Source organism: Oryctolagus cuniculus, chromosome 5 (genome assembly GCF_964237555.1).
Source record: "Oryctolagus cuniculus chromosome 5, mOryCun1.1, whole genome shotgun sequence".
Classification (NCBI taxonomy): Eukaryota; Metazoa; Chordata; class Mammalia; order Lagomorpha; family Leporidae; genus Oryctolagus; species Oryctolagus cuniculus.
In genome coordinates this window covers 70,488,791-70,560,879 of record NC_091436.1, presented here as the reverse complement: position 1 = coordinate 70,560,879, position 72,089 = coordinate 70,488,791, and the positions used below count along the sequence as shown (strand labels likewise).

The 72,089-nt window shown below is 37.2% G+C and overlaps 1 long non-coding RNA gene and 2 pseudogenes across 1 annotated transcript; 2 read left to right on the top strand and 1 right to left on the bottom strand.

The window, feature by feature from the left end:
• Window positions 1-14,898: 14,898 nt before the first annotated feature.
• On the top strand, window positions 14,899-52,723 carry LOC138849737 (uncharacterized). The gene is made up of 3 exons (XR_011388868.1): window positions 14,899-15,009; window positions 32,021-32,079; window positions 52,252-52,723. It is a non-coding gene; the product is annotated as an uncharacterized lncRNA (long non-coding RNA).
• On the bottom strand, window positions 27,946-28,767 carry LOC100343317 (thioredoxin-related transmembrane protein 1 pseudogene; annotated as a pseudogene).
• Window positions 52,724-61,789: 9,066 nt separating the features above from the next.
• Window positions 61,790-62,771, top strand: LOC100351417 (insulin-like growth factor-binding protein 3 receptor pseudogene; annotated as a pseudogene).
• The last annotated feature ends 9,318 nt before the right edge of the window (window positions 62,772-72,089 follow it).

The following is a 72,089-nucleotide window of genomic DNA, read 5'->3' as shown; positions in this document are numbered from 1 at the left end:
TTCTGGGTCTCCCACATGGGTGCAGGGGCCCAAGCATTTAGGCCATCTTCTACTGCTTTCTCAGACTGTAGCAGAGAGCTAGATCAGAAGAGGAGCAGCTGGGTCTCAAACTAGCATCCATATAGGATGCCAGCACACTGCATGCAGCAGCTTTACTCATAGCACCATAGGGCCATAGCACCAGCCCTTACTTTTTTTAAGATTTTGTTTATTTATCTGAGAAGTATAGTCACAGACTGAGAGAGGGAGAGACAGAGAGAAAGAGTTTTTTTTTTTTTTTTTTTTTTTTTTTAATCCATCAGCATCCCTAAATCTTTTGCCTGGTGAATTTAACCCATTTACTTTCAAGGTTGTTATTAATGGATTAGAACTAAAACCTATCATTTTGTCAATTGGTTACTGATTGTACATGCTCTATTAGTGAATTCTATAATGTCATGCGTTTTTAATATGACTTCTAATGTAGGACTGTCTTAAGAATTTCTTGTAAGACTAATTTGGTGGTGAATTCTCTCAGATTTTATTTGTGAAGTACATTGTTTCTCTTTCACTTCTAAAGGATAGCTTTGCTGTATATAATATACTTGGTTCAAAGTTTTTTTTTAAGACCTTGACAATTTCATCCAACTCTTCTGGCATGTAGGATTCCTGTTAAAGAGATTGCTGTTAGTCTAAATGGTTTTCCTTTTTATGTAACTCAATGTTTTCTTCTTACTGTCTTTAGGACTCTTTCTTTATCCTTAATTTAGCACAAGTTGACTACAGCACATCTTGGAGAGATTTTTTTTTATTGAATCTGCTTGGAATCCTTTGAGCTTCCTCTATCTGGATGTCCATGACTCTTTCAACTTGGGAAGTTATTATTTCACATTGCATGTTCTCAACACCTTTTCCCTTCTTTCTCTTTCAAGAATTCCTGTAACATGAATATTTGGTTAGTTAATGGTATCTCATATTTCAGGTAGGTTTTTTCTTCATTCTTTAAAATTCTTTTCTCTTTATTTTGGTCTGATTGGGTTATTTCAAAGTCTTGCCTTCCAAATCAGAAATTGTTCCCTCTACTTGTTTTTTTTTTTCTGCCATTGAAGCTCTATTTTATTTTTTATTTCATTGGCTGAAGATTTAATCTCCAAAATTTCTGTTTGGTCATTTTCTTAAAAGATTTTATTTATTTACTTGAAAGGTAGAGTTACAGTGAGAGGGAGATATGGAGAGAAAGTTCCTCCATCTACTGGTTCACTCCCCAAATAGATGAAATGGCCAGAGCTGAGCTGATCTGAAGCCAGGAATTAGGAACCTCATCCAGTCTCCCACACGGGTGCAGGGGCCCAAGGACTTGAACCATCATCCACTGCTTTCTCAGGCCATAGCAGAGAGCTGGATCAGAACCGGTGCCCATATGGGATGCTGGTGCCACAGGTGGAGGATAAACCCATTACACCACAGCACCAGTCCCTGGCTATTCTTAGTGATATCTATTTCCTTAGTGAATGTTTCAATAATTTTACCTATTGTTTTACTCATTTCTTTAAGCTATCTGTATTCTCTTATATCATATTTAGTTTTATTACAATCATTATTTTGAATTCTATTTCTTGCATTTAATAGATATTTAAATTTGGATCTATTTCTGGAGAACTATTATATTCTTTTGGCATTGTCTTGCTACCTTGCTTCTTTTTTTTTTTTTGACAGGCAGAGTGGATAGTGAGAGAGAGAGACAGAGAGAAAGGTCTTCCTTTGCCATTGGTTCACCCTCCAATGGCCGCCGCGGCCAGCACGCTGCGGCTGGCACACCACGCTGATCTGATGGCAGGAGCCAGGTACTTCTCCTGGTCTCCCATGGGGTGCAGGGCCCAAGTACTTGGGCCATCCTCCACTGCACTCCCTGGTCACAGCAGAGAGCTGGCCTGGAAGAGGGGCAACTGGGACAGAATCCGGCACCCCAACGGGGACTAGAACCCGGTGTGCCGGCGCTGCAAGGCGGAGGATTAGCCTAGTGAGCCATGGTACCGGCCGCTACCTTGCTTCTTCATGGTTCTTGTGTCTCTACATTGATGTCTGCACATCTGGAGTAGGTTTTGTTTTAAAGTTTTTGATTTAGATGGAATACAGGGTATCACTTGGTTTTTTGCTTTGGCGTTGGTTCTAGTTGAGTCCAGAAGTATTTCTTTTACTTTACTTTCTTTTACTTTAATCAGTGTCAGCTGTGATTATAAATAACACTGCAGCAGTTTATGGAGGGATAGAAGCATGACTTTGAAGGTGAATTTGGGCTTCCTTGAGTGTGTATATTCAATCTGGATGCATCCAGAGCTGGATGTCAGTTACATTAGGGATTATGATAGCCAGGCCCTTGCTATTGTTCTGTGGGACAAAAAGGGGGCTGTCCCCTTGTTCCACAGAAAGAGGGATCATCACACCATTAGCTATAGGTCTAGGCCTGTGTGATGTGGAAGGGACCCTCCTCAGTTCCTCCTGAGAAAGTGAGAATGGTGCTGAGGCATATAACAGAATCTATAGTCACAGTACTAAGGGATATGAATGGAACTCTGTTATAGTTATACAGGGTGCCTGCATGGTATATAAGAGATTTTGCACTGGCAGGTATGGGTCTGGAGAGGTTGAATGCTGGCAGATTCTTCCTTAGGTCCCACAGGTTAGATTCCAGTGGGCTTGAGGGAATTAATACTGATTGTTACAGTCCTAGTGTTGCAGGATACAGTGGGGTCATAACCCAGATCTCCCACAGTAGGATCCAGATATTGGGGATGGTGATTGCCACCTCCTGAGACAGAATGATGCATCAGAGAACTGCAGATATGGCAAGTTACTCCAAGGATTATAGTACTAACTTCAGATGTTGTATATCTAAATGGCACAGATGGAACTGCCTTCAGTTCTCAGGAGGCATACAAAGTGGTTCTGGGCTTTGTACCTGGGGCTTTCAGTAGTGTGAGCTAGAAGTACAGAGGGAACCTCCTCAGGTTGGGCTCAATTTTTTTTATGTACGGATGCTAGTGTTACCCCAAAAAGCTGAGGTTAACTCCCCGGATTACATAGAGTGAGTTAGCACAGCTCTCAGGCTTATGCTCAGAACTCCTACTGTTGCAGGATGCAGAATTTCAGCTCTCTGACTTGTAAATTACCCTGTAAACTGTGGTATAGTGGGTTAAGCCACTGCCTGTGATGCCAGCATCCTGTATGGGCAATGGTTTGTGTCTGAGCTGCTCCATTTCCAATCTAGCTCCCTGCTAATGGACTGAGAAAAGCAACAGAAGATGGCCCAATGTTTGGGCCCCTGCCACCCACTTGGGAGACCTGAATGAAGCCCCTGTCTTGTGGCTTCAGCCTGGCCCAGCATTGGCATTGCAGCCATCTGCAGGAGTTAATCAGTAGATGCAAGATCTCTTTGTTTCTTCCTCTCTCTCTATGTAACTCTAACTTTCTAAATAAATGAATCTTAAAAAAATTGCCCTGATTCTGGTCTGGTAATGGCATGATGACATGCTGTCTGCTGACTCAGAACACAGTTCAGCCAGGTCTCTGTCATACTCAATTGAGACTAACTCTTTGTGAAGCTGTGGGAGGGGAGAGAGGCACTGTGGCTTCCCTTTTTAGAGCAAAATTATATCTTAGACCCATCAGCTTCCCAGGCTGGAATTGAAGTTAATGGGGACTGTAGAATTCTCCTTCAGTTAAAGATGTGCCAGGGCAACTTCTTCCTATCTTGCCTGGGGAAGATAACATTTCTCTGGCAGCAGCTGGGTGCATGGATGCAAGGATGGCTGGTATCCTGGTCAACCACATCATGTCTGTCCTCTTCTCTTGCTACCATAAGGGAGTCTCTGTTCTTTTAGTCACTGCTCCACTGAAATTTTCTGTCAGTCAGTCATCTGGGAGTGTGGTCCTTTCATTGTATTTCCATTATTGTTCTGTGGCTTCTCACGATTCAGCCACCTTGGATCTCCTCTTTTGTATTGTTTTTTAAATCTCCATTTCAGTTATTTTCAGACTAATTTGTAGTATTTACTTCTTTTTGTTATTTTTGAGTTTTATTTATTTTTGTTTTTAATACTTCTTTGAGTTATAGTAGTAGGTTATTTATTTGAGGTTTTTCTTTTTATTCAGTGTAGGAATTGTTTGCAATAAACTTCCTTCTTAGTACTGCTTACTTGTATCCTGTGTTTTAGTATGTTGTATTTCCATTTCATTAGTGTCAAGAAATTTAAAAATTTTTTCTACTTCATTTCTTCCTTGATCAGTGATTTGATCAAGAGTAAGTTGTTTAATTTTCATGTTTGTATAGTTTCCAAATTTTTAAGGTTACTGATTTCTAGTTTTATTGCTATTGTTGTCTGGAAAGATATGTTATCATTCAAATTTTGAGAATTGTTGAGACTTGAAAACTTGTTGAGACTTATTTTGTGACTTAGCACATTATCTATCCTGGAAATGTTCTATGTAGTGTTTAGAAGAATGTGTATTCTGCAGTTATTGGATGAAATCTTCCATAAAGGTGAATTAGATCCAATTGTTCTAGGGTACAGTTTAACTCTGCTATTTCTTTGTTGATTTCCTGAATTTGCCTAAATAGTTGCTCTTTCCAGTGAGTTTTATAACTTCCAATATTTGCTTCTTATTTATTAGCAATTGTTTCTTTCAGTTTAGAGGATTATCATTGGCATTTCTTGTAAGATAGATCCAGTGGTGTTAAATTCTCTCATCCTCTCTGGAGTCTTTTCCAAGAAGTCTTTGCATGTGCCAATATCTTGCAGGGTTTCTACAATGTTCTCTAATAATTTGGAGTTGTTATATTTTTAAGTATACTTTCTAGCAATTTGGTATTCTCAAATCTTTTTGGAACACCAATAACTTAGATATTTTCATTTCCTTGCTGTTCAATGTTCCCAAAGCTTATCTTTTTCATGTTAAAAAATTTTTATAAGTAACTTGATGAAGCAGGCTAAGAGATACAAATAGAAAGTCAGGGGCATCTGCCTGCTTACTCCTAAATGTTTGCAGTAGCTGGAGGACTGAAGATGGGAGCCTGGAATGCAATGCATGTCTACTGTATGGAAGACAGAAACCCAACTACCTGGAACTATTACCGCTGTTTCTCAGGTTCCACAACCGCAGGAAGCTGGAGCTAGGAATCAAACTCAGGCACCCTGGCATTGGATGTAGGCTTCTCAATGAGGCATCTTAACAGCAAGGCCAAATGCCTGCCCCCCTATAAAATTACTTCATTCTTCTTGATTCTTTTTTTTCTTCCAACTGTGCATTTTGAAATGGTCTTTGATCTCATTGATTCTTTTATTTGAATTTTGTGCTTTTTCTTCCTTCTACTGTGCTTAAAATTTTGCATAATATCATAATATTCTTTTTAGCTCAAGGACTTCTCATTAATTTAAAAATCACTTCCATCTCTATGTTAGAGTATTGATGTTTCTCTGTGTTTTGTTGAATGTTGTTATGTTTCCTTAAATTAACTGTTTTTAATTCTTCATCTGAGTGTTTGCAGACATCTATTGCCAACTGTTTAGTTTCTAGTGTTTAATTTTGTTAATTTTATGTGAAGTCATGATGCCCTTAAAATTTTTAATGCTTATTGGCATATGATGTTATTTATACACTGAAAGTTCACACATTTATTATCAGCTTTGTAATATGGCTTTGTTCCTGTCCTAGAAATTTTATGCATTCAGTTTATTTTCTCTGAGCCTGTGGACCCTTCTGCTGTTTCAACACTAGGTGGAACCCTACATTTGAGTTTGCTGTAAGTCCATTGCTGGTGTGTTGTTACTGATTCAGCACTAGTGATCACCCCAAGTCTGGGATTTTCCTAGAGCTACAGCTGGTGTCTTGTTTATAATGAACTCAGGAGCAACAAAAACAATAGTTTATCTCTGTAAGCCTCTAACTGGAGTTAGAGTAAGCCTAAACACCGTTTCTACAGTAAGTGTTCTTTGGTTCTTTGATCAGGCAATTCTGCTTTATCCTGGACATCATTACGCAGGGACTGGCTCCAGGCTCCTATTGCATTGACTTGATGACCATTTCCCTTTCTTCCCTGAAGTGGGCAATTATTTTCTCTGTGTTATGCTCCTTGAGCTTGAGGGTGGAATGAGGTAGACAGTCCTGTGTCCACTTGGACACTTGGACACTATAGCCCACTGAGACTGACACAACACAGAGTAGGACTAGGCTTATGCTGCATTGGTTTCCTGCTGATGAGGTATACTTGCAGCATAAGACTGTGAAATCAGCTACAGGTGCTGCTGACCCAGATAAAAGTCCAATCAACTGGGACTGTATGTCTCTACCTGGCACTGGAGTAGGTCTAGTGGCTCCATATGCAGACAATGACTTGGAGATAAGATTCTTTGTCATCTACATAGTGTTGTTTTACTAGCCTGGCATTAAGTTCCAAGACTTAATTTTATGCTCTCTTTCCTGCAACATCCCCCAACATTTGGAGACTTGCTCCTTGGTATCTAAACAAGATTGAGGGATGGTAGAAGAAGTCCATTGGCTTCTTTGATCAACAGTAAGCTTGTGTGAGGCTGCAGGGAATTGAGTAGTCTTGAGAATGAATTCAAGGCCCACTCATGACTAGTGATGCTACAGACCAAAACATGCATCCATTCTACTAAGGTGCAAATTTCCATCTGGTGTTGAGGCAGGTCTTGAGGTTCCATTTTTGAGAACTAGCCTAGGGGCAGGGACACATGGGCTCCATATGGTGCCAAGTCTTTATATGTAAGGCCCAGCAGTGGTCTCTAAGGCAACATCCTGTATTCAATTTCCTTTTACATTTTTTAGCATCTGGAGCCTTGTTCTGGTGTCTATCCACGGTTGGGAGAAGGAGTAGTAGTGGGAATTCCTTGGCTACCTGGCTAAGGAGCTTACTTAGGTTTTGTCTGCCCTGGAAACAGAGTAATGGGGCCTTGTCCAGAACTGATTTTTTTGTTTTTCAAAACAGACCTGGTACTTAATTTCAAGCATAACATCTAGACTCAATTCTCTCTCCCTCTTCCAAGTGGCTGAAATCTCTTCCTACAGAACTTCTTGGAGCTGAGAGAGATGATGTTTCAATCCTTTCCTTCTTGCTTTCTTCAAAGCATCTTTTCTTGTTATTAAAGTAAAGCAAACACTAATGTTTCTCATTTGTACTCTTTAGTTTTTGTGAAGGTGTCTTATGTGTGTGAATAGCTGTCAGAATGGATGTCTCTGAATTGTTTAACCCAGCCACTGTCTTGCTTCACCCTCCTGAATATGAAGAATTTGACCTGTTTTTCCCCCTGACTATGAAAAATGTCAAATATATAGCATAGTTGAAAGAATATTTTTGAGAACATTGTTCAAAATGTGTCCAAACTACTAAATAGCAGTTTAATTACCTTTACATGGTATACCTTAACCAGATAAACTTAAGCTGAGGGCCAAGGCAGTTTGTTATTTGGCCTCCTGAATACTATAAACTCTAATGTTGTGGCCAGGTGCTATGAACATGACTGTTTATGGAAAAAGCCAAGAATTATGTGGATGAGGTCCTGATGCGTGGCACTTAAAGGCTATCTAAATATATTTTATCCTCTGTCAATAAAAACCAGGTAATAAAAATGCCTCATAAATATCAAAATAAAAACCAACAAAAATCCTTGATTGTTTTGAGAGTGAATATATGTTTGCTTATCCAGCTTTTTATGAAAAAAGCCTTTAGCAGGCCATTATTTTAGACTTTCCTTCATATTTTCATAGATCACATTTTCTCATTATTTTTACTTGTGAAAATGAGATTCCTGAAGGAAGTAATATAAAGATAACAATGAAATAGTAACTGATTTGAATGTAAAATGATCTCATGTGATTCTCCTCTGTTGATAGATATGATTCAGGTTAGAGATTTCAAGCCCACAATAGAAGCTTTTTGCATATCTCCCTGGTCTATTAATCTTCCACATTAGTCAGTATTCTTTAAATAAACTGAATCATTTTTATACCTGCCCAAATATGACTTCTACAAAACCATAATAGTAATTAAACTGTGATAGACATCTTGATTAAAAAACAAAAACAAAAACAAAAACAAAATCACTCAGCTCCAGGTCATGCTGTGTTTTCTGTGAAATGAATTTGGTCATAACACAGTTAAGTCACTTTTTTTCTTTGAATATTAAGTGACTCAAATAATTACAGCAACATGTATGGGAAACTTTGGCATTTTAAGCTTATGAAATTACTTTTTAAATGTGTACAGAATATAATATCTTTGTTCCTAAGGCTATAAGCATTGAACTGAAACTAATAACTATAAGCTACCCAGTGCCACACCTGAGAAATTGTGATCTGCTGCATAACTTAGTGTTTGCAAAAAGTTGATGCAATAGAAATAAAATATTTTGTGTTTGCACACATGCACACATACTAGATTCTCATTTTGAGTGTTTTTCTTCCAATGCTTAATAATTAACAATTTATCCTTAAGGATTAAAAAGAGGCATATGAAAGATAAACATTTTATAGAAAATTGCATATATATAAATATATGTACACATGTATATACATATACACGTGATTTTTACTGTGTAAAAATTAAAAATGGCTTGCAAAATTAATTATAAAATAATATTTTGTTTTATCACAAAATGCAACATGAGGTTTTATAGAATTCAGAAGAGAGTTTTTGGACACTCATGACAAGTCAGAAAAAACTCTGAAGGCCATTAATTTTAACTGTGAACATGGAACTATTCTATGTTTTAATCTTCTCTATCATTTTTCTTATCACACTTATCACAGAGTATAGGATTTTTTTTTAATCTTTCTTTGCTCTTTGCACCAGGCAGGTGGCTGACTCTTGATCTCAAAGTTTGTGTCATTTTTTGTGATGAGTAACTATTGAGTTTTTTTTCCCCTGAGATGTAATTGGAGATTTAGCACCTTCTTCCACAAAAGACTTTCTCAGCGTAGCACTTACTTTTATCTGCTATGGAGAGCGAGGCAGAAGTCTGAAGGAAATAACAGCTTTCCCTCTATTTAATGATGTTTTTGATTGGCAGTATAAGGTTCAAAATTTGTCTGACTCATTTTTAATATTGTTAATATCTGTGCCTTAAACTTTCCTTTTTCTTTAAGATGCAAGAGCCCTACAGATGTTGATTGTATGAAATATGTGTTTTGTGGACTTTATATTGAAACATTTATTAATTTGATGAATATATTTGCTTCCGTTTCAATTATCAGATCATTTGAAATTGATACCTGTGAAGCCTCTAAGGAGTTTTCTTTTGGTTCACTCACCCTGAGTTCCACGAGGCATATGGGAGTTCAAGATCACTAAAGAACATCATTGTTATGATATTGCTCTTCTGGTGTTCATGGTCAGTCTGCAAATTTGTTTTAAGACTCTTAAGATGTGCTCATTGATATATAAAAGAGACAGATGGTTGAATTGTTCCTTTCTTAGTTGGATTTACAGGTCTCCTAATAGACCTGTCTCCAGTATGATTTTAAAAAAGCATTTGTTAGGAGCTATTATCTTATGCAGCAGTGCGCAAGATAATGCCAAAAATTATTAAATGCTGACTCTTGCTTCTAGGACCTTAGTTATATAACTTCAGAGAACCTCTCAGAGATTAAATATTGTTAGAGCTTCCTGGGTGAAAACTGAGATGCCTTTAAGACCCTGTGTGTTCTGTGGTTGTTTCTGGGGACATTCTGAGTTCATATTGTAGGTAGGCTAGAAGCTTGTTCGTAGTGTTTTTGGTTCTGGGGATTGAAATAAAGGCCTCTCTATTTGGGATTCTTGATTAATTTTGACCATGGAATTCCTTTTCAGGAAAAGATGAGTTTGAAGTAGCTGGTAGTCTTTGCCCTTTGCATTTTAATTCCTATTGCCGTAGAATTTTTTCTCCCTATTTGCAGTTTCTCTTCTCTTTCAGTCCTCCTTCTTTTCCTCCTTTTGAGCCTTTCATTTTCTCAAAAATGTCTACAACTTTGGGATACAAGCTGACAAGAAGCTGATAGCATTTGCTACTCTCTAAAATCCCTCTATGAGTGGTTTTCATTTAATGTTCTGTATAATATCACTTCAATAAGTTGCTTTATGATTGATATGAATACCTTGTCATTTAGGGAAAATCCAGATGAAAGAATATTTTTAGTAAGTGGACCAAAACTATCAACTGAGATGGTTTAGGAGAAACCCTATGTTAAATAACAGATATGAACTTATATCATAAAATATTAGAACTGGGTCATTAGATGTTTCCTCTGAAAAATCATGTAATTTCACAAATTATGCATGGAGTTTGAAGCCTTGGTTAAGATAACACAATGAATGAACGGCAGACATAGATGCTGTACCTAAATCTTCTCAGTTACTCCCAGTCCACAAATACGTAAATTTACAAATTCTCTGTGACTCAGAATTACTCTCAACAGTAAGTCCACATCCAAATTTCTGATCCTGGTTAGTGGTCTCATCCTAATGAGCAAAATGGACTGCTAATTCCTCAAACCTGCTTTGCATCAACTGACTGGAAATAAGTACTTTTTATCTCTGTGCTTTGTGAAGTTGGCTTTGTGCCTTCATATTACCCTCTGTCTTGTTGGTTCTAATAACATGGATGAGCACAGAAAGGATGTCTAAGGAAATAAATGAGTTATGAGACCAGTTCCTTAAAGCTACATATATCCCTCTGATGATCTGTAAAGTACATAGTCAAAGAAAAAAGAAGTAAATTAATTTCTCTAATCAGGAAAGTATTTACATAACTAATTGGATAAAATGTTTTACTTGATAACTTCTAATACTTTTTACACTCAAGAATATACAACTATACAATTAATTAAACTTGATAAAGTTATTGTTTATATTACTTTTTACTGTTAAGTAATAAATAAGCACAAGTTTAGAATCTTAAAATATCAGAAATTGCTTCACAATTTCTGTGGATTAGGAGTCCAGGTAGGAGTAAGTGTCCCATCAAGTTGAAATAAAATTTTCAGTTAGCGATGCTTCTCATCTGTGGTTTGGAATTTTCTTCCAGATTCATTCAGATTTTGACAGAATTCAGCTACTTGAGATTGCAGGACTGAGTCTCTACTCATTTGGAGGCTGTCCCTCCCAAAAATTGTTGGTTGTTTCTTTCAGGATGGCGGTGGTTTTTTTTTTGTTTGTTTGTTTTTGGTATTTTGATTTTGTTTTTGTTGATTTGCTGTTTCACTTCTTCACTTCAAAGCTTTTTGACTTTTCCTGCTTCCTAATGCAACATCCTCTTCATTTTTGTGGGTTCACCTTATTAGTCCAGGTCTACCTAGAATAATTTCCTTTTAAATTAATTTCAATTTAACCTATTATAGATGTTAATTAAATTAGTAAAATTCCTTCAGCTTTCCAAATAACATAATCTAATTACAGGAGAGATATCTTATCATATTAATAGTCTTGCCCATAATCAAAGGCAGGGAAATTACAAACATTGTATGCACAGAAACGGGAGAGAATCTAGGGGTCACTGAAGCATTCTACCAGTCACACTGGTGATCAGAAGAATCTTCATGTCTGCTAAAATATTAGAAACAGTAAATTTATAATATCCAGGAGAAAATATTTTCCAAGATTAGTTTGCAAGTTTTTTTCCTTAAGTGAGATTAAGACATAGTTCTTAATTCAGAAAAAGCAAAAACTCATACAGCCAAATTAAATGAGCTGGGCATTGTCCCAGATTTTCTGAAGGATTGTTTTGGGTAATTTCTGAGTTTCCAACTCCAGTTAAAATACATAATATCCTCCTATTTCCAAGAAAATCACAGCACATCTCCTAAATTGCATTAGTAGTGAAACAATCTATTTGATTCCAGAAACTAAAACCATTAAAATAAGATACATGAAGGGAATAGATTTTGTTTTTTTTCCATACATAGAGAAAGACACACACACACACACACACACACACACACACCCCATTCAATGATTTTGTACATTAATTGTGCTTTAGGCCAACGTCTGTATATACTGCTAGGTTTTTGTCTGAGAATCAAAAGAAGTTTCTTTCCCCTTATAAAGCTGTTGCCAATACTTTGCCATATAAGTGGTATTTGGTTTTCTTTATGGGCCTAAGTGAGGGTAAGTTCTTGTTTAAAAAATTTGTTGCTTAACATTTGCTTCCTATCCTATTAACTTCTAGTTTTCCATTCTGTTGAAGGCACTGACTGATATTAAAAACAAAACAAAACAAAACAAAAAAAAACTGAGTTATTATCAGAAAATGCCTACCTTAAGTGCCAACACTTCATAGCCAAATTGTATTTGCCTATAGCTGAAGATAACGATTTGTGTATATTTATGAAAGTATGTAATGAAACCATGAAAGTATGAAAAAAATCAATGCTAATTGTATGTCTGCAATTTATTTCTATTTTGCCCGTATAAACTCTGGAATGTGCACTTCCCATAAAGCTTGCTTAAAAATAGCTTTGTGTTATCCAACATCCAAAAGTTTCATTGAAGAGACATGTTTTAAGACTGGTAAGTAGGTCACCCATCTGTCAGGGGGTAGTAGTGGTAAATGTGGACGTGTGAGGTCAGTTTCAAAAACTAGGCAGAGTCAGCTCCTTTTCTCCCCATTTAGCTGACAACACATGGATTTGAATGTACCAGAACAGGGGGTCAGCAGATGCCTCAGCATCTCTCTCTGAACACTCTGGTCGTATTAGCCCATCATCTGTCTGTTCACCATTTCTCAACTCAGACTGTCCACCTGACTCATCAGATGGGACTCAGCAGCAAAACTGCAAACTGTACTAAGATGTTAACAAGGCTCCTTCTTCTTTCAAGAGCAGTGAGCTTGTTTAAGATTTGGGATTTGTCCAAGTCCTCACAACCAAACGTGGAGACCACTCACAATCGATTTTCTCAATATGACATACTGACCTTCTTTGCATACCTTATAAAAATATGGAAACTTTAATGAGGGACCAAGGAGGCACAGGATTGCTTGGAGAACATCTCCAAGAATAACTTGATATTGTAGGGCCATTTCTTTCTGATGTAGGTATAAGCCTTTGGTTTTTTAAAAATATACTTACACTACTGATTTTTAGAGAAGGTGGTGAAAAAAAAATCTCCTTACTCTTAAGAAAAAGTTTAAAAATTTAGTGGTTAAAAGAATGGTAGATGTCTATTCTTTTTTTTTTTAACTTTTATTTAATGAATATAAATTTCCAAAGTACAGCTTATGGATTACAATGGCTTCCCACCCCCATAACTTCCCTCCCACCTACAACCCTCCCCTTTCCCTCTCCCTCCCCCCTTCCATTCACATCAAGATTCATTTTCAATTCTCTATATATACAGAAGATCAGTTTAGCATATATTAAGTAAAGATTTCAACAGTTTGCACCCACATAGAAACACAAAGTGAAAAATACTGTTTGAGTACTAGTTATAGCATTCAATCTCAATGTACAGCACACTAAGGACAAAGATCCTACATGAGGAGTAAGTGCACAGTGACTCCTGTTGTTGACTTAACAAATTGACACTCCTGTCTATGGCATCAGTAATCACCCTAGGCTCTTGTCATGAGCTGCCAAGGCTATGGAAGCCCCCTGAGTTCACCGACTCTGATCATTTTTAGACAAGGCCATGGTCAAAGTGGAAGTTCTCTCCTCCCTTCAGAGAAAGGTACCTCCTTCTTTGATGACCCATTCTTTCCACTGGGATCTCACTCCCAGAGATCTTTCATTTAGGTTTTTTTCTTTTTTTCCCCAGAGTGTCTTGGCTTTCCATGCCTGAAATACTCTCATGGGCTTTTCAGCCAGATCCACATGCCTTAAGGGCTGATTCTGAGTCCCGGTGATCAATTTCTGTTCACAATTGATCATAATGATAGGACTAAGAGCCAAAGGGAGCACATAAACAAGAGTAGTGTCTGCAAATACTAGCTGATAGAAAAAAAAAAGGGAGAGAACGATCCAACATGGGAAGCAAGATACACAGCAGACCCATAAAATGGCAGATGTCCTAAACAGATGTCTATTCTTTTAAAGGCTGTGTGATCCTCACTAGTTTCTTAGAAACTCAGTTATTAATACTTCTTACCAGTACATTTGATATTTCACTTTACTGTTCTCTTATTTTTTAGAAATGAGTTATTATTTGAAATGCAGAGTAACAGAGAGAGGGAGAGACAGAGAAAGAAAGAAAATCATATCTTCCATCTGCTGGCTCACTTTCCAAATGGCCACAATGGCTGGAACTGAGAAAGGCTGAAGCCAGGATCCCAGAATTCCATCCAGGTCTCTCATGTGGATGGTAGGGGCCCAAATGTTTTGGCCATCCTCTGCTGCCTTCCGAGGAATATTAGCAGGGAGCAAGATTGGAAGTGAAGGAGTCAAAACTCCAACCACGCTTTATGTGATGCCGGAATCACTGGTGGAAGCTTTAACCTGCTGTGCCACAACACTGGTTCTCTATCGTTCTTACTTTTATATTTAGTTTTAGGAATAGAAATCTAAGAAAGAAGATCAGGGATAATATACTTTTCCTTTAAAATGGAAATATCTTATTTTTTACTGAGAGAAATTTTCTACTTTATTATTTTGCTCCAACTTTAATAAAGATTAAGATACTGCCAAATTGTTACATATATGGTTTTCTTTAGATTCTGGGCTCATTCAATAGTTTATTCTCATACTGAATTTTGAATGATTGCAAACCCAGAAAAGAGAGCATTATTATAATTTGAGTTGCTATTCACAATTCATGATTAGATAACTGAGTGATTGACAAAGAAAGCATTGTTTCTTATGAAAAGTGCCTTCACTCCATGTTGAGACCCTTGCCAAAATGGGGACAGTGTCCCTTGTTGTTGTAGGTCCCCATTCACTTAGAGGGCAATGTGAATGGTTTCCCTTGGAGTGGTGTGGAACACTGAGATCTTGTTGGCTGCTGGAGATTTCTTGTTACCCTTCTTGAGGAGGCTGGGATAAACAATGGTGAGCATATGGACATTGCCAGAGTCCTCAGAACAGTACAGGGGCAAAATAATCTAAAGGGCATATTCCTCTATTAGTGTTCCCATGACTTAAGGAAGTCAGAAAAGTCAAACTATTAAACAGTCAAGGAAAAAATGATGGAAAACTCTAAATACTTCGGTGAAGCTAGACCTAATCTATTGTGGTTATGTATATATATATATATGTGTGTGCATGCATATGTGTGTGTATGTATATATTTGAGCCTGGATGCTTTTATGAATCAGTCATTTTCATTATTTCATCTTAATCTTCATCATTTTCTTGACAAATTTATTATGAACTTATATTTTATTGGAGGGAACTGTTCCTGGTGCAATATTTCTACTTACTATAACTACTGAAAATCATGCTGTTTATTTTTCTATTGTGAACTTCTCAATGGGATAGATTGGGTCTTATGTCTTCCTTGTTAATCTTACTGTGTGGTACTCAACAGATGTCAAAGAAATAAATCCTTGCATATAAACGAAGCTAAATTCTGGTAAGATGGTACATTGCAAATGGACTTTATTATTCAATTTCTTCTACATTTACTTACACAAATATTGATAGTTTAGGAATCTGACTGACTTGTGACTAATGGACTTGTTTTTAATGTACATTCATATCTTCAAAATTTATAACAGAAAATATCATATTCAAAAATTATGCATTTCTTTGCCAGAAAGAAAAAATCATAGTGTCTAATGGATTTATTTTGGCAAATTATCTCAAAATCATAAATTGGATAAGAATATACAGTGTTGGGACACATTTTTTTATTACATTTGGTTTAGTATTTGAGCAGTATGATGGCAGAATTGCCACCTGTACTAGAAATTTCTCCTATAAAATATTTATTGTAACCTTAGTAAAAATGAAAATAACAATAAAAATATGCCAACAAGATCTAAGGACAGTCAGAGTGGATGTGAAGAAAATATCTGTTTCTGGTTTGTTTCCACATTATTTTGGGTTCCTTAACCTCATTATTTTATTGTGTGAAATTTAAAGCCATAAAAATCTCCATCATAGTCTTATAACCTGAATCTTTAAACCCTAAGACAACATTATAATCTTCTGAAATATATCTAAACATTTCTAAAAAGTTTTGAGGTTGATTATAATTCCCAGGATCTTGACGTATACTGGAAAAGTGAGAGACACATTCCAATCCAAATTTATTAGGTTCAAAATTTCAATAACACTGTTCCAGCCAAACAAAACATGTGAAGGTCAATTCAGTACCTAGATTGCCGGTTTATGACAATTATTCTAAAAATTGACTCTGATCTATGTTCACACATTAACTTTGAGCTTTAATAGCTTTGAGGCTGAATTTTGTGATTAGAAAGAAGGATGAGATGTTTCATGTCCTTCACCTTCTCCATCTGCCTTCCAACATTATTCAGTACAAATTAGACTGGATCCAGCTTCTTTCTTTTTTATTGTCCATCAGGATGCAACAAGACAGAGATAACTCTTCTTGAAAAGTAAGCTAAACATCTCCCTTCTAGGAGACTTGTCTACAGCATGGCATTTAGAAAGAATTGTTGTAGTTGAAGTATATTTGGCAACCCCCCCCCCCACCTTTGGTATGGTGAAGAGGTTCACTGATGCACTGATCTGGAACAAACAGTGCTATATCATCAATTGTAACAGCCTACCATGAAGTTAAGTGTTGTAAGCAAGTTAAGAGAATTGGCTTTTTGTGATTTTTATACACACAAAATTTCAGGTTAGCTACAAGGCATATTTCTCTCTGAATGTTAGGAGAGGTAAAAACAAACTTTCATTAAGATGCCTGTATCCTCTTGAGCATGGTTCAGACATTCAGGTAGATTGAATACTCCAGCTTTTTAAAAAGTAATTAATTGGCAATATATTTCAGAGTATCTGCCAGTATTTCATTCTCTCTCTCTCTCTCTCCTTATCCCCAATATACGTGTGCATGCAAGAGCACACATACACAATAAATTATTATATGAGAGGTTTGCAGAAGAACATACATAAAAATATAGTCTCATTGACTTACTGTGGAGTTACATACCCAAAAACCTATCATCAGTTGAAAATATCATGTCAAAAATGCATTCAATACACCTAACCTATGTTTAGCAACATACTACACTGTCATCAATTGTTTAGCATACCAAGAAAGGACCAAAATGCAAATCTTGAAGTATGGTTTCTATTTAATTCATATCATTTTGCAAGATTGTAAAGTCAAAAAATCAGTAATTGATTCATTTTAAGTTGGGAGTGGTCTGTAATTGCATTACCTAAGAAATACTTTTTAGAGATATGATGCAGGAAAATGAAGAAAAGAAATACTGGAAGAAGAAACTTATGTTATGATTATAATAATAGTAATTGTAGAGTAAATTGAAGAAAGGAATAGAGGTAGCTATAGCACCTACTGATTTTAGTGAGCAGAGAACACGAACGGGTGCTTGTTTTCAAATGCTCCCATGGCTTTTCATAATTTGCAGAGAAAGGATTTTGTTAACACAGAGTATAATTTTCATTCCACAAACACTTCCTAGGTGATTGACATAGTTGATAAGCTGTCATAGAATTTGGATCTGATTTTTCCTAACTTTATTAACCCTGATAGTAGGAACATTCTTACTTGTAGCATTAGTAATACATATACAAAATTAAATGTTCAATTGAATTAATAGTATATTATCTACAAATTTTTAATTTTGTACTTATTTATCTTTTTCTGGAAAACATTTCTTGAATCTCCTTGCTGGTTATCAATAAATTTATTCATTTAGTAATTCACTCAATATTTATTGAGTGTTTTGGTCATAGTGCTGGATCAGGGTACAGTTATAGTCAAAAGAATCATGTTTCTGTTATCATGGACCTAATTTTCTAGTTGGGGAAAACAGATAATTTCTAAAAATAATTAATGAATACATTATTAATTAAACAGGATAATTTTAGATTGTGGTAAGTGTCATAAAAGAAACTAAAAGTGATATTAGAAGTGAGTGTAAAGGCATGGAGATGAAGATAAGTTGGCTTACCTACATGAAATGAATCCTATCTGAACAGAGTGATATTTTTACAGTCCTCTAATTGGAGATTAAGCTGTCCTAAGATCAATTTTCAGTAATGGCAGACAAAGTTATTTCTGAACAAGTCTATCATTGGAACTACTGTAAAATTGGAATAAATAAAAAATGCATTTGTTGGCATCAGAGAGATATCAAGATAGTGACAAAATGTAAGGAAACACAGAGAAGTCAGTACAATATTTGGCACCAATTTCCCCCTTCAAGCATTTACTGATCAAAAAGTGGCAGCTGAGAATCTGAAGATAAAACTTTGGCTTTGAAGATGAGCATCTAAGGTGAGATCTTAGCAGTCTCTGGGTGCTATAGAACAAAAATTATAATTTGGGCTTTCAAGGAAAATGGGACCAGGTAATTAGGTCTCCAAATGGCTAATCTCTAGGAGTAAGGGTTTATTGTTATTAATAATATTATAATTATCATACAAATATTATAATTGCATTATTAATTATTATATACTATATATAATTATTATAATTATTATTAATAATAAAACATCACTGAAAAGAACTGAGGCCTACTTGAGTCCAAGAATTAGTGGGGAGAAAACATGATAGGAACTAGATTTGAAGAGATAATAGCTGATAAATACTTTAAATAATATCCAAGAAGCCTTTCCCAACCCCAGGCAGGATGAATACAAACAGAACCATGCTTTGGCAATTGGTAATTCAACTGTTGGGGCAAAATGGACTGCAATGCTATAAATAGAGGAAGAAAAGGAACACTGTTCCAACAGAGCCACGATTAAATTGACAACAAAATGATATCTTTTTAAAAATTTATTTACTTGAAAGAGTTCCAGAGAGAGAGAGAGAGAGAGAGAGAGAGAGAGAGAGAGTATACTTTTCCTATGCAGTGGTTCACTTTTTGGATGCCCACAAAAGCCAGGGCTGGGCTGGGCTGAAGCCAAGAGCTTCTTCTGGGTCTCCCATATGGGTAAAGGGGCCAAGAATGTGGACCATCCTATGTTGCCTTCCCAGGCCATTAGCAGGGAGCTGAATTGGAAGTAGAGCAGCCAGGACTTGATTAGTTGCCCATATGAGATGCTTTGGCATTACAGGCGGCCACTTTACCTGTTACATATGATGCAAACCTTGAAATGATCTCTTATAATTGCAAAAGAAAATAACTTCCAATCTACAATTTTATACTTAGTGAAAACATTCATTAACTATTAAGACAAAGTGAAAATATTTTTAAACAAAAAAGTGAAAAATGTTGTCACTAGCAGACCCAAATTAAACAAATACCAGGAATTTGTTAAGCAAAGGAAATGATCACAGATGGAAGCATGAAGCTATAGGAAAGAATGAGGACTGTTTGAAGGAAAAGGTATGAATAGGTGAACAATGACAGGGCAAAACAATATTGCTTTTTGACAGCACACACACGTGTGTGTGTGTGTATAACATTGTACAATGTGTGTACCCAAAGTATGTTCTAGTTACCATGGCTATATAACAAATTACTCCAAAACTTAGTAGTTTGAAATGATTTGGACTGGAGTTGGCAGAGACAGGTTATCTCTGCTTAAGTTGGTGTCAGCCAGAGTGCTCAAAGAATTGGGAATTTTAATCATCTGATTGACTTTCTCATGTGATCACTGGCTGTTGGCTTAGACATTTGCTAGGGTTTTGACTGGAAGACTATTCCATATGACACCTGAGATCTGAAAGGAATTGCCTAGGAAAGACATAGATAGAAATAGAGGAGGGGGAAAATTAATGGAAAATTATTGGAATGGGAAATTAATGGAAAATTATTCTAGGTTGAGCAACCAATAAGGGTCCTAGGGAGGAATTCTTCCATGTGTCTGAGTTGTAAGTGAAGCAAGTGAGGCTGAATGAAGGACACAATGGTATGAGATAGCATTGTAGCACTTCATCTGTTAGTCATTGGAACAGTGTTGCAGCAGATGCTATCCAATGCACTGGATAGAGCATATTTGGACAAGTACTTTCTACATGGTTATTCCAAGGAATAAAAGATAGCAAATTAAATTTAGATATAGTCTATTTATGAACATATTGTAAAAACTGACCATTAAAATGTACTATTATTAATATTTTGTATAAATTTAAAAGCTTTATCTTTAAGAAAAATTCAGAAATTTTGTAAGTACACCATATTGAGTAAATATTCTAGTCATTTATTTCATAACAATGTATAACTTCACAAACCAAACACATTTTACACTCATTGCTGATATCTCCATGGATGAGATATTAATGTTTGTTAAGCAAAGGAAATGATGTGTTGATGATTCAAAGATAAACTGATCTGCACACAAACCATGGGATTATCTAACACTGACTGTGGTAGCAATTGCACTAGAAGTTTTTAAAATATGTAATACAGTCTAAATAAAAAGCAGCTAATGAAGTGCTCCTGGAGATTGCTTCCTTTCCTGTCTCCATTTTCATTCACCTTTATCTTACTCTTTGGATAAGATAAATCACCTACTTTAAGAGATAAGATCTCACTATTCAGCATAAAGGGACTTGGAATATTTGTGTGTGAAAAAAGAAAATGTTTGGAGTAAAAATAAGGTTTTCCTTCCATAGGGTTTGACTCCATAGCCTTTAATTGGATTATTAAACCCAGAGAAAAAGGCCCTTTAACAGCTTTCAAAGATCACTGACATACACACTTTGCAACTTGTTCTGCTTAAGTGCCTCTCCTTAATGGCTTTCATAATAAATTCAGTTTTCTGGCAGGAGATAAATTCCTTCAGAAAGTTTCTTCAATCCAAGTAAATGCAGAATTACTGGAGTGCCCAGATGCCATTATCTGACTTACAAACCAAAAAGAGTGTAGTCCTTTGGAGGATATTTGGAGGTAGAGTATGATAGCATTCCTCTTTTCTGGAGAGTCCAACTTGTGGGTGTCCATCTTGCCTTTCCTCTGTCTATAATCACAGTTACCCTCCTATAGCAAGTAACTGTCACAGATGGTTTAAAAATTCACTATTACCCTTTGTCTGGGCTGCTGCTTGATTTCCATCTTTATTTTGTAGCACCAGCCGCAGTCTCAGTTGCATGCAGGATACCTGAAGGAAGCATGCAGAATGTATTATTCTAAATTCAAGAAGCACAGATACTGTATCTTCACATATTCCAGGCTTTTTTGTCATACAAAATCTTTTAATAGCTATAAAATGATTCATAGAGTTGCAATGAGTATTTAGGAAAAGTACAGATTAATTATCTGACAGAGTAAAATGTCATGACACTTTCAAAGTGATTCATTGCAGACAAAAGCAGTCAGAATAAGTACTATAACTGAAATCCATTCTTTGCAGTGGATGTGTTGACAAAAAAAATTATACTGGATTATCCCACAGCAATAAAGCATATGTTATTTGATTTCCTGTCACAATTAGGGGAACTGATATGTGTAAAATTATTCAACTTATATTCAACACAAGAAGTTCAAACTAATGAATAAATATATTATGACAGCAAATATTATTTGATGGTGTATTCTAGCTATGAGAGATGCGTGGGCTTCAAGTTAGAAATAAAAAAGACAAATAGATAGGTTATTTATAGGCATCAGACTCTTGGGTACCAATCTTCTGTTTATTGATTCACCTTACTTTATGAGGATTAAAGCCAAGACTAAATAATAGAAGATCTCACAGGAACAGCTCACATATTCATATGGCAAGGCAGAAAATTTAACACAATGATGACAAAGACTGATTCTTATTTGCAAAAAATTCATATTTAAAACATTTAAAATAAAATTTTGCTTATAGTATAACATTTAATTTATTATTTTCTCTTAATCTAGTTTTACCTTTAATTTATTTTGAAAGAGTCCAACCAAAAAAAGTCACATAATTCTATTTATATTCTATTTTATTAAGGAAAATAAATTGCGAAGTGTGCAGGAAACTATAGAAAACAACTGGTATGTAGATGAAGAAATTGAAGCAGGAAAAAAAGCTGAAAATCAGTAGAAAAATAAAAGACTGGGTTGACACATTCTTTTAAAATGGACTAAACAGTTGTCAGAAGGCAGCAGGAAGTGCAGAAAACACTTATACAATTATTGGTTAATGTCCTTATTGCTAAATTAAATTGAATGCATCTTTGATGCATATTTAATGCAGTCCATTAGAGCTGAATCTAACCATAATATTTTATTAATTATATTAAACTCACAGATAGGTTGAATAAATAAAAATATGCTTCTGTATTGTTTTAGTAGTCTTTTTTTTTATTTGACAGATAGAGTTAGACAGTGAGAGAGATAGACAGAGAGAAAGGCCTCCCATCCATTTGTTTACCCCCCAAATGGCTGCCACAGGCAGAACAACACCGATCCGAAGCCAGGAGCCAGGTACTTCCACCTGGTCTCCCATGTGGGTACAAGTGCCCAAGCATTTGGGCCATCCTCCACTGCCCTCCAGGGCCACAGCAGAGAGCTGGATTGGAAGAGAAGCAACTAGGACTAGAACCTGGCGCCCATATGGGATGCTGGTGCCACAGGTGGAGGATTAACCAAGTGAGCCACGGCGCCGGCCCTGTAGTAGTCTTAAAATGGTAATTTTTGTTGTTTTATCCTTATCTCAGAGAACATATCCTATCATTTTGGAAATATTCTTAGGATTGAAATTTCTGGATCTTAATGATATGCACTTATGAGTATTCAGCTTTAGTAAAAGATGACTTTCCTTTTTTAAAAAATTATTTACTTATTTATTTGAAAGGCAGAATGACAGAGAAAGGGAGGAAGAGACAGACACAAAGAGAGATCTCCACCTGCTCGTTCATTTCCCAAATGCTCCAAAGAGCCAGGAGTGGGCCAGGCCAATACCAGAGACCAGGATCTCCAACCTGGTCTCTAATTTGGGTGGTAAGAATCTATGACTTGGGTCCTCATCTGGTGACTCTTAGGTCTATTAGCAGGAAGCTGGATCTAAAGTGGAAGAGCTGGGACTTGAACCATCAATCAGATGAGGGGTTTGGTATTCCCCAAGTGGTGTTTCAACCCATTGGACCACAATGCTTTCCCCCAACATTGGCTTTCAAACAAGTAGATCAGTTATACTCCCACCAGAAATCTCCATGTCATTGACATGCTTGGTATATAATTTTTTTTTTTTTTTACTTTTTTCATTTTCCTGGATGTGTAGTGATCCTGTGTGTGCTTTCAATTTCTTTTGTTTTAGAGGTAATAGCTCTTTAATAATGTATTTGGACTGGGGAGAGGACATAATGGGGTTAGGCTTAATGAGACTTAGAGACTGGAGATGAGAGAATGCTGGCAAAATAACTTTGAGGTTGCTAGCCAAGCTAACTGGAATGTTGACAATGTCGTTTTAAAGATAGGGATGGCCAGAGAAAAGGCCTGCAGAGAAGATGGTGCATGCTCTTGAGTTTAAGGTATAATTAATACTTTACATGGGTTACCATGGTTTTGGACGTCTCTGAGTTTTGCCATTTACAGATCATTAAAAACTTTTTTTAAAGGGCAAGTTTTGTCTCTCACTAGCCAATGTTGCAATAATGAATTAAAGTATGCTTTGAAAGAAAATACCAGAAACAATTAAAGGGGTTTACAAAAGACATGGATTTCTAAAAGGCTACATCTATGTGCTGCCACACAGTTCTTTAGAGCATGCTTTCCTCTATTAATGGTGAATTACTGCAAAACATTATATCGTACTAAAATAATGATAGGAAAATGGATGACATGTTTGGTAATGTAGCTTGATGACATACTATAAAATCTATAAAATTCTATTAAGAAGGATTAGAGTTTTATCATTCTTATTTTTTTGTTTTAAAGATTTATTTATTTAAACTTTTACTTAATAAATATAAATTTCAAAAGTACAACTTTTGGATTATAGCAGTTTTCCCCCATAACCTCCCTCCCACCTGCAAACCATCCTATCTCCTACTCCCTCTCCCATCCCATCCTTCATTAAGATTCATGTTTAATTATCTTTATATACAGAAGATTAACAGTATATACTAAGTAAAGATTTCAACAGTTTGCACCCACACAGACACACAAAGTATAAAGTTCTGTTTGAATGCTAGTTTTACCATTAATTCACATAGTACAACACTTGAAGGACAGAGATCTTACAGAGTTACACAGAGCGAGGAGAGGCAAAGAGAGAGAGAGAGGTCTTCCATCTGCTGGTTCAATCCCTAGTTGGCCTCAATGGCTGGAGCTGCGTGGATCCGAAGCCAGGATCCAGGAGCTTCCTCCTGGTCTTTCCAAAAGGGTGCGGGGCCCAAGGACTTGGGCCTTCTACTGATTTCCTAGACCATAGCAGAGAGCTGCATTGGAAGTGGGACAGCTGGGACTTAAATCGGCACCCATACAGGATGCTGGCACTGCAGGAGGAGCTTTACCCACTATGCCACAGCGCCGACCCCTTATCATTCTTAAAATGCCAAAATTTATACATTTTCAGAAAAAGCATATTTTACTTATACATGAATAGGTCCCTAACTAGAGGAATTTCAAGTAATTTACTGACATGTTGGTTGCAAATGTAAACATTTAATTTTGTATCTTTTTCTCATATAATGTTTATTCCTACACACAATAATTTTTGTGTTTCATGAACTAGAATGATCTGTTGTAAAAATTTATTCTCTCAGGTATAGCTAGTTACAAGCTGTTCATAATAGTTATCTTGTTCTAGATTTTACTGGGTCAAGTAATTAAATTTAGGAATAACTTATGGTTCTTGTGTTTGACTTATTTATTTATTTTTTGAAATTTGTCTTACAGTTAAGAGTATGTTCCTTCACTTGTTTCACTTTGGAATTCCTACTGATTCTTCCAGGCCAAATTGAATGGGATTTGGAGAGGGTGCTAACTGGATAACAAAAACCTTCTAAATCTTTAGAGATGGTTATATCAAAGATTTATTTCATCAGCATACAGATACACACTCACATACAGTGCACTCCTATCTGGTGGTTCACTCTTCAAATAACTGCAACACTCAGCGGAGAACCAAGGAATAGAAACTAAGTCTAAGACTCCCATGTGAGTAGCAAGGACCCAACTATTTGGGCCACTGGTTGCTTCCCATGGTCTCCATTAGCAGGAAGTTGGAATCAAGAATCCAAGCCAGTAATCAAACAAAGGTACTCTACTATAGGACAAAGGCATCTTTGTGGACATCTTAATTTCTAGGTCAGATGTCTGTCCCTAAAAGTGCTTTTTAATCACTGTTTTTAGTTACTCTACAATCATTGTTCATATCGGAGATATATTTTGTTTTTTATTTCTTTTCTATAAATTTTGAAAAATGAAACACTGAAGAAAAATGTTTTATAACAATATCAGGTTTTGGTGAAAAGTCTACTATGTGTATCAAGTATCTTACAGATGTTAATCTTCCCTTTCTTGGTATTATGATTTAGTCTTAAATAGATTTTTTTTATTTTAAATTTTATTCTTTTTAATTTGACAGGTAGAGTTATAGACAGTGAGAGAGAGAGAGACAGAGAGAGAAAGGTCTTCCTTCCGTTGGCTCACTCCCCAAATGGCTGCTACGGCCTGCGCTGTGCTGATCCAAAGCCAGGAGCCAGGTGCTTCTTCCTGGTCTCCCATGCCGGTTCAGGAGCCCAAGCACTTGGGCCATCCTCCACTGCCCTCCCAGGCCACAGCAGAGAGCTGGACTGGAAGAGGAACTACCGGTACTAGAACCTGGCACCCATATGGGATGCCGGCGTCGCAGGTGGAGGATTAACTAAGTAAGCCATGGTGCTGGCCCCTCTTAAATAGATTTTTAAAATGCAGAATAAACTTCAATAAATTTTCAGATTAAGGTATCATTTATAGTAGCTAAATTATGATACAGCTAAACCACAGGAGAATACTGAGACACATGGCACAATGTGAAATAATAACACAGGAATCAAATTGTATAATCAGTTTTAAACTGTGAATAATAACTATCTTTGGTAGGATTATTTTAAATTATTTTTATTTCTTTATATTTTATGTAATTAAAAATTCAAAAAATATTTCATCAAAAATAAGTATTACTTTAACATGTATCATCATAAAACAACTTTCCTGAAATTCTGAGAGGACAATACCCAAGAATTTTGTTTTCTAGTGTCATAGGACAAAAAAAAGTGAATATTATACTGTAGTTGTTTTTTTCATTTTTCCTTTATTAATGTTTTTGAGATGATATTTTTAACATACATTGTAGTCAAAGGCTTAACACACTCTGCTAAATAAATAGTCCAGCAAAAAAAGAAGGCAAGGGCTATCCATACACAATAATGAAATGAAAAGATGTTAAACTTCATTTATATAAAACCAATGTTAAAATAGTCACAAAATCATTGATTTTATAGTAATATATAATTCCTATCAATTGTTGGGCAAATATCTAAAACAAAGTTTAATAAATCACTGTATTTGTAGCAAAAGTGATACAGATGTGCATTTCTTTTTTGAATTTTAGCTTCTACTCATAAGGAAGAATATGTAATATTTGTCTCTCTGTGTCTGGCTTATTTCACTCAACATGGTATCCTTCAGTTCCGCCATTTTTGCTATAAATGATAGAATTCCACTCTTTTTTATAGCCAAATAATAATCCACTATGTATGTACATATATACATATATATCATATTTTGTTTATTCATCTGATGATAGACACCTTGGTTGATTTCATATTTTGGCTGTTGTGAATAGTGCTGCTATAAACATGGTAGGGCAAGTATCTCTTTTATAAAATGAGTTCATGTCTCTTGGGCAGACACCCAATAATGGGATTGCTGGATCACATGGCAACTATATTTCTAGTTTTTAAGAAATTTTCTTTTATTTTTCCTGAGTAAAATTCAAACTTTATTTTATATTAAATTAAGCTTCTGTGAATTTTCAAAATGTAAAATACCAAGACTCTTACACATCAAATAAAAGTAAGGGATGTTCACCTTCAATAACCATAAAACAGAAAATAAAAATTAAAATAGATATTTTCAACAAAAGTGAAATGAGTAACTAAATTTTAAATTATCAACAATTCAATTTGATGGATCCCTCAGTAAATTTCAGTTTGAAACAACTGAAAAGGATTATTTACCCACAGTAAACGTAACAGTGATACTGTTTACATCATTCAACTTGAGGAAGTTGACTCATGACAACCAAGAAAATACAAACACAGAGGGAACAGAAGCAGCCATCAGCATTTGTGAGAACTGAGAGAGTTATCAGGGACTCAGAAAAACCTCCTTGATCAGTAGTAGCATTTCCTCTATTACCATGCATAGAAAGTTGTAACAGAAGTAAGGTAGTTATTATTAGTTGTATAATCTAAAAATATGAGGAGATTTTGGACAATTTCTCTAAAAAAACCAGAATTGTTACTGAAATACACATTTCTTGAAACAATGGGGTAAGTTTCCTTTTATGGGAATATGTTCTTTTTTTCACACAGTGAAAATGAGAAAAAATTATATCAAATAAGAAATTGTTTTCTCTAACATAAGCTTCTTAAATACTCCATAATGTAATACTTGAGAAATGTAATTTTTCAACTCAGACTTCAAACAGGTAATTATAAAATAAACACACAAATCTTATCACTTGGCACTAGATATTTCCAAAATGTAAGAATTATTGAAGCCACCTTATTGTCCTTAAAACATTTTCCAAGCTTTCATAACTAGAGCTTTTGTTTTCCAAACACCGTTCAATTAATGACAAGCTAGAATGTATCCTGTTATACAAGCAAGTCACATTCACTTCAAGCCAAAAGAAATGATCCATCTTCTATTTTTGTTGAAATTATAGTACTAAGAGATGTATAAAAACAAACTAGGACTGTTCTGTGGCCTGCATGGGGCCCACAGCTTGTTGTCTTAGGGTGTTTGGCTGTGCAAAATCTTTGCTTTTCCTCCATTTTTGGCTTCCTTTTCTGAAACATCTTCATCAGGCTCTTGTTCTTCTTCCACTTTTTTCAAAGGCTAAGAAAATTCTGGCAATAATTTCTTTGAAGGAAGGGCTGTGGTCTGATTGTTTTGAAGAAGAAAGGCAATCTGCCCAAAATATCATGCAAAGTCCTAACAACAATCCTGAAAGTAGAGTTGCTGAAGCAAAAGTGTGTATGATTCCCAAACAGGTAACCCAAGGTCTTCAATAAAGTAGTAATGACAAGTCCTGATGTACATAGATAGCTGAGAGAGTGCTGACATACTACTCATCAGAACAGAATGCGGTCCAAACTATGACGAAACAGGCCCAATACTCTTCCACTCTTTCTCACTTAGGAAGTTTATGAAGTCCTTCTTGGTCCTCAGACCCTGATAGCTCCTAAATTCACCATCTTTACAATGGTAAATAGTAGGAAGAGCCATTATAATAGACCATCCACTCAGTCCTGTCTGCTCTGTGACATCTGCTTTTCCAATATTCACTTCAAAATCTTCCCATTCAGCAAAATGTTCCCATCTGGTTGAGGATTTGACAAGCAGAGCATCTTGGAGCATAAAATTCTGCCATCCACTCTCCTTCCAGCAACTCTCTCCAGCTCTCGGTGATGATGCACACCTTGCTCTGCAGCCTGTAGGTGTAGGGAACCCCACAAAGCAACAACACCAAGTCTCTCAGGGGAAGCACTGGGCTCCTGGAGGGCACCATGTCAATTGCCACTCCCCTATCTTACAGAAAGAGTGGAGGCCCAACCTCACTGCAACAGCTCCCATTTCCACCCTCTTTTAAAAAATCTTGATACTGTTTTCCTCAGTGGCTACACTAATTTACATTCCTACCAACAGTATATAAAATTTCTCCTTTTTCCAGATTCTTGCTGGCATTTGTTGCTCTCTGACTTTTAACTAATAGCTATTTTGATAGAAGTTATGTGAATCTCCTGGATGTCTAGTGATACTGAGCATTTTTTTCATATGTTTGTTGGCCATTTTGTATTTCTTCTTTTGAGAACTGTCTTCATTTTTTGCCTGTTTGTAAATTGGATTGGTTGCTTTATTGTTGAGTGTTTTGAGTGGCTAATATATTCTGAATATTAATCATTTGTTGGATAAGGACTATAAATTTCTTTTGGGTAAATGCTTTTACAACATGACATTTGACATTTTTATTAGGTAATATTCATAAAATGATATATATTTTTCATTTTCTGCCTCTAGATTTTAGATTATAGGATTTTGAGAATTTTTCTAGTTTTTCATGTAAGAAATTATTTTTTGTATGGTAATCAGATTCCTATTTGTTACTCTTTAAAATGTCTACAAAGTGAAAAATGTTAATTATTCTACAGATTTTTACTACCATATTTGTGTGTTTAATAGCACAATGGTACTATACAAGCTATAGGATCATACTTTCCAAGCTACCAAGCGAAAAGAATATCTCCTAACATTTCTCTTATTTTAAGCAGGGCTTGTGTATTTTCCCACAAAGTAATTAAGTGTAACATCAGATCATGCACTGAATAGATTATAAACTCCCTCCACTGTCCTACATAGTTTATGGCCTTGTCATTCTCTTCAATGTCTTGTAGTAACATATTTTCTAATCACCTAAGATTTATGAATTCCTTTTTTCTCTCAGCCTTCCTCAGTGTGATAAGATTGTGGTGAAGCACATTGGCTCATTCTGGCATTAAAAGGGTTTCTCTTTCCACCTGGAATGGGGCCCGCTGTATCTTGTAGAACTGTGGCTTGGGAAAGAGAGTGAACTAACCACACAAATAAGGTGCTTAATCTTCATTTGTCAAAGCTGTTGGTGCTCTGCTTCTTCAATTTACATAATGAAAAGTTAAATAAATTTCTGCAAGATTCAATTTCGACAAATTTTCTATTTTTAAGTTGTGCAAATAAGTTTTTATAACTTAGCTGGTAAGGATGATAAATAAGAAAAACAATTCAATGTTTATTTGAGTCTGCTGCAAAATGACCTTATTTGCCTTATGTATTATTTTCCTCCAATTTAACTGTAGTGACTACTAAAATAATATAAAATGACCCATGTAATTTTGTAAAGATCATGAAAATTCATGGAATGGAAAATTTTAAAAATTAGATTCACACATTTCTTAAGAAAATTTCTTTAAAACACATATAAAGATAACATTTTAAACAAGTAAGGGCATATTCTGTCCATTGGATAACATATGCAGTTGTTAGATTTATATTTGATTAAAGTGTGTAATCTATTTTCTACACAGCAGTCTTATTCAATTTTGCTGACTAATCCCAAAGGGGATCCTAGAAATTTCAAAGCTTTTAAAGATTATGTGCTATTTCTACTTGATTGATGATATGCAGGTTTTTTGTTGTTGTTGTTGTTGTTGTTGTTAAGTGACTTATGCTTTGTCCCAACGTTACAGAAGTAACTGGGATCATAAAACAATTACAGAAATTACTTAGGTTAGATTTTAGGTTTGAAAACAACAACTGCTTATTGATTGACTAATAAATGAATATTACTATACTCATTTCTAGGAATGTGTATGATGATCAAGAGACTGATGCTTGATAGGTACAAAGGAAATAGAACTTACAGTGAGTGGGTATTTGCTGTAATTGTTAAGATGCTCCTTGAGAAACTCACATCCCATGTCAGGGTACTTGAGCACTCTGGTAGGCAAGAGGTGAGGGCTCAAGTGGTTGGGTGCCTCCCAACCACGTGGATGACCCAGATTGGCTTCCCAGTTCCTAGCTTCAGCCTAATACAGTCCCACCTGTTGTAGGTTTTGGGAGAGTGAACCAGCAGATAAGAGATCCCCCCCCCAACTTTTGTCTCTGCTTTGAAAATAAAGTAAAATACATATTTAAAAAAATAGAACTCATAGTTTGTCATATGTTTAAGACATATGTTTCCATCAAGGTGGTATGTACCAATGCCATCTCACTAGTCCAAGTGATCAGTTTCAGTTCATAATTGATCATAATGATAGGATTAAGTGTCAAAGGGATCACATAAATAAGACTAGTGTCTGCTAATACTAACTGATAGAATTAAAAAGGAAGAATGATCCAATATCGGAAGTGGGATACACAGCAGACTCATAGAATGGCAGATGTCCTAAACAGCACTCTGGCCTCAGAATCAGCCCTTAAGGCATTTGGATCTGGCTAAAAAGCCCATGAGAATTTCTCAGGAATGGGAAGCCAAGACACTGTGGAAAAAAAATGACCTAAATGAAAGATCTCTGTGAGATCCCAGTGGAAAGAACAGGGCATCAAAGAAGGAGGTACCTTACTCTGAAGGGAGGAGAGAACTTCCACTTTGACTAATGAGCTTGTCTAAATAAGATCGGAGTTGGCAAACTCAAAAGGCTTCCATAGCCTTGGCAGCTAATGACAAAGGCTATGGTGATTACTGACGCCATAAAAAAGAGTGTCAATTGTTAAATCAACAGGAGTCACTGTGCACTTACTCCTCATGTAGGATTGCTGTTCTTAATGTGTTGTACTATGTGAATTAATAATGTAACTAGTACTCAAACAGTACTTTACACTTTGTGTTTCTGTGTGGGTGCAAACTGTTTAGATCTTTACTTAATACATACTGAATTGATCTTCTGTATATAAAGATAATTCAAAATGACTCGATATGAATGGGATGGGAGAGGGTGCAGGAGATGGGAGGGTTGAGATTGGAGGGAAGTTAAAAGCCACTGTAATCCAAAAGCTCTATTTTGGAAATTTATATTTATTAAATAAAAGTTAAAAATTTTTAAACAACATATACAATCTAATAAAGCAATTCTCCCACAAAAAATACATATATTTCTGCTTAAAAGAAATGTTTATCCCTATAAGCTGAAAAAGGTATATAATGGATGACTTAAGTTGAGCAAGAAGAAAGCAGGGAAGAAAATGTTGTCAAAATTTTCTTACTGGACTTTGTTACCTCTGTCACTTAGGGTCCTGACAAGAAACAAAGAATGAAAAGAGAGCTGAAACAGAAGGAAAGGAAGACAAGGTAGGCCCTGTGAATTTAGGTCAAAGAAGGTAACTACTACTAACTTTAGCCTTCAGGGAGGGAACCAAGGGATCAAATCCCTATTTCATTGTGTGTCTCATTGGCGAACCCCCACAAAAGAAAAGACTTAGAAGTGTTTCTTGTAGGCACAGAGCAGGACAGAGAAGATGGAAAACATTTCTAGATGAGAAATTGAGGACATTCACATGATGTGTGACATTTGACCATAAATTTTGTGACAATACAAACAACATGGTTCTTCAGTGTTTCCAGGAAACAAATTAGGCAAACTTGGTAAGATCAATACATTTGAAATGCAAGTGGCTAAATGTTGACTAGACAAAAACAATGTTGAAACTCTTGATGGTTAATATAGGATACAAAAAATTACATAAGGATGAAAGTGATATCTTGTAATTTAATTGTTTTTAGCTTTTGTTTATACTCCTGTGGAAATGTGATCTTTCTACTTTCTACTTGATGAGTATTGTGGTTAGTGGTGCATTAAGCCTGTGATTATAGAGTGGATTGAAATTATGTTTTTGCAAAAATTAAAGATTAAAAGGAAGGAAAAAGGGGGATTGAGGGATGGAGAAAGCGAGAGAGGGCAGTATGGTTATCTTCTTAGAATTGTCCCCATGAAATGTGTTAAATATGTTGTCATTATATAGTGTATATATACCATACTTTCTTTATCCAGATGATAGACATCTGGTTGATTCCATATCTTAGCTATTATGAACTGAGCTGCTATAAACATAGGGGTACAAATAATTCTTTCATATGCTGATTTCCTTTTGGTTTGGGTAAATTCCCAGGAGTGGGATGGGTGAATCATATGGTAGGTCTATATTCAGATTTCTGAGATATCTCCATATTGGCTTCCACAGTGGTTGCACCAGTTTACATTCCCACCAACAGTGGATTAGAGCATCTTTAACCTCACAGCCTTACTAGCATTCATCATTTGTTGAATTTTTTTTAATTTATTTATTTTTTCTTTTTTTAACTTTTATTTAATGAATATAAATTTCCAAAGTACAGAATATGGATTACAATGGCTTCTCCCCCATAACGTCCCTCCAACCTGCAACCCTCCCCTTATCCACTCCTCCTCCCCTTCCATTCACATCAAGATTCATTTTCGATTCTCTTTATATACAGAAGATCAGTTTAGCATACATTAAGTAAAGATTGCAACAGTTTGCTCCCACACAGAAACATAAAGTGAAAAATACTGTTTGAGTACTAGTTATAGCATTCAATCTCAATGTACAGCACACTAAGGCCAAAGATCCTACATGAGGAGTAAGTGCACAGTGACTCCTGTTGTTGACTTAACAAATTGACACTCTTGTTTATGGCATCAGTAATCACCCTAGGCTCTTTTCATGAGTTGCCAAGGCTATGGAAGCCCCCTGAGTTCACTGACTCTGATCATATTTAGACAAGGCCATGGTCAAAGTGGAATTTTGTATTTGAGCTATTCTAACTTGTGTGAAGTGAAACCTCACTGTGATTTTGATTTAAATTTCCCTGTTGGATAGTGATTCTGAGCATTTTTTTTCAAGTGTCTGTTGGAAATTGAATTTCTTCCCTTGAAAAATGCCTGTTCAGGGCTGGTACTGTGGTGCGGCAGGTTAAAGCCCTAACCTAAAGCACCAGCATCCCATATGAGCTCTGGTTCCAGTCCTGACTGCTCCTCTGCCAATCCAGCTCTCTGCTATGGCCTGGGAAAGCAGTAGAAGATGGCCCAAGTCCTTGGGTCCCTGCACCCACATTGGAGACCTGTAAGAAGCTCCTGGCTCCTGGCTTCTGATTGGCACAGCTCCGGCCTGTTGTGGCCATCTGGGAGTGAACCAGCAGTAGTAAGGCCTCTCTCTCTGTATCTGCCTCTCTCTATAACTCTGTCTTTCAAATAAATAAAATAAATCTTTAAAAAAAAAGAAAAAGAAAAATGCCTGTTCAAGTCCTTTGCCCATTTCTTAACTGGATTGTTAGTTCTATTGCTGTTGAATTCTGTATGTTAAGCCTTTATCAGTTGCGTAGCTTGCAAAGATTTTCTCCCATTTTGTCATTTGCTTCTTCACTTTGATGAACCTTTGTTTTGCAGTGCAGAGCCCTCTCAGCTTGATATAATCCCATTTGTCAATTGTTTGCTTTGATTGCCTACACTTCTGAGTATTTTCCAAAAAGTATTTTCCTATGCCAATGTCTTGCAGTTTCCCCAAAGTTCTCTAGTAGTTTGCTGGTCTTGGGTCGTGATTTAGGTCTTTCATCCATTTTGAGTGGATTTTTGTGTAAGGTGAAGGGTAGGGGTCTAATTTTGTACTTCTGCATGCAATGATCTAATTTGCCCAACACCATTTGTTAGAGACTGTCATTCCTCCAGGAATTGATTTTAGCTCCTTTGTAATCTGGTTGTAGATGCATGGATTGATTTATGGTTTCTATGCTGTTCCTTTGCTCTACAAGTCTGTTTTTGTGCCAATACCACACTGTTTTGATTATAATTGCCCTGTAATATGTCTTGACATACAGAATTGTGATGCTTTTGGCTTTGTTTTTGTTGTATACAATGGCTTTAGTTATTCAGAATCTCATATATTCCCATATGAATTTTAGCATTGTTTTTTCTACATCTGAGAGGAATATTTTTGGTATTTGAATTGAGATTGCCTTGTATCTGTAAATTGCTTTTGGTAGTATGATCATTTTGATGATGCTAATTCTTCTAATCCTTGAACATAGAACACTTTAATTAATGGAAAAATCTTATTCTATTCCTTTCTTTAGTATTTTGTAATTTTCCTTGTAGAGATCTTTGATGTCCTTGGTGAAATGTATTCCAAGGTATTTAAGTCTTTTTGGAGCTATTGTGAATGGGACTTATCTTGAAAGTTCTTTCTTTCTCAGCCATGATATTGTCTGTGTATACAAAGGCTTTTGATTTTACTGTGTTGATTTTATATCCTGCCACTTTACCGAACTCTTATGAGTTCTAGGAGTCTCTCAGTGGAGTCTTTTGGATCCTCTATATAAAGGATCATGTCATCTGCATATGGGGATAGTTTGATTTCCTCCTTTCCAATTTGTATCCCTTTGATTTCTTTTTCTTGCCTGGAGATTCTGTGTAAATCTTTCAGTACTATATTAAGTAGTAATGGTGAAATTGGGCGTCCTTGTCTGGTTCCAGATCTTAGGGGGAATGCTTCCAGCTTTTCCCATTCAATAGAAAGTTGGCTGTGGGCTTCTCATAAATTGCCTTGATTATGTTGATGAATGTTCCTTGTATATCCAATTTGATTAATATTGAGGTAATCATATGGCTTTTTGTTCTTCAGTTTGTTAATGTGATGTATTACATTTATTGACTTGTGAATGTGGAACCATCCCTGAATATCAGGGATAAATACCGCTTAGTCTGGGTGAATGATCTTTCTGATATACTGATGTATTCAATTAGCTAATAGTTTGTTGAGGATTTTAGCATCTATATTCATCAGGGATATTGGTCTGTAGTTCACTTTGTCTGGTGTGTCTTTTTCTGGCTTATGAATTAAGATGATGCAGGCTTCATAGAAGGAGTTTGGGAGGATTCCCAACCCTTTCAATTGTTTTGAATAGCTTGAGAAGAATTGGAATTAGTTCTTCTTTAAGTATCTGGTAAAATTCAGCAGTGATGCCATCTGGTCTTGGGCTTTCTTTATTGAGAGACTGACTCAATCTCCAAATTGGTTATTGATCTCTTTAGGTTTTCTATGTTTTCATGATTCAATTTTGGTAGATTTTATGTCTAGGAATCTATCCATTTCTTCAAGATTTCCCAATTTGTTGGCATACAGCTCATTGTAGTAATTCCTGATGATTCTTCCTATTTATGTGGTATTTGCTATCACATTTCCTTTTTCATCTCTGATTTTATTGACTTGAGTCTTCTTGCTCCTTTTTTTTGGTTAGTTGGGCCAATGGTGTATCAATTTTGTTTTATTTTTTCAACATACCAGCTCTTCATTTCAGTGATCTGTATTTTTTAAAAAATAGATTATCATTTGCTTGCTGATATTTTTCAAAGATTTATTTATTTATTTGAAAGGCATGATTGTGGAGAGGTAAAGGCAGAGAGAGAGAGAGAGAGATCTTCCATCCACTGGTTCACTCCTGAATGGCTACAATGGCTGGAGCTAGGCCAATCCAAAGCCAGGAGCCACGAGTATCTTCTTGGTCTCTCACCCGGGTGCAGGGGCCGAAGGACTTGGGCCATCTACTGATTTCCCAGGCCATTGCAGACAGCAGAATGGAAGTGGAGCACTGGGACTCAAACCGGCACCCATATATGAGGATGGCCATGCAGTGTACATCTTGACCCACAGCGCCGGCCCTGTATTTTTTGTTTGTTTGTTTTTTTGTTTTGTCTGTTACTTTCAATTTTGTATTTCCTCTCTATTTTTAATTATTTTTTCCTCCTGCTAATTTTGACTTTGGTTTGTTGCTGTTTATTGAGGTCCCTGAGATTCATTGATAACTCATTTATTTGGTAGCTTTCCAATTTCTTCATGTCTGCACCAATTGCTATAAACTTCCTTCTTAATACTGCTTTTACTGTATGCCTCCTTTTTAAAAAAGATTTATTTATTTATTTGAAAGTCAGAGTTACAGAGAGGCAGAAGCAGAGGCAGAGAGAGAGAGAGAGAGAGAAAGAGAGAGAGGTCTTCCATCCACTGGGTCACACCCCAAGTGGCAGTTATGGCCCGAGCTGCATTGATCTGAAACCAGGAACCAGGAGCTTCCTCTGGGTCTCCCATGCTGGTGCTGGGGCCCAAGGATTTGGGCCATCTTCCACTGCTTTCCCAGGCTATAGCACAGAGCTGTATTGGAAGTGGAGCAGCCAGGACTTGAAACAGCACCCATGAGGGATGCCTGTAGGTGGAGGCCCTACCCACTACTCTACAGCACAGGCCCCATCTCGTGCTTTGATATGATGTTTTTCTTTTTTATTTGACAGGTAGAGTTATAGACAATGAGAGAGAGACAGAGAGAGAAAAGTCTTCCTTCTGCTGGGTTATTCCCCAAATGGCCACCAAGGCTGGTGCTATGCTGATCCGAAGCCAGGGGCCAGGAGCTTCTTCCAGGTCTCCCATGTGGGTGCAGGGCCCAAGCACTTGGGCCATCCTCCACTGCCTTCCTGGGCCACGGCAGAGAGATGGACTGGAAGAGAAGCAGCCAGGATAAGAACATGGTGCCCATATGGGATGCTGGTGCCACAGGCGGAGGATTAACCAAGTGAGCCATGGTGCCAGCCCCGATATGATGCTTTGTCATCTTCATTTGGTTCTACAAATTTTTTGATTTTCTTTTTATTTCTTCTATGACCTACTGTTCATTCATGACCATGTTGTTCATTCTCCATGTGTTTGCATGTGATGTAGAGATTCTTGAATTGTTGATTTCCAACTTCATTCTGTTGTGGTCAGAGGAGATGCATGGTATGATTACAATTTTTTTTGAATTTGCTAAGATTTGTTTATGGCCTAGCATATGAGTATCTTAGTTCCATGCACTGATGAGAAGAATGTGTATTCTGTAGCTATAAGTTGAAAAGTTCTGTAGATATCAGTTAGGTTCATTTGTTCCATAGTATCGATTAGCTTCATTGTTTCTTTGTGTGTATGTGCATGTCCATGCCTAGAAGAAAAATGGAAAGGTTTCATGCTGTAATAGTCATGATTATTTTTGGATCAGAAAACATTAGGGATTCAAATGTTTTTATTTTTAAATGGAATTTCATAATTCTTTTTTTTGAAGTTTCATTTCTACTTTTAATTGTAGTTTTTTTTTAAACTTTTATTTAATGAATATAAATTTCCAAAGTACGACTTACGGATTACAATGGCTTCCCCCCCATACCATCCCTCCCACCCACAACCCTCCCCTTTCCCAATCCCTCTCCCCTTCCATTCACATCAAGATTCATTTTCGATTATCTTAATATACAGAAGATCAGCTTAGTATACATTAAGTAAGGATTTCAACAGTTTGCTCCCACACAGAAACATAAAGTGAAAAATAATAGATGATTTTTTTTAAATGATGATGAAATCAGATCAGACCTATTGTCATGTTTAATCCCAGTGAGAGTCAAGTTGGGAATTGATAATTTCTTTTTTTTTTTTTAACAGAAGATCAGTTTAGTATAAATTAAGTAAAGATTTCAACAGTTTGCTCCCACACAGAAACATAAAGTGAAAAATACTGTTTGAGTACTCGTTATAGCATTAAATCTCAATGTACAGCACACTAAGGACAGAGATCCTACATGAGGAGTAAGTGCACAGTGACTCCTGTTGTTGACTTTACAAATTGACACTCCTGTCTATGGCATCAGTAATCTCCCTATGCTCCAGTCATGAGTTTCCAAGGCTATGGAAGCCCTCTGAGTTCTCCGACTCTTATCTTGTTTAGACAAGGTCATAGTCAAAGTGGAGGTTCTCTCCTCCCTTCAGAGAAAGGTACCTCCTTCTTTGAAGACCTGTTCTTTCCACTGGGATCTCACTAACAGAGATCTTTTGCCAGAGTGTCTTGGCTTTCCATGCCTGAAATACTCTCATGGGCTTTTCAGCCAGATCCGAATGCCTCTAGGGCTGATTCTGAGGCCAGAGTGCTATTTAGGACATCTGCCATTCTATGAGTCTGCTGAGTATCTCACTTCCCATGTTGGATCACTCTCCCCTTTATTTATTCCATCGGTTAGTGTTAGCAGGTACTAGACATGTTTATGTGCTCCCTTTGACTCTTAGTCCTTTCATTATGATCAATTGTGAACTGAAATTGATCACTTGGACTAGTGAGATGGCATTGGTACATGCCACCTTGATGGGATTGAATTGGAGTCCCCTGGTATGTTTCTAACTCTACCATTTGGGGCAAGTCAGCTTGAGCACGTCCCAAATTATACATCTCTTCCTTCTCTTATTCCCACTCTTATGTTTAACAGGGATCACATTTCTGTTAATTTTCAACACTTAAGAATAACTGTGTATTAATTTCAGAATTAAACCAGTCATATTAAGTAGAACAGACAAAAAAACTACTAAGAGGGATAATGTATTAAGTTGTTCATTAACAGTCAGGGCTATGCTGATCAAGTCACCGTTTCCCATAGTGTCCATTTCACTTCAACAGGTTTCCTTTTTGGTGTTCAGTCAGTTGTCACCGATCAGGGAGAACATCTGGTATTTGTCCCTTTGGAACTGGCTTATTTCACTCAGCATGATGTGTTCCAGATTCCTCCATTTTGTTGCAAATGACCGAATTTCATTGTTTCTTACTGCGGTATGGTATTCTAAAGAGTACATATCCCATAATTTCTTTATCCAGTCTACCATTGATGGGCATTTAGGTTGGTTCCAGGTCTTAGCTATTGTGAATTGAGCTGCAATAAACATTAGGGTGCAGACCGCTTTTTTGTTTGCCAATTTAAATTCCTTTGGGTAAATTCCAAGGAGTGGGATGGCTGGGTCGAACGGTAGGGTTATCTTCAGGTTTCTGAGGAATCTCCAGACTGACTTCCATAGTGGCTTGACCAGTTTGCATTCCCACCAACAGTGGGTTAGTGTCCCTTTTTCCCCACATCCTCGCCAGCATCTGTTGTTGGTAGATTTCTGCATGTGAGCCATTCTAACCGGGGTGAGGTGAAACCTCATTGTGGTTTTGATTTGCATTTCCCTGATTGCTAATGACCTTGAACATTTTTTCATGTGCCTGTTGGCCATTTGGATTTCCTCTTTTGAAAAATGTCTATTGAGGTCCTTGGCCCATCTCTTAAGTGGGTTGTTGGTTTTGTTTTTGTGGAGTTTCTTGATCTCTTTGTAGATTCTGGTTATTAACCCTTTATCTGTTGCATAGTTTGCAAATATTTTTTCCCATTCTGTCGGTTGTCTCTTCACTTTCCTGACTGTTTCTTTTGCAGTACAGAAACTTCTCAATTTGATGCAATCCCAATAGTTGATTTTGGCTTTGACTGCCTGTGCCTCCTGGGTCTTTTCCAGAAATTCTTTGCCTGTGCCAATATCTTGAAGGGTTTCTCCAATGTTCTCTAGTAACTTGATGGTGTCAGGTCGTAGATTTAGGTCTTTAATCCATGTTGAGTGGATTTTTGTGTAAGGTGTAAGGTAGGGGTCTTGCTTCATGCTTCTGCACGTGGAAATCCAATTTTCCCAGCACCATTTATTGAATAGACTGTCCTTGCTCCAGGAATTAGTTTTGGATCCTTGATCAAATATAAGTTGGCTGTAGATGTTTGGGTTGATTTCTGGTGTTTCAATTCTGTTCCATTGGTCTATCCATCTGTTTCTGTACCAGTACCATGCTGTTTTGATTACAACTGCCCTGTAGTATGTCCTGAAATCTGTATTGTGATGCCTCCGGCTTTGTTTTTGTTGTACAAGATTGCTTTAGCTATTCGAGGTCTCTTGTGCCTCCATATAAATTTCAGCACCATTTTTTCCAAATCTGAGAAGAAGGTCTTTGGTATCTTGATTGGTATTGCAATGAATTTGTAAATTGCTTTTGGGAGAATGAACATTTTGATGATATTGATTCTTCCAATCCATGAGCATGGAAGATTTTTCCATTTCTTGGTATCCTCTTCTATTTCTTTCTTTAAGGTTTTGTAATTTTCATCATAGAGATCTTGAACGTCCTTGGTTAAGTTTATTCCAGGGTATTTGATTGTTTTTGTAGCTATTGTGAATGGGATTGATCTTAGAAGTTCTTCCTCAGCCATGGCATTGTCTGTGTATACAAAGGCTGTTGATTTTTGTGCATTGATTTTATACCCTGCTACTTTGCCAAACTCTTCTATGAGTTCCAATAGTCTCTTAGTAGAGTTCTTTGGGTCCCCTAAATAATCAATCATGTCATCTGCAAAGAGGGATAGTTTGAGTTCTTCCTTCCCAATTTGTATCCCTTTAATTTCTTTTTCTTGCCTAATAGCTCTGGCTAGAACCTCCAGAACTATATTGAATAGCAGTGGTGAGAGTGGACATCCCTGTCTGGTACCAGATCTCAGTGGAAATGCTTCCAACTTTTCCCCATTCAATAGGATGTTGGCTGTGGGTTTTTCAAAGATTGCTTTGATTGTACTGAGGAATGTTCCTTCCAAACCCAGTTTGCTTAGAGTTTTCATCATGAAAGGGTGTTGTATTTTATCAAATGCTTTCTCGGCGTCTATTGAGATAATCATATGGTTTTTCTTCTGCAGTCTGTTAATGTGGTGTATCACATTGATTGTCTTGCGCACATTAAACCATCCCTGCATACCAGGGATAAATCTCACTTGGTCTGGGTGGATGATCTTTCTGATGTGTTGTTGCATTCTATTGGCCAGAATTTTATTGAGGATTTTTGCATCTATGTTCATCAGGGATATTGGTCTGTAGTTCTCTTTCAGTGCTGCATCTTTTTCTGGCTTAGTAATTAAGGTGATGCTGGCTTCATAAAAAGAATTTGGGAGGATTCCCTCTTCTTCTATTGTCCTGAATAGTTTGAGAAGAATTGGAGTTAGTTCTTCTTTAAATGTCTGGTAGAATTCAGCAGTGAATCCATCTGGTCCTGGGCTTTTCTTTGTTGGGAGGGCCTTTATTACTGTTTCAATTTCTGTCTCAGTTATGGGTCTGTTTAGGTTTTCGATGTCTTCCTGGTTCAGTTTCGGTAGGTTGCATGTGTCCAGGAATCTATCCATTTCTGATAGGTTTCCCTGTTTGCTGGCACACAAGTCCTTGTAGTAATTTCTGATGATTCTTTTTATTTCTGTGGTGTCTGTTGTTACGTTTTCTTTTTCATCTCTGATTTTATTGATTTGGGTCTTTTCTCTTCTTTTTTTAATTAGTTGGGCTAATGGGGTGTCAATTTTGTTTATTTTTTCAAAAAACCAGCTCCTCGTTTGGCTGATTTTTTGTAATGTTTTTCTTGATTCAATCCTGTTGATTTCTTCTCTGATTTTAATTATTTCTCTTCTCCTACTAGATTTGGGTCTGGTTTGCTGTAGGTTTTCTAGATCCTTGAGGTGAATTGAAAGCTCATCTATTTGGTGTCTTTCCAATTTCTTGATGTAGGCACCTATTGATATAAACTTTCCTCTTAACACTGCTTTTGCTGCGTCCCATAAGTTTTGGTATGTTGTGCTGTTATCCTCATTTACTTCCAGAAAGTTTTTGATTTCTCTTTTGATTTCTTCTATGACCCATTGTTCATTCAGGAGCATGTTGTTCAATCTCCATGTGTTTGCGTATGCTCTAGGGATTCCTGAGTTGCTAATTTCCAACTTCATTCCTTTATGGTCTGAGAAGCTGCATGGTATGATTCTAATTCTTTTGAATTTGCTGAGACTTGCTTTATGGCCTAGTATGTGGTCAATCCTAGAGAAGGTTCCATGTACTGCTGAGAAGAATGTAAATGCTTTAGCTGTAGGATTGAAAGTTCTGTATATATCTGTTAGATCCATTTGGGCTATAGTGTCATTTAAATCTACTGTATCCTTGTTGATCTTCTGTCCTATTGATCTGTCTATTTCTGAGAGTGGAGTATTGAAGTCCCCCAGTACTACTGTATTGGGGTCTAAGTCTCCCTTTAAGTCCGTTAACAAATCTTTTAGATAAACCGATGCCCTGTAGTTAGGTGCATATTAATTGATAATTGTTATATCTTCCTGTTGAATTGATCCCTTAATCATTATATAGTGTCCCTCTTTGTCTCTCTTAACGGTTTTTGTGGTAAAGTTTATGGTGTCTGATATTAAGATGGCTACGCCCGCTCTTTTTTCATTTCTGTTGGCATGGTATATCTTTTTCCAGCCTTTCACTTTCAGTCTGTATGGATCTTTGTTGGAAAGATGTGTTTCTTGTAAGCAGCAAATAGATGGGTTTTGTTCCTTAACCCAATCAGCCAATCAGTGTCTTTCAACTGGACAGTTCAGGCCATTCACGTTCAATGTGACTAATGATAAGTGGTAACTTTGCCCTGGCATTTGCCAAAGATAAGATCTAATATATGCTTTGACTTCCCTGTGATCTTTTGCTGTGAGGTTTCCTTCCTTGGTTTCCTTCCTTTACCTTCTTTCATATTGATGACCGTGTTTCTGTGTTTCTGTGTGTAACCATCTTTAAGCATCTTTTGCAGGGCTGGACGAGTGGCAACAAATTCTTTCAATTTCTGTTTGTTATTAAAAGTCTTTATTTCACCTTCATTCACAAATGATAGCTTTGCAGGATATAATATTCTGGGCTGGCAGTTGTTCTCTCTTAGTACCTGGGCTATATCTCGCCATTCCCTCCTAGCTTGTAGAATTTCTGATGAGAAGTCAGCTGTGAGTCTGATTGGAGATCCTCTGAGAGTAATCTGACGTTTCTCTCTTGCACATTTTAGGATCTTTTCTTTATGTTTCACTGTGGAGAGTTTAATTACAACGTGTCATGGTGAGGATCTCTTTTGGTCGTGTTTATTAGGGGTTCTGTGGGCTTCCTGTACTAGGATTTCTCTGTCCTTCTCCAAACCTGGGAAATTTTCTGCTAATATCTCACTAAAAAGGCTTTCTAATCCTTTCTCCCTCTCCATGCCTTCAGGAACTCCTAGAACCCGAATGTTGGGTTTTTTAATAGTATCCTGAAGATTCCCGACAATATGTTTTAGATTTCTAATTTCCTCTTCTTTTCTTTGGTTTGACTGTATCCTTTCCTGTTCTCTGTCTTCTAAGTCCGATATTCTCTCTTCTGCTTCACCCATTCTGTTTGTAAGGCTCTCTATTGTGTTTTTCATTTGATCTATTGAATTCTTCACTTCAGTCACTATCCCAATTTCCTGTTGTACTAGTTGTTTCGTTTCATTTTGATTCCTCCTTAATATTTCATTTTCATGAGAGAGATTTTCTATCTTGTCCATTAAGGATTTCTGTAGTTCTAGAATTTGTTTTTGAGAACTTCTTAATGTTCTTATCAATTTTTTGAGATCTGCTTCTTGCATTTCTTCTATGTCATCATCCTCATAATCTTGAATTGGGGTGTCTTTTTCATTTGAGGGCGTCATGGTGACTTCCTTGTTTTTATTACCTTGGTTTTTGCGTTTGTTATTTGGCATATTGGAGATATTTGGTTTCTTCACTGTGGTGCTTTTTCTTGTTATACTATGACTCTAGATTAAGTGGACTATCTGTTTTTGATGGAGCCTTAGGGCTTGAGATGGGTGTGGCCTGAGAGCTCTGTTTGGTGTGCCAAAGGTGACACTCCCAGATTAGGCGTGGTAAACCTCTCTCTGTCTCTCTCTCTCTCTTTTTTTTTTGATTCAAAAGGGAAGTTATTCTGCACAGCTGAACGAAGTTGGAGGTAGTTAGCAGGCAAATGATATACCCGCAGGAGCCAGAAATCGGAAGCTCTTTCCCAAGGACCACAGAGGGAATCTGTTCGGCCCTCAGAGTGGGCTCAAATTCTCCTTCAGTCTCCCGCTGGGTTGCCAAAGTTACAGAATTGTAGCGTCTCTGGAGAGTGCTCACGTGACTTTCGTGAGTTCTCTCCCCCACCGTCTCTTTTTTCACAGTCTCAGTTCAGTAGCACCACAAATTTACTAGGTCCTAATCTCCTGTTAATTCGCCCTGCCCAGAGTCAGGTTTTTCTGCTAGGCTCAGGGCCGGTGCAGACCTGAGTTCGCTCTGCTTATGACGTATGTCCAAGATGGCGCCTGCTCTTTGTCTTGCTCGCCCTTGAGAGGTGAGCGGAGAGAGAGAAACCCGTGTCCGTACCAGTCACCTTTTTTTTCTCTCTCTCTCTCTCTTCCAGTTAGCCTGGTGAACTCCCCCCCCTGGGGGGGCCGTTCCCTCTAGTCTCCTCTCTCCACTTGCCTGCCGGTGTCTCGGGCTATTGAGGTTCGGCTCACCTCGCGTTCCAGCGCTGGTGTGTTGAGTCTGCCGCTGGTGTCCCGAACTGTGGGCTCCCATGCTCTCCACGCAGGTCCGCTGTGAATCACACATTCTGGAAGAGTTTCTTCTGCTGTTTCCTCCCCTACTCTTCCTTGAACCTGCAGTATCTCCACTTTTATTAAACTATCTCTCCCCGGACTATCAGTGTGCTCCCTTCCTATTCCACCATCTGGAATTTCATATTTCTTGTTTTTCATTACAAAGTAAGTATTTTTATGATCATAGAAGCAAGAAATGTTTTTGAAAAAATGTGAAAAATTATATGGTCCTTCATGGTACCAAATGTTTTCATATACATTATTATATGTAATTCATTTTGCTTCTTACCATGTCAGACCATACACTTTATAGAAATCATTTATAGAGTTGTGAAAACTGATTCTTCAAAGAAGTTCACATGCAATTTCATACAGCTATCATGTTGTTAGTATCTGTTCTATAACTTAGGTCTTTTAAGTTGAAATCCTTTGCTCATTACGTCCTTCTTTTTTCCATAATTTTTCATGCTTATTATTATTTTAACTATATTAATCATACATACACAGCTTCCTTATATTGATTCCCATGTAGTATAGCCATATTCTCCCTCATTAAGAAACAATAAACAGCTTATGATTATAGAAGTCAGCAGAAAATTATTCAGGAAAGAGTGTTCATTAAATTTGGTGATTTTTTTCCAAAGTAAGTTATTTAGATTTAAACTTACGGAAAGTACAAAGTTAAGTTTCTCAAGAACTATTAGGTGTATTTCATGCCACATACATTAGAATACTCTGGATATTGGATATTATATCTTGCCCATAATATAGCAACGTTAAAGAAGTTAAGAATCTCTAAATTTTACAGTTTCTTGTTTAAATTTTGTATTACCATAATATTTCTTATACTTACATTATAATTTTATACTACAATGATGTTTTATGTTAAGATACGTATGTATATACCTGAGAAATTTAGCTAATTGATTTGGTTAGTTTTCAGTTAAGGGCTGTGCTTGAGGAAATATTTCTCAATGAAAGCCAAGGCAGTTCACCTGGAAAGATATACAGTAACAGAATTTCTATAAAATAATTTCAGAGCATAGCTTAAATATGGTGAATATTTTATTGAAAAATCCACTGATTGGTGATAATATATATGTATAAAAGCATATGGAACACAAAACAGCTAGATGCTTTAACTCTGAACATAGTAGGGCATGAATAATTCTTTGTGATCATGTGTAAATAAATAACTACTTTGCAGTGAATATAGTCATAAGTTTCTGGATAAAACCATGAGGTCTCTGGGCATTTTGAGACTTTTAAATGAGGAGCTAGTCAAAGAGGTTTTAGTTTTCTTTGAGGTGCTTGTTGAAAGTGAACAGTCTTAAGGAACCATGGCATTGAAGTATGTGAGAAATCAGGGAAATAACACCAGATGAGAGAGTTGAACTCTGGATTCCTTGATTGAAAAGGGTATTGGTCTAATAAGAGAAGAGTGCAAATCAGGAAGTATGGTCAGATATAGGATGGAACTCTGTAATAGGGGGACTTGAACACCAAACACAAAAGATAGGATTTAGAATGTGATGAATGTTAAAAAATACTTGACCTGACAAATGCTCTGATGTCTGGGACTTCTGCATTAACATACTATAGCAGTAAAACCAGATAGATTTTGATAAAATACACTTGAAATTGGAGATATGATTAGACTAATAGTGTTAAAATTAAGAAAAAATGGACCCAAATGAGATTCTAAATATACAAAATTTTTTTTTCACTGACTAGATGTAAGGCTGAATCTCCTTTCATAATTTACTTTAAAACTTCTTTTTACTTTTGGTTTTATAAAACAGAAAGAATTTAGAACTAGAAGAACTAGAAGTTTGGTAGTTGTTCATAGTACAGGAGAGGAAACTGAGAAGTAAATTGATTGTCCAGGGTTATGTAGTGATGAAGTGGCAACAACTGGATTTGGTATCAGAAGACCTGTGTTCAGCCTTGGTCCCTGCTGCCATCTGGCAATGTTCTTAATCTCTGGAAAGAGATTTCCTTTTCTGCCATGAGCAAGAGAAGTCATACCTGCTCTACCTTTGTGCAACTCCATATGGCTGATGTGAAAATTAAGATACTTTGCAGGTTACATAGCATTGAGATATGGTAATATACCATAGCCATGTGAACTAAAATTAAGGTCTCCAAGCACTTTTGTCTGTGAATCCTTTCTGCATTTTTTCTGTTTTACTCATGGATACATAACATTTGTTCTCTGAAATTTGATGCATGTCACATTCTTTGTGGAAAGAGAGCTCAGAAAAAATATCCTTATAGACCCAGTGTTCTCACAAGCCTCAATCACAATTGAGAATAATCTCGAAGATTTAGATACTTATATGGGTTTGAGATAGAAGATTGAATGGTCTCTGTGGTTAACCCTTCCAAATATGACTTGGGACCATGTAAATTATGATTTGAAGATTTTTTTTATTTTGGTTCATCAAAATAGAAATTTTTGGGTATTTTAATTGCCCTAGAAATGTTTTTTTGCTATCTTACACAGAATAATGGATATACTCTAAAAAGAAGACAGTCAAGAAGTATGAAATTTCAGGTTTTGAAAGTGCATTGCTATTGTCATAAAGAAGTACATTTCAAGTTGGGAAATAATGACAATCATGTGTGCCAGGTTTGATCAGAGAAATGATGACTATCAACCTGGAGATAACAAATGTCACTAATTAGAAGCAAAACTGACCCCATAGCCTAAGGGAAGTCTTAGAAGGTAGGCAACTATAGTTTTGGTTTTATAAAGAAACTTGTCACTCCCCCTCTTCGTGGAGGAACGACACAGGACCCTGCGTTGTTCTTTCGTCTGCTCGGCCCTTCCCGGGTTTGCTGCTGGTTCTTCCCTGCTGTGTATCCCACTTCCCATGTTGGATCATTCTGTCCTTTTTAATTCTATCAGTTAATATTAGCAGACACTAGTCTTATTTATGTGATCCCTTTGACACTTAATCCTATCATTATGATTGTGGGGAATCCCATAGGAGTCCCAGAAAGAGTCACGGATCACTGCTTACCTGACTAGTAAAAGGAGGTGAACTGTGGAAACTCCATAGTAAAATAGTGAGTTAAAAGTTACCACTAGCCATAAAAGAAAAGTAAAGTGGAATTACTCATAATAAGCCAGGAGCTGATGCAATACCTAACGGTTGTTAGGGAGACACTCCTAATCATACCAAACAGACATCTCTGGTCAGTCAGATAACAGTGTTCTATGGACAATACCCTCCTACCCACACTGATTGGACTGTTCAAAAATAAGTAAGGTGGGAACAGTACTGATTGGATTATTCAACCACCAGCAAGGTGGGAACAGTATTGACTGGAGTGTTCATCCACAAGCAAAGCGGGAACAGTATTGATTGGACAACGAGTCAGAGGATGGCGAGATGGAAGACTGCCAGGAAAATGCAGATAAAAAGGGGAGCCCTTGCACCGCTCTCCATCCTTCAAGGATCATGGCCTGGTGCGTGTAAACCACCGGGAGCGGAAGAAAGAAGAGAGGAGCTGAGAGGAGCTGTCACTGAAGAGTTCTTGACCTGTTCCAGCTGCAGCTTCCTGAGCTGCACCCGTTCCTGACTCATTCCAGCCTCAGCTTCCTGAGTGGCCTTAGCCACATGAGCTGTCCAATTAAATGGAAAGGCATTCAACTTCTCTCATAAATTTTTAGAAAGTCACAAAATCATTAAATATAATAGTATGTGTTCCTTTTGATTTGTCTAAGATTTAAAACAAATATTGATGAATCACTGTATTTGAAGCAAATTTGTTACTAGATTTTTTTTACTTTACAGAAAATAAGGTCTTTATCTTTTTGATGGGCTAATGTTCTTATATATTTAATAATTTTTTATATTTACTGAATATCCAGCTACATCAGTTATCTTATTAAAGGATTTTAGAGTTTATTTTTCTGAACATTTCTAAATAGACTATTAAATGACTTTTAAATAATTGTGAGGAGTCAGATATGTTAATAGGTAGTCAGGGTGGCCCCGAGGAATTTGGAGTGTAAAATATTTGCTTCCTTCCCCCAAAAACATTATCTTTAGCAACAAACAGGCTGCTCTCCTTCCTTCAGAATCTCCTAATTTACCATGAGAATAGCAAGGGAGCTTTTCCTGATCTCACAGCCTTTTGTGAAAACAAGTTACCTATCCCACCCTTCTGGATGGTCTTTTGTTTTATCGTGAGCAGGGAAGACAGGTTGTAAATACGGTCCTTTGGGTTTTGTCCCCACCTAGTAACTGAATGCCAATCTGATTGTCAAGTTTTTTTTTCTTCCCTTGGAAATTGTACTTAAAAACCCAAATGCTAAGGGGCCTTTTGGGTTCTTTCTTCTCTTGGAATCCTCCCTGCATGCTGGTCTGGCTGGAGGTCTTTGACTCTAATAAATCCTTTTGAATATCTCTGCTGTCCACTTGGAAAGTCTTCCATGTGAGACAAAGAACGGAGGTAACAGTAATTTCTCTGCTGCCATTTTTCCATAACATAATGACATACTTCTCTTCTGAATTCCTGTATATGTAACTCATTATTTCCTGTTTTGCCCTTACAGATGACCACATCTTATTTCTTTCATTGGAATTTGTAGAACAATAATTAGGGTGATACTGGTAGGCATTCTGTTCTTGTTTCTGGATTCAATGAAAATATCTCCGTTGTTTCACTGTGAAATGTGATGTTGGCTCTTAGTTGATCATATAGCTTTGTAAATAGCTTTTAATTTTATCAGATAACATTCTGGCAGTAAGATGGCATTTTTCTTCTTGGATTTATTAGTACTATATTACTTATGTCAGACTAATTATGGTAACAATTATATCAGTAAATTTTCTTATGTTGGACCATCTTTACTGGACTTTCCTTCTAGAATGTTATTATTTTCTGTTTTTCACATCTTTTATCCTTCTTTCTTCAACATACTGATTTCACTTTTTTTTTTTTTGGATTTCTACCTAATAGAGGCATTGCTGAATCAAATTTTTAAATTTTAAGGTAATCTTCACTTTGTTTTCAGTAATGTCTCTACTAATTTACATTGCCACCAATAGTGCACAAGGGTTCCCTTTTCTCCATATCCTCTCCAATACTAGATATCTTTTTTTCTTCTTGATAGTTGCTGTTCTAGCAGGTATCAGGTGATATATAGTTGTGATTTAAATTTGCATTTCTCTGATAATTAGTGATGTTGAGGATTATTATCTTTTGCCCACTTAAAATTATTATTTAAATGAAGGAGAAAGAGAAAGGGGAGAAGAAGAGGCAGGGAGGGGAAGAGAGAGAGACCTTATCTGATAGTCCATTCCCCAAATGCCTGCAATGGCTAGTATTAGGCCAGGCTGAAACCAGGAACTGGGAACTCAATCCAGATCTCCCACATGGGCGAAAGGGTTCCTACCACTTGAGCAATCAATATGCTACCTCCCACAGTTTGAATTGTTAGAAAGCTGAAATTAAAAGCAGAGCTGGGATTAAAATCCAATATGGGATACAGACATCTGAACTGGATGCTTCACTGGATACCAAATGTCTGTCCTTGTCTATTCTTAAATTAGGTTTTTGTTTTGTTTTGTTTTGTTTTTTCTTGCTGTTGAGTTGTTTGAGTTCTTATATAGTTTGGATATTAACCCTTTCAATGTGTAGCTTGCAATTATTTTCTCCCATTATGTATGTTGCACTTCACTCTTTTCATTACTCCTTTTGCATTAAGAAGCTTTTTACTTTGCTGTAATCCCATTTGTCTACTTTTGCTTTTGTTGTCTGTGCTTTTGGTATCTATGCAGAAAATCATTGCCTAGATCAATCTCATGGAACTTTTGCTCCATGTTTTATTGTAGCTTTATTAGAGCTTCAGATTTTAAGTGTAAACCTTTAATCCACTTTTAATTACATTTTTATTTTAATAATATATAGAAAACATTTCATAAATTTCATAGATATGATTCCAAGAATACATGATATTTTCCTCACTTCTTTTTCCTTTCTTTCTTTGAACTGATTTTTGTATATGGTAATAGACATAGTTCTACCTTGTTTCTTCACACATGAATATCCTGTCTTACCATATAAATTGAAGAAACTCTCCTTTCCCCCTTGTATATTTTTGGCACCTTTGTTAAAAATCAACTTGTCATAAATGCATGAATTTATTTCTGAAATCCCTATTTTGTTCCACTGGGGTGTGTGTGTGTGTGTGTGTGTTGTTGTTGTTGTTGTCAGTTCTATGCTGTTTTGATTATTTTAGCTTTGAGGTATATTTTGACACCAGTGTGTTATGATGTCTCCTGGCTTTATCTTTTTGCTCAAAATGACTTTGATTATTCAGGATATCTTGTGGGTCCTACACATTTTGGAATTGCTTTTTCTATTTCTTTGAAAAACATTAGAATTTTGAAAGGGGTTGCCTTTGCTGGTTTCTTAACTTTTTCGTGTCCTAATGCCTATAAGATCAGTTTTTAAATTTATTTTTCTCTGACTTTGAAATCATCTGGTCTCATGACTTCAAATACCATCTATGTTATATTTGTTGTCCAGACTCTTTTGCAAATGTCTAATATATTTATTTAGTAGTGTATTTGATGACTCCTCTTAAAAGTTCAAATTATTCTTTTTTTTGACAGATAGAGTTAGACAGTAAGAGAGAGAGACAGAGAGAAATGTCTTCTTTCCATTGGTTCACCCCCCAAATGGCTGCCATGGCCAAAGCTATGCCGATCCGAAGCCAGGAGCCAGATGCTTCTTCCTGGTCTTCCATGCGGGTACAGCCGCCCAAGCACTTGGGCTATCCTCCACTTGGATGGCCCAAATCCTTGGGCCCTGCACCCGCATGGGAGACCAGGAAAAAGCACTTAGCTCCTGGTTTTGGATCAGCACAATGCGCCGGCCGCAGCGCACTGGCCGTGGCGGCCATTGGAGGGTGAACCAACGGAAAAGGAAGACTTTTCTCTCTCTGTCTCTCTCCTCTCTCCCTCTCACTGTCCACTCTGCCTGTCAAAAATTAAAAAAAAAAATTAAAAAAATAAAAAATATAAAACAACCTGCTATCTTTGTCTGTGTAGCCTCTAGTTTTTCTTGTCCTATGTCCTTTTTTTTATAATTTTTTTTTAATAATTTTAGATGATAACCTTCTTCTTCTTCTTTTTTTTTTTTTTACAGGCAGAGTGGATGGTGAAAGAGAGAGACAGAGAGAAAGGTCTTCCTTTTCCATTGGTTCACCCTCCGATGGCCGCCACAGCTGGCACGCTGCAGCCGCTGCACAGCGCTGATCCGAAGGCAGGAGCCAGGTGCTTCTCCTGGTCTCTCATGGGGTGCAGGGCCGAAGCATTTGGGCCATCCTCCACTGCCTTCCCGGGCCACAGTAGAGAGCTGGCCCGGAAGAGGGGCAACCGGGACAGAATCTGGTGCCCCGACCAGGACTAGAACCCCGTGTGCTGGTGCCACTAGGTGGAGGATTAGCCTATTGAGCCGTGGCGCTGGCCTCTTGTCCTATGTCCTATATTAACTTACCCTTCTCTAACTTATTGTGTAACTTACTTTTTTATGATATCAATTACTTATTAAATTTATTCCCCTGCTATAATTTCCATGAAGTAGATATCCTGTTTTGTTTTCTGATATACCACAAGTACTGAATATTGCAATTCACACTGTAAATGCTTAATAAATATTTGTTGAATGAATGAATGAGGTGCAGAATCCTACTTAATCATGCTAGATCCTTCCTTTTATTCATTTCAGGGTAAGATTTATTAACACTGTCTTAGGATTTTCATGTTTGTTAGTGAGACTGCTTTTTAAATATCATTTTTGATGATATATTTTAGTAATGTTTTAGGATTATGATAGCTTTTAAAAAATCAACTACTTTCAAGATTTTTTTAAATATAGAGTTAAGATAGCATAAGAATGATCTGTGTTTTAAAGAGTGACTTCTGCCATAAGACTGAGATCAGCCTTCTTTGGACAACTTTTTGAATTTTGTTCATCTTTTTTTTCTAGAAAATTCTATTTTCAATGTCTTATTTTAATAATAGCATAATATTTGATTATGATTTTAAAATCTCTATCTGTTTCTTGTTGCTGATGTTATGGACAAGCATTATTATTTTCAATAAGCTCATAGCTCACTTTCCCATCAGTACATGGAGGTTCGAAATATAAAGAAAGCTATAACTTCTGTTTCTTTTGTATACAGTTTGTGTCAGTACCCGAATATAGCATTTTCCCAACTGAAAGTATTACAGCATCCAGAAATTAATTTTAATATGTAAAATATTTTATATCAAAACAAAAAAAGTGAGCTTTCATAGCACTTATCGATTTTTAGTGCTTAGAAGTACCCAAGAAATCACATTGGCCAATGATCTGAATCTTATTTGTGTGTGTGTGTGTGTGTGTGTGTATAGAAAACAAGGCTCTGAACAAACGATTTCTTAAACATAACATCTATCTGTTGCAATTAACATAGAAATAGGGGCATGTTGTTTTTAAAGTTGTAGCTGTTTTTTTAATTAAGCTTTCATCAAAATGTTATCTAGATAGAGTGATGATGGTGTCTGATGTGGCATTTTAACAGATGGTTATTTTCTGACATATTTAGAAAAATTACATTCTGCATTTGTTAGAGCAGATAGACATTTCGCAAGATGTTAATGCAGGTTATATTAGAGAAAGACTGGAGAGGTGTGGCTGGGAATTCAACATCAGTCAAAGTTTACCACTCAGATTCCTCAAATAAGTAATCTTTACCACTGCTGGGGACACTTAGGCATTTCTGAAGACATCTTAGCATGGCACAAGGAGGGGTAAATGCTATTGGCCTCTACTGGGTAGGCTGTAGATACTACTAAACATTTTTTTTTGAAGATTTATGTATTTATTTGAAAGGCAGAGTTAGAGGCAGAGGCAGAGAGAGACAGAGGTCTTTGATCCGCTGGTTCACTCCCCAGGTAGCTGCAGTGGCCAGAACTAGGCTGATCTGAAGGTGGGAGCCAGGGAATTTCTTCTGGGTCTTCCACATGGGTGCAGGGGGCCAAGGACTTGGGCCATCTTCTACTGCTTTCTCTGACTATGTAGAAAGCTGGGTAGGAAGTGAAGCAGCTAGGACTTAAACCAGTGCCCATATGGGATGCTGCCACTGTAGGTGGCGGCTTTACCCGCTACTCGACAGTATCAGCCCCTGCTGCTAAACATCTTATAATGCACTGGGTAGTCTCCCACAATAAGAAAAATTATCTGGCCCCAATTTTCAATAATTCTGAGGTTCAGAAGGCCTAAGTTGATGACTCTTAAATTGATTGTACTAGTCTTGTGTTTGTAGTTGCTTATGATCACCTCAAAATGAAACTATATTGCATTTTTAATGTGATATTTGGTAAACTCTGATCTATGAACAGGGGTCCTACTAGGCTTTCTGTGAGTAAAGGTTCAAATATACTTGGGAGACAATGCATACTAACGTGCTGTCTTGCAGATAACATATGAAAATTAGCCTATTAAAGGTTCTGATAAGTTCAGCAGTGAGAATCCTGTTAACTTTGTTTATCTCAGTTATTTTATCTTAATTATACTATGGAGCATTTTAACATACTTTCTTTGAGCATTTCTGAGAAGAGGCTTCAAGAAATGCTATCACTGTGCTTTCCAGTTTTCAAAATCCTTTCCAATTTGCTCACAGTGGAATCTAATAAGCATTCCATAAACTGTAATTCTAAACTAATTATAACATATTCCTTCAAATATTTCTCCTGTTCTAATATAGCCTTTATTGCTAATTTCCTAGAAAAAGCAGTATTTTTCTGTCAATTAATATTATTTTTAAATTTTTCTTATTATAAAAATTATTGGCTGACACTGTGGCACATTAGACTAATCCTCTGCTGGTGGTGCCAGCGCATCATATGGGTACTGGTTTGTGTCCCAGCTGCTCCTCTTCCAATCGAGCTATCTGCCATGGATTGGGAAAGCAGTGGAAGATGGCCCAAGTTCTTGGGCCTTGCACCCACATGGGAAACCTGGAAGAAGCTCCTGGCTCCTGGCTTTGCATTCACTCAGCCATGGCTATTGTAGCCATTTGGGCAGTTGATAGGAGACTTTTCTCTCTATTTCTCCCTCTCTCTGTCTGTAATCTACTTCTAAAATAAATCTTAAAATAAATATTTAAAACATAAATAAACAATTAACACCTTATGTTTTCAGGTTTTTGCCAAAATTTTTAAAAAATTCAATAGTACTATAAATTTTTTATAAACCTAGATTTCTTTCAATTAATATCTAATATTTTAGCATTTTCACTTAATGCTATTACTATATAATGATAATGGAATATGAACATTCAAATCTCAGTTGTATAACTAAAAGGTATTTCTCTACATGTCTGAATGGTATTTCATTGTATGTGTGAAACTTTATTTAAGCAGCCCACTATAATGGATATTTAGTTTTCTTTGATTAATTGTCATAATACTTTAATAAAATACTTTGAATGTGTATTTTTCACATATTTTAATTATTCATTTTGAAAAATTCCTAGACTTCCTGGAGAAGTCTTATAAAGGAAGAACGAGAGTTCTGAGTAGTGAAGAATGAGTAGGTGAAGAAATGAAATTCTCAGTGTTGCCAGCATGTATATGTGTGTGTGTGTGTGTGTGTGTGTGTAGCAATCCAGCAAATGCATATACTTGTGTGTGCATAATATTAACAGAAAAGAAGGGAAGGACATTAAGTATATGTGGTGAAGTAGTAAGAGAAGAGTTTGGAGAAATAGAGAAGACAAAGTCAAATGGCTCTATGAGTGAGGCTAAGACTTTTAGGCATCATCCTTATAATACTAGGAGTATGGGAGATGAATTGAGGCAAAGGATGCTGGGAGGCTATGTTTACAGGTCCTTTGCACACCCACAGTACCAAGCACAATGATAGCCCAGAATCTTTGTGTGTTTGTGGTTGTGTATGTTTCTTACGAATAATCACTTTGTAACTGAGGTTTGTTTTTTTTTTTTTTTTTTTTTTGACAGGCAGAGTGGACAGTGAGAGAGAGAGACAGAGAGAAAGGTCTTCCTTTGCCGTTGGTTCACCCTCCAATGGCCGCCGCGGCCGGCGCGCTGCGGCCGGCGCACTGCGCTGATCCGATGGCAGGAGCCAGGATCCAGGTGCTTTTTCCTGGTCTCCCATGGGGTGCAGGGCCCAAGCACCTGGGCCATCCTCCACTGCACTCCCTGGCCACAGCAGAGAGCTGGCCTGGAAGAGGGGCAACTGGGACAGAATCCGGCGCCCCGACCGGGACTAGAACCCGGTGTGCCGGCGCCACAAGGTGGAGGATTAGCCTATTGAGCCACGGCGCCGGCCCTGTAACTGAGTTTTTAAGGACAATTGGAACTGCCATTTAATTTCCTTGATTCAAAGGATGATTATATTCACAGTTATATTCCTAATACAGGTATTAAAAAAATGATAACAGAGAATGAAGCAAATTATTTAGTGAAAATGTATCTGAAGTGGAGGAAATTTTTATGGTTTTTACACTCCTATTTGACTTTAGTACGTTTATGATGCATTCATAACCTGCTACTTCTACCTCAAGCTCATTTCATGAGGTTGCGATCTATAAGGTTGGTTTATTTAGTCACTGGAGATGTCTTGGGAGACTTTTTATTTGATTATACACAGGAAAATTGATGAAAGAGTTAGGTAGACAAAAAAGAACTTTCTTAAAGAAATTATTTTTGTCGGGAAAAAAAATCACTTTCATTCTAAGAGAAAAGAAAGTTTTCTTTATGACATGATTTAATTTTTAAGAATTTAATCATAGTTTTAATATAAAACTTGGGATATGAAAACATATCAGTAAGAACAATAGATACCATTGAAATCATTATTTAACAATCAGGCTTAAATAATTTTATTTATTACTTTACGCAAATAGCTCTTTATTTTTTTGGTACATGCAAATTGCAATGCTGATGGCAACCTTTTGCACTTTGCTGGCTGGCTTTACCTACTTACAGAGTCATTTACTACACTGATAAAGAATAATTAATAACTGGAACTACTCTGGAGGAAAAATGCTTTAAATTCAAATTCCGTATTATAATTTCAAGCAAATTTCAAGCTTCCTTCAAAGAACCTTATTAAAAGCCTTAAGCAATCTTGTCATCCCCATGAGGTTGATACTTCTCACTTTCTGGATGAGAAACTGAAGTAAAATGATTTGCTCAAAGTCCAGTGAAATGGATATATGAGACCTGGTATTGAGAAAAGGTATTATACCTTAGAAAGGCTTTTAGGGTCTTACTCAGGCTACTGGTCCAGACCTACCCTCTCTCTTCCTGCACGGATGCGGTGACATCCATAGTACACAGATGGATTCTCTGGCCAAGCAAGTGAATTTCACAGGAGCTGTTTTTTGGGGATCAATCTCAAGACTATTTCAAGTAATCTGATATTCTGACAACTTCTAAATGACTGATGACTCTGCATGCTTGGGAGAGATTGTGATGTATCTCCCATTTGTCACATAATGTTTGGGGAGACACTGGATGCTATCTCAAGTTTAACTATAATTATATACTTAAAAACCAGGGATTGGTACATTACATAGGGATTACAAAGGAAGAAATCTTGTAATTAGCTACTGGCATTTAAACATTAAATACATTCAATGATTGATATTTCTCTAAAGAACTAAGGTAGTTTACTAATTAGTATGCATTTTAATTTATTGGTAAATTTTAGTAAAATATAATTTCCATTGCATCCATTAATTCTGATACTTTTAGAATTTATTAATCTTGTATTTCTTGTCTCCCCCAAGGTCTCATGAAGAAAGTTTCTTTTTTTCTGAGTATTTTGGAAATATTATTGTATATGGAGAAAAATGGAGGAAAATGAACCATTTAATGCTCAGTTATATTAATAATAATTACCAGCAGAGTCTAACCTGGCAACTCTGACAGTAGCAGATTTCAGTGAGAATCTATGTCTTCGATGAAATGTACAAGTCTACCTCTCATACCTGTTAATGATCTTTGCATGACTAATACACAGTGACATTTAAGGAGCACTCATCTAAAACCATTCATATTCATTTTGAAAATATTCATCTGTGGCATATTCATCAGCAAGAAATGCAACCAAAAATCATTATCTCCTTTTACATTGTTGTTCACAGAATGTTACATGGATTTGTGCTTTCTGATCACACTTTGCTTTCATGACCAGTACAATATGATTTGGTGTAGATTAAGGAGTTTAAAATATAACCAAAGACATTATTATAAGTGCAATCTGTAGATTAATGAGGAACTTTTGGGAGGTCTATAAAATATACCTACCCTACCCCAGCAAAATGCATTACAATGGAAAACAGCTTGAGGAGGACATTTAGAAAAGTGATTAGAATAATAATAACATGTAATAATCACATAATGAAGGTCCTCAAATGAGAGGAGTCTGGGTAGCTAATTTGGATAGCCTATGATACCATTTATACGGAATGATTGAAAATGTCCAAAGTATTTGTGAGTTAATATGGCAGCACTGTACTGGTCTTATTTGACTAGTTAGTTGAAGACAGTGCATTTGGAAATATTTTGTAGGTGAAATTATTCCATTTGAATTAATTGATTTCACTAATAGTGGTTTTCCATTTAATGTTTCTAAGTGTAAGTATTCGGTAGAATTTGTTCTTTCTCTTGATTTATGTGAACATATGCAAATATAATATCTTTGTCTACCTACCTGATTCTATTTTGAGCTATTCATCCTGAACTCTAGGATTACACAGAGGAGAGTAAGTACTCAAGTAGAGCTTTGTTTTCACCTCCTGAGGAAGATATTTTCAGCATCTCCATCAGATGTGACCAGCTTGCTTTTGATAGGTAGGAAGTCATTACTTCCTAAAAAAAAAAAAAAATGTAGTTAATTAAGTGATGCAGTGTTCTTCTATATATTTAGTTTAACTTTATGATTTCTTTCTCCTGGTTCCAAGAGAATTTAGGGAAAATACCTCCTCCTTTATGTCATTTCTATTCAATATATATCTCAATTTTTGAACTGTGGTACTATTTTTTAGAAAAATTATCCTCTTTTTTCATTGAATGTCTTAATCCTAGTGCTTTCCACTGTGTGTGGGACATCTTGGGAAATCAACAAGTATTTGTTGAGCAGATAAATATGCTTGACTGTAGCTACAGATCATAATTGTATGACTAGCTTCTTGCCTCTGGCAGGGTCTGGACTGAATACAACTTCTGCATAAAGCTGTGTGACCTGTGCAAACAATTACTCTGGACCAGAAACTTATTTTGCCTGTCAGGTTTTCAACAACTTATTCTGTGTCATTTATAGTATGATGGAATCTATAGAGAAAGTTTAAATGCCAGCTTTCCAGAGATGCCAGCTTCTAGCCTAGCTTCAGGCTTTCCAAGAGTTTGATATTCTACAGACATATATTCAGGACCAATGAACCAGTTAAGAAAGACTGTTGAAATGTCAAAAGACATTCCCAATATTCACCATACATTTTTGTGTTTATATGTACATATTTTAAAATTATGAGTCTTTGAGTATCTATCACACTCTTAAAAAACTTTCCATTTATTAATTGCTAGAACTATATCAAAGCATATGAAAAATGATCAGGATTTTTATGAATTTTTTCCAGACACCAAGACAATATCTAATAATTTGCCCTTCTTGTAGAGTGCCATGTTTCAGAGAATATCTGTAGGAGGATGTGCTGATCAGTAAGTAGTTGTAGTCAAGAAAGCAGAGTCAGGATGGCTTAAAACATAGAACCAGACTGAGTTTCTAAAACTCTATGTATATGCCTTTTTATGATTGAAACAAACAGTAAAAAAAAAAAGTGGGTGAGAATGTTGAAAGAGAATGAGCATATATACAGGGTGAGAAAATAGACAATATTTAGCTGAAACCTTAAGTAAATTTTTTTAATTGCAGAAAGGGGAAGACATGGGGTCAAAACTGAAAAGCAATTTCAAGTGTAATAGTTAAAACCAGGAACTTAGTGGTGTGACCAGGGAAAGATGCAGCTGGGAGGAGGGGAAATGACTAGGGAGGAAGTAAAACTGGCCACAGATGTGAGTACTTAGGGAATTCAATACTTGTTGATTTGCTGTTTGAAAAGACAGTGGATTCATAGGTTAAGCAATCAGTGTTAAAGTTCAAATTCATGGAAGAAAGACAAAGATGGAGAGAAAAAATAGTCTGGAACAGTGGTTCTTAATTTTGGCTGCATATTGTAATAACTGGGGTAGCTCTAACAAGTATGGAAGCCTGAGTTCCACACCCACAGAACCTAATTTAATTGGCTGGTGTGTGGCTACTGTATTGAGCTTCAGGATATGTCCAGCTGATTCTAATGTGCAGCAAAGATTGAAAACCACTACTCCAGAATTAGAGCTAGCCAATGCTGTTTTAGGAAAATAGATGAAGTATATTAGTTAAAACTCTGCATCTTGTCAGGGTCTAAACATACTACAATGAAGAAAGTGAGAACTTAATAGGAAGTAAATAGAAGATTAAGATCATTTCTTTTTTAAAAAAAGATTTACTTTCTTTATTTGAAAGGCTGAGTGACAGAAAGTGAGAGAGAGAAAGATTTTCCATTCACTGGTTCACTCTCCAAATGGCTGCAATGGCAGGGCCTGGGCCAGGATGAAGCCAGGATCCTGGAACTCCATCTGGGTCTCCAAGTGGGTGGAAAGGACCCAAACATTGGGCTATCTTTGGCCTTGCCTTGCACATTAGCAGGGAGCTGAATCAGAAGCAGGGCAGCAAGGATTTGAAGCAGTGCTCTGACATGGGATTCCAGTGTCACATGTGGCAGTTTAACCTGCTGCACCACAACACTGGCCTTTTTATACAGAAGGGAAAGAAGAATGGAATAGGTAAGGAGAGCTGAAAGTAGAGTCATTAGGGGCTGGCACTGTGGCACAGCAGGTAAAGCCACCACCCTACAGTGCCAGCATCCCATGTGGGCACCGGTTTGAGTCCCGGCTGCTGCACTTCTGATCCAGCTCTCTACTATGGCCTGAGAAACCAATGGAAGATGGCCCAAGGATGCCTGCACCCTGGTGGGAGACTTGGAAGAGACTCCTGGCTTTTGATTGGTGCAGCTATGGCTGTTGCGGCCATCTGGGGAGTGAACCAGCAGATGGAAGTCTCTCTCTCTCTCTCTCTGCCTCTGTAACTCTGCCTTTAAAATAAATAAATAAATATTTTAAAAAAGAAAGTAGAGTCATTCTTCAAAACTCAGGTAATACTAACTTATTCACCCATTTGATATCTATTTACTGAGAATTTACTGTCACTGACTGGAGCTTGATATTATATGGATATAGCTATAAGCAAAGAAGGCACTGTTGCTGATTTAATGGAACTAAAATTTTAGTGAAAGAGATAGTGAGAGAGATGGGAGTAAGGAAAGGAGATGAGAAGAGGAGATAATGGAAAAGTATAGAAATATGTCTTGAAATTATGAATGTGGAAAACGTATATAGAGCCAAAAACAGACAAGAAATGGCATTTTGCCATTTGCCTCAGTTCCCCCCCATGTTTGTTTTTGTTGTTTTGTTTTCCTGCCTCATCCGATTTGGGGGTTCAATAGGACACAGAGAAAAGGGAAGGGAAATGGACATTTGTGTGGTTTCTGCACGGCCAAGCGCCAAGGGGACCGCCGCCTCTGCCACATTTAATCCTCATTCCTTGGTGTTCACAGATGCCCGAGCCCACAGAGGTTAACTGACTGCCTTTCCCTTGGCTAACTCTCCCTGGAGGCCCAGACGCCTTTGCTCCCCATGGGCAGCTGCCAAGCAGGGCACAACCTGCATCTCTGTCTCGTCCACCACCCGCCTCTGGTCTGTGCCACTCTGATCCTGCTGCTCTTGGGCCTCTCCGGCCTGGGCCTCGGTGGCTTCCTCCTCACCCACAGGAGTGGCCTGTGCAGCCCTAACATCCCAGAGGACTAGGTCTCTTTCTTGAGGTCTTTTGGCCAGCTGACCCTATGCCCTGTGAATGGGACGGTCATGGGGACACAGCAGGGGGCTCACGCGGTAGGCTTAGTGACCACGCTGAACTTCGGGGATGGTGCAGACAAGAACAAGACCCAGACCTTCCAAGCCAGCATCCCAGGTCGGCAGCCGGGATTGCAAGGGTCTTCTGCAGAGGAGCCCATCCTCATCACAGCCAGGGTGACCTCGGAAAGGAAGCCAGGAGCCTGCCTGTATTTTAATGCTGTTCCAGGGATCCTGCCCTCCAGCCAGCTACCCCTCTTCTGCCTCGAGGAGGGAGCAGGCAATGCCACCCTGAGCCCTAGGATGGGTGAGGAGTGTGTCCGGATCTGGAGCCACGAAGGCCTGGTGCTCACCAAGCTGCTCACCTCGGAGGAGCTGGCTCTGTGTGGCTCCAGGCTGCTGATCTTGGGCTCCTTCCTGCTTCTCTTCTGTGGCCTTCTCAGCTGTGTCACTGCTGTGTGCTTCCACTCACACCGGGAGTCGCACTGGTCCAGAACCCGCCTGTGAGGGCGCTGGCCTACTTCCTGCCCTGTTCTCAGGTGTAAACCAACTTCTTGGGTCTTATTTCTGGGTTGGAAGATGTCACAGAAGGTGAGGAGCTGGAGTGTGTGTGGGGGTAAAAAAAGGTTTTTTTGCCTAAAAAAATGAAATGTTACATTGTAGCCCATAAGTGTGTATAATTATTGTTAATAGTAGATCTTTTTTAAGATTTCATTTATTTATTTGAGGGGCAGAGTTACAGACAGAGAGCAGGAGAGACAAATAGAAAGGCTTTCCATCCTTTGGTTCATTGTGGTTCTGACCACAATGGCCAGAGCTGGGCTGATCCAAAACCATGAACTAGGAGCTTCTTCTGGGTCTCCCACAAGGGTGCAGGGGCCCAAGGACTTGGTCCATCTTCCATTGATTTCCTAGGTCATAAGCAGAGAGCAAGATGAGAAGAAGAGCAGCGGGGACAAGAATTGGTGCCCAAATGGGATGCCAGTGCCTCAGGAGGAGACAGCCTGCTATGCCATGGTGCCAGCTCCTAAAAAATATTCTAAAAGATGAGAAATGGCCATTTTCAGGGAGCTTTATGCCTAAGAAACCATTATGAAGTAAACACGTTTATGACTGTTTGAGACATAATTCATTCTGGAGTCCCCACATATCAAAAGACAAGAAGTAGGCTCACTGGCCAAAGGGAGAAGAGTTGTAGATTGGAGTGTTCTGGCCAAGCTGGATGATAGAAAATAAAGTCCTTCCCCATTGGCAGCACCAAGATCATGGTGAGGAAGAAACTAGGGAATTTCTCTCTCCAAGAGAACTTGAGTCTTTTCATAGAACATTCTCCATTCTGAAGTGAGATTTCATCACTACTATGGAATTTTGTGTACTTTGTGCCTTTTTCCCAATATTTTCTCTCTAAATGATAGTGTTTATTGCAGTTACCCTGACCCTGTTTTACTGATAAATTTAGGGTATATGTGGGTAAGATTACTTCTTTTTAACTTCATAGTCTCTGTACTAAGAGAAGCCACACTCAGATAAAGGCTTATTATATATCACTAAGAGATCCTGGACTTTGAATTTGATACTATGGCCTGATACAATGCTGGATGGCCTCCAAGGAGTGATGAATAGGTACTTGGTCCATGGGAAAGATAGTGAGTGGGACATTTGATGACTAGAAGAGCAGATTGTGGTAGTAATTAGTGCCAAGTAACAAATGTTTTTAGTAATTTCCCTTTCTTGGTTACTCAGGCTTCATGATTGTTTGATGCTAATTTATGCTGACTGTTTTTAGGGGTTATTGGGAAGAACTAGTAAGAGATAATGGTAATGATAAATAAAGAAATGACAGCAAAAATGGAGAAAATACTCCACGATATATTTTAGGGATAGAAAGGAGAGAAAAGGGAGAAACAAGAATGAATGACAGATTGCCTAGTAATGATGAGCATTGAGATTTGGAAGGATAATAGAGGAGGCACAGGGTGAGAGGACAAACAATGTGTTGCACTGGAAATATGTGTGTACTGAAAAAAGTTTGTGGAAAAATGAAATTAAAGAGAGATTTCTTTGGGTGCAATTTTGTTTAAACCTTTCCACAGTTTTTTCATAATATGCATTTCCATAAATTTTTTAAATATCGATTCTGTGCATGGATTTCAAATTTTTTTCCACCAAAATAAACATCATTTAATTCTATTTCTCATAAACTTTTGAAGTAGCCTTCTATTAATATTGATATGCATGTGAAATACCCATGTTATATATTTAGGTGGATATGTGAATCAGGTTTCAAAGTAAAGATTCATGCTGGGGATCTAAGTTTCTGAGAGATAAATATATCAATAGTATTTTAAATGTATCAGATCCTGTAAGACAACATAGGGAATCAGCTCAGGACTGAATATTAGGAATTTCTAACATTCATAGATTTAGTGTTGGGGAGGAAGAGTCCTGGAAGGAGATATGGAGTAACCAGAGAAGTAGAAGGAAATTCAGTGTAAAGTCCTTACCTCAGTGGAGGTGTGGTTAAGGATTCTGAGAGGTTAGAGATGGAGAGGTGTTCAACAGAGTGTTCAACAGAGCACAGAAAACAGACCCACGTGGGCTGAGAGGTAATAATGATGGATAAAGGACATAAGCCTCAGCCATTTTAGGTTCTTGTTATCCCTGCCTTCTTTCAAGAGATCAGTCCAGCTTCACACCCTGTATTGTTCCCCACCCTGCCCCCTGCATTCTTCCCCAGGTTTGGAAGCCATGGTGCCAAACTTAAAGAACCTGTATGGAAGCTTACCTCTCCCTACTGCCCCTCACTCCCCCCACCCCCACCCCTGTCCTAGTTCACATGAGATAGAACAGGCCCAGCCTACTGGGTTCTGGACCCTTTGCCATGTGCTCAGTCTGTGTGCACACTGGCAGTTGAGCACCCACCTTTGTGAATTTATTTTCTTTGAATAAATTCAGTCTGGCTGTGAGTTCATGTTCTGTCTCCTTTCTGTTCTGTGCTTTTTTTTTTTTCTTACAGATAGTAAGTGAGAAAATGTAGATAACACAGAAATGCTTCTTTTGAGGAATGTGTTTTTGAAGGAAGAAACAAAATATTGAAGTTGGGAGAATTTTTGCAAAGATCCGTGAAACGGCACCAGGTTTACAAAGATGGAATTGATGTAGTAGAGAAGGAGAATTTGTTGTTGCAGAAGGGGGAAGAAATGCCTAAAATAGTGAAATCCACCAGGAGGGGAGATAGAAGGAAAGGTACCTGAACACACAGGTAGGATTCATTTTCAATTATCTTTATATACAGAAGATCGATTTAGTATATATTAAGTAAAGATTTCATCAGTTTGCACCCACATAGAACATTTAGTGTAAAATACTGTTTCAGTACTAGTTATAGCATTACTTCACATTGGACAACACATTAAGGACAGAGATCCCACATAAGGAGTAAGTACACAGTGACTCCTGTTGTTAACTTAACAATTTGACACTCTTGTTTGTGGCATCAGTAATCACCCTAGGCTCTAGTCATGAGTTTCCAAGGCTATGGAAGCCTCTTGAGTTCGCTGACTTCCATCTTATTTAGACAAGGTCATAGTCAAAGTGGAAGTTCTCTCCTCCCTTCAGAGAAAAGTACCTCCTTCTTTGATGGCCCATTCTTTCCACTGGGATCTCACTCACAGAGACCTTTCATTTAGTTTTTTTTTTTTTTTTTTTTTTTTTTTTTTTTGCCAGAGTGTCTTGGCTTTCCATGCCTAAAATACTCTCATGGGCTCTTCAGCCAGATCCGAGTGCCTTAAGGGCTGATTCTGAGTGCTGTTTAGGACATCCGCCATTCTATGAGTCTGCTGTGTATCCCACTTCCCATGATGGATTGTTCTCTCCCTTTTTGATTCTATCAGTTAGTATTAGCAGACACTAGTCTTGTTTGTGTGATCCCTTTGACTCTAGACCTATCAGTGTGATGAACTGTGAACAGAAATTGATCACTTGGACTAGTAAGATGGCATTGGTACATGCCACCTTGATGGGATTGAATTGGAATCCCCTGGCACGATTCTAACTCCACCATTTGGGGCAAGTCTGATTGAGCATGTGTCGAATTGTATATCTCCTCCCTCTCTTATTCCCACTCTTATATTTAACAGGGATCACTTTTCAGTTAAATTTAAACACCTAAGAATAAATGTGTGTTGATTATAGAGTTCAACCAATAGTATTAAGTAGAACAAAAAAAAAGCATAGAAGGGATAAAGTATTAAATTGTACATCAACAATAAGAGTACTGAGGTGAGACATATTTTCCTAGATGAAGATGAAGTATATATAAAATAGTTCTTAGGGAATTGGAAAGTAATGCTACTTGAGAAACAGTATAGTTTCCAGCTAGCAGTGAGCAATTTACTAGAGGTTAGTAGTCATGAATTTGCAGTGAAACCAGTCAGATGGGTTGATACTTTTTCTTTAGGAAAGTTCAACTCGATGAGTACAGACATGGGTAAGACTTTTTATCCAGGACTTTGGTGGAGAAAGGAAATTGACTGTATTTGCATGGCAGCTAATAAAATGTTGGACCTTGAGTTTATGGGCTGGATAAGGATGGCAGTGAGTCAATGGAAGTTGGTGAAGAAAGTTAATAAATTAATGCCTTTGAGCTTTCACTGTGGCTGAAGAATAGATTAGTGGGGCTCCTTGAGAGACTGAAGTGGAGGGATGGGAGACATGAGGTTGAGAGGTTTCAAACAGGTTTCAAAAGTGTTTAGGCTTCTGTTGATAACAAGTAAGACAATGGACATGGGTAGCATAGGTGGACGGGATGTCACTGGAAAAGAGATGGTTGAAGAGCTGAGCAGCCATGGCTCATCAAGCAGATGTTGATGATACAAACTTTGATGATAGGTGTGTAGTCTAGGGAAGATTATAAACAAGGAGTAAACATATTCAACAAATGATTTTGACAGATGTCTTCAACCCGTATGAAGATAGAATGCTGTATCTTTATAGCAGGAGCTCAAAAGAAAAGGAATTTTGCTAAGAAAGAGGAAGAGTAAGGGAAAGCAAGATCAGCAGCTATCTATTTTGTGTCAGGACATGGAAGGAGAAGTGCATGGTGAGACAAACAAGAGGTTTTTCTCCAGAGGTTTCCAGGGCAGGTGGCTTGCAAACAGACTTCATTTGAAACAAGAGGTAAAAAAGCATTGCAAAAGGGGGATAAGAAGAGTTTGGTGATTCCAGAGAGGCACTTCAGAGGGCACAGTGGGAAATGGGGTATTGGAGGATGTGGCAGAGCAGAGATGGGAGACTGGATCAGTTCAGATATTTGTGGGATGATAAAGTGAATAATAATACATAATTGTGGAAAACATTTGGTGGAAAAGGCATTTGAACAGAAACTTTCTCTGTAGTCATCTATTTTATCCACATTATGGTTGCACATTTTCCCTCATCATCACTTTTCTGACCCTAGTTTGCCATCCATCTCTGTTGCATTGCTGTAGGAAGAACAGGAGTGTGCCAGAATGCCATTTCTTACCTACACTAGATGTCACTGTTGCTTGCCTCCTAATTTCAGTACTTCTGTAGCTTATTCAATGTGACTGTTCAGTGCGGTGGTGTTCACCCCCAGGCTACCTTTTGCCTTACCCACACAAAGACACACACACACACACACACACACACACACACGATTTAATGAGACTCTGGCGCTTATAAAATCATTGAGGTGTTAAATAGCTTAGGGTTAAACAAAGCTTCTTATGTATATAGTCTAAGAAGCTTATTATTTAGTCTTTTTTTTTTTGCAGTAGGAATTAAAAGACTGAGAACTCAGACTGGAAGTCTTTGCAGAAAACACATCTACTTCCTCCTGTGAAAATATGGCATTTTACATTTAAATTCAAATTTGGTTAATGAGCTGCCTCCTCACCCTCTGTTGTGGGGAGTAGGAAGCCTGATGCGAAATTGCTCTTGGTTACCTCCCTTACCTTGATGTGTGGTGAGTAAATTTTCTGGTCTGATCTTAGATGGTGGTGTGACCACTTAAGGTTGTCTTTTACATTCTGATGTAGGGAGGGGTATAGCCCTGGGTGGTTTCTTAGTCTAGGGAGCCTGGGGAATCCTGCTGGCTGAGGACAGTCCCGGCTGTTCTCTGGGAAACTGGCAGAGGCCACAAACACTGGGAATCCCTTTTATTACCAGAAACAGAAGTTGCTCATAACTGAGGAGCCATGTTGTTCTCCTCCCTGGCAGTATCTTACCCCAGAAAAAAGAAGAACTTTTAGAAAATGGAGTAGGGGAGGGTGTTAGAAGCTATTGTCTTTTGGGATTTCAAAAGAAAACCAATAATTCCTTTGGTCAATCACTCAGGTAAAAGATATTTATTGCATAATCACTGTATGTCAACTATTGCTTGTCAGCTGGGGACAGACACACTGGTAAACAAAGCTGTATTGGTTCCTGCTTACATGGAGCTCAACTCCATTGAGGGAGGGAAAAGAAAGAAATAAACATGCAATATTTTTTTCAGATAACAGCACTGCAGAAAATAAAACAGGGATGTGATAGAGAACATTTGGGTGGTGATAACCTTCAAGCTAGACCTTACTGATAGGCTCTTGGTGAAGATGGTTTGTGTAGTGAGATACCTCCCACGGAGGTCCCACATCAGGAGGTTCTTGGTTAAATCACAGAAATGATCAAAGGCTAGGTAGAATAGCACACCATGGGCAAGGGCAGAGTGGTTGGAAGTGAGAATACTGAGGTGGAAGTTGAAGTACATGGTGACAGAGACCTTGTGGATAACATATACAGAGAAGAGATTTTATTCTGAGTGTATAGGAGGATGATGGAAAGTTTTGAGCTGGTGATTTGCTTTGCATTTTAATAAGATCACTCAGAACGTTGACTGGAGAATGGGGCAAAGGGGCATAGGAGAAAGCAAGGAGCTCTATTGGAGGGTACAAGCTGTGGGTCAGGCAGATTTGAGATCATTCCTTTGACAACTGGCCACTCATGACCATTGAACTTTCTTACGTTGTGTAAGTCGAAACTTTAGGAAGCTGTTTTCACCAGTCACTTATTACTCTAAGGTGTTGAAAGTGGACAATGGAAGTGGAACAGTGTAAGGAGCTAATTTTAAAGGGATAGGGAGCAAAACAGTATGTTCCTGATCACTGCTTTCATTGTCTACATCATTAGTGTTACTCAAATTACCCTAATTCTCAGGGTAATGTTGAGGTTTTTCTTTTTTTTCACTTTTGTTTTTATCTCATTAAACATGACACTGACCAGAAGACAATAATGCCAGCAACGTAGCACTTGGAGCTCCCTAGAAACTAAGGCACTGGGAAAGGATAAATAATTTTAATGAAATCCCTGAGGGATGGCAGGGGTGAGATGGTATGGAGAATACTAATTTTAGCTTCATAACCAAGGTAATTTCTAGTCAACATCAATTCTAACAATTCTGTGAATGGGAATCTAGGAAAGACTGGGAGTGGATTGGTATGTGTGCATATGTGTGAACATTCATTATATGTGATTGTATAATGGGCTTAATTGGCAAATGGACCCCCTGATTTATAAACTTTCATTGTGGTGTAGTACTATGCTCACAAATTTATATTAGCACCCCAATGAATTCTCATATTAGCCTCATGAGCATTAGCTCATAGATGAAGAGAATGAGTTTCCAGAATGATTAAAATCACATGGCTAGTCAGTGGCAAACACAGATCTATAACCCCATAATTATGTTATCTTGCATCTCAAGTCTTGCTATGCAGCTTTTAAAAGTATATTTGTGCTTATAGAGAGTTGGACATCTATGAAATTTTATCTCATTGCTTATTCTTTATAAAGTACATTTTTAAGATAAAGATCTAGAAATACATCTGTTAGCTTTAGTGAAAAATTCTTGCTAGTATATGACATAGTAACACAACTACAATTACCTTGAATATTTCTAATTCTTCTAATCTGTCCATAAATTAACACTTTATGTGGTACATTAGAATTATGAAGGTTTTCATTATACAAATAGACATATAGAAGAGTGAGTATATCCCATCAAGTATCATTCTTCATTTCACATATAGAACAGAACATACTGGAATACTGCTGACAACACTTTACAATAGTAGACTCTGTGTGACTCAGTCAGGGTTCTTTGTTGTAAGCATCAGACTCCTTAATTTCTGCAAAAGATTTACCAGCAGAATATTGGGAAGCTTCCTTGTTTGTTGAGAGGCCTAGAGAACTTATACACTGGCAGGGATGCAGGACAATTCAGCAGCAAAAGCCAAGGTCATTTAGCAAGAGCAATTTGATTAGGAAATCCCTCAAGGACCTGACGCTACCATGCCACCCTCAGCCTCCATCCTGGACAGCACGGCTCGTGCTGGTAGATGCTTCTTGGAATGAATTCCAAAATGTCTTGGCTTCTTTGTGTCATCTGTGCACAATTCAAAGTGGCAGGCAGGATCAGCCGATTGGCCAAACCTGGGTCACCTACCCTTCCTGTCAGTGGCAGGGAGAGATAGCAACTGACCTTAGGTTTTTCAGAGACAAAGGCCTGTGTTTTCATCAGGTAGGAGTGGGTTTCAGATGCTGACTGATTAAAGAAATGGCAAGAGTTAAAAACCCATAAAAGTAAAATATTTTTAGGCATTAAATACTCATGTAGAATTTTTAAGGTATCTTGAAAAGGAAACAGCTATTGAAAGAAACTACTTTCCTATCATATAGACTTCAATTATCTCAAAATAGCTACTGAGCTGGGGAGGGGGTCACTTACTCTCCATTTGCATACAGATGATCTTGCCAGTGATTTGGCTTAGTGTTGAGAATTCCAGTATGACATTCAGCAGTTATTGGAACAAAGACCGAGTTTGCATCTTCCTTCCATTTATTTCATTTATCTATGATAGGCTTTGTGGGAATAGTTGTCTCTAATCCAAGCCATCAGAAAGTATTTTACACGTTCCTTCTGGCAATGTCTAATTTTCATTGTGCTTGGAGTATTCAGTTTACTTTTTTTTTTTATTGAGCTCATTCTAAAGAACTCTTCCCTCTATAGGAATGTTATGTTTTTGAATTGTATTGTTCCACTCAGAGATTATGCATTTGTATCATCATAGTCAGAAATGTACTCTGCCAATCTATTAGTACCAAATAAAAATGATGTGACAAAGTTTTACTCACACAATAATGATAATGTTTATTCTTCCAGCTTTAAAGACAGAGATCAGAGGATACGCAAGAAACCATATAAGATCTTTAATGTAGCATGTTTACTTTTGTTTTGCTGGGTTTTATCCTCATGTGTTAGATGTTTAGTCAAATTGGATCTATTAAAAGTGAATAAAATGACATTATTAAAATACAACCAAAATAAAATTAGCAATGCTAATTATTATGGAAATTGCAACTACCAACATAAGGTGTTGTAGAAACTGTACTAGAATTTTAAAAAAAATGACACTTAAAGAAACCAACCATTAATCTTGTCCTAACAGGGACAATCAGTAGAGTTTTGATACAGTGAAACTTGATTCACAAATCATATATGCCCCACTCACTTGCAAAACCTATGAAATTCAAGTGATTCTAAAAATAAGTTGTAATCCAAGACCCCTTACTCCTTTCCCCAACACGTATTTAACAACTAAAAAATTCAACTTTTTAGTTTATAAGTATGCTGTACAAAAATCTGAAAGTTCAGCTTGAGCTATTTTTGAAAAAGATATAATTATAATACAAATTATAGAAAAATTCATGATTTTATATATATATGTTAGTATAAATTCAAGCAAAGAAATTCTTTGCTGTATATATTTTAATATTTTAGGAAAACTGTTTTCACTTGAAATCAAAAACTGGTAAATTAGGGGCAAGGCTTATAATGCCACAGGTTAAGCTGCCACTTGCAAAACTGGCATCCTATATTGGAGTGCTCATACAAATGCTTTG